At 33.8% G+C, this 72,089-nt stretch overlaps 2 protein-coding genes and 1 long non-coding RNA gene across 8 annotated transcripts in view; 2 read left to right on the top strand and 1 right to left on the bottom strand.

The window, feature by feature from the left end:
- LOC147384506 (putative methyltransferase PMT11) overlaps positions 1–5,225 on the bottom strand; it is a 12,063-nt gene extending 6,838 nt beyond the window's left edge. Inside the window, exons 1-4 of the mRNA XM_086425516.1 lie at positions 4,388–5,225; positions 3,323–3,472; positions 2,957–3,227; positions 2,173–2,283 (exon numbers count right to left, since the gene is read on the bottom strand). Coding sequence (XP_086281642.1) covers positions 2,173–2,283; positions 2,957–3,227; positions 3,323–3,472; positions 4,388–5,101 — 1,246 coding nt within the window. The 5' untranslated portion in view covers positions 5,102–5,225. The remainder of the gene's footprint in view (positions 1–2,172; positions 2,284–2,956; positions 3,228–3,322; positions 3,473–4,387) is intronic.
- Positions 5,226–21,029: 15,804 nt separating this feature from the next.
- LOC147384505 (uncharacterized) lies at positions 21,030–28,699 on the top strand. 4 transcript variants are annotated; one of them, XR_015172394.1, is made up of 7 exons: positions 21,030–21,706; positions 24,621–24,684; positions 24,908–24,977; positions 26,205–26,296; positions 26,413–26,493; positions 26,795–26,911; positions 27,318–28,699. It is a non-coding gene; the product is annotated as an uncharacterized LOC147384505 (long non-coding RNA). The 4 variants fall into 4 exon arrangements; XR_015172395.1 differs by lacking the exon at positions 21,030–21,706 and having other exon boundaries at positions 22,314–24,684; positions 26,241–26,296; XR_015172393.1 differs by lacking the exon at positions 21,030–21,706 and having other exon boundaries at positions 22,314–24,684; positions 26,210–26,296.
- Positions 28,700–37,193: 8,494 nt separating this feature from the next.
- LOC147384504 (uncharacterized) lies at positions 37,194–57,976 on the top strand. 3 transcript variants are annotated; one of them, XM_086425523.1, is made up of 5 exons: positions 37,252–37,351; positions 54,088–54,195; positions 54,299–54,354; positions 57,410–57,566; positions 57,669–57,976. In XM_086425523.1, exons 2-5 carry the CDS (start codon positions 54,160–54,162, stop codon positions 57,714–57,716), a joined length of 297 nt encoding a protein of 98 aa, XP_086281649.1. In that variant the 5' UTR covers positions 37,252–37,351; positions 54,088–54,159; the 3' UTR covers positions 57,717–57,976. The 3 variants fall into 3 exon arrangements, with proteins under 3 accessions (XP_086281650.1, XP_086281649.1, XP_086281651.1); XM_086425524.1 differs by lacking the exons at positions 54,088–54,195; positions 54,299–54,354 and having other exon boundaries at positions 37,194–37,351; XM_086425525.1 differs by lacking the exons at positions 37,252–37,351; positions 54,299–54,354 and having other exon boundaries at positions 54,171–54,195.
- Positions 57,977–72,089: the final 14,113 nt, after the last annotated feature.

The following is a 72,089-nucleotide window of genomic DNA, read 5'->3' as shown; positions in this document are numbered from 1 at the left end:
AGCAATGGAAGACAAGGAACCATCAGCTAGGCGAACCTTGCAATGACCAGAGCATACACTATAGGTTTGAAAAAGAGAGGACATACCGGTCATGTTATCTGAGGCACTAGAATCAATGATTCATGGTGAGGAAGTGGTGGAAACACTGTTTGCAGATGCAAAGGTACCTGAGTGAGCGAAGGTAGAAACCGGCTGAGATGAAGTCTCTATCTGATTGAAGAATTTTCTGAACTTGTCAAGCTCTGCTTGGGATAGAGATACCGAGTCTGATGAGGATGTAGGAACGGAAAGAGGTGCTGAATCAATAGTCAACTGAGAAACTAAATGAGCTGAAGATCGTTGAGACTGTTTACGTTGCTGATTAGGATGACCATGAAGTACATAACAGCGAGCCTTCACATGACCTAACTTTCCACAATGATCACACTTATGTCATTGACGGGTAGCATAGACCCACTAAGGGGTTGTGGAGAGGATAGGCGAGCAAGCATAGCGGAGTGATCTCCCGAAGAATGAGGTAAGATAGCCACACGACGACTCTCATCAGCCAAAACATACGAATACACTGTCTGGAGAGACAGAAATGGATCCATACCCAATAAATGAACTCTCGCATACTCAAACTCATCCCGGAGATCAGATAGAAACTGAAAAATCCGATTCTTATCCAGAATCGACGAATATAATGTCTCATCAAGAGGGTCCTTCCAGGCATAGGACAAGGAATAAAAAATCAATTCTTCCCACCGAGCACGTAGTTGTGATATGTAGGTAGTAACTGAAGAGTCTCCTTGTGAAAGACGAGAAATCTCACACTCCAAGTTGAAAATTCTAACGTTGTTCTAACGTTGCGAGTAGATACTTTTTGCAAAATCCCAAATCTGTTTTGCTGTTGAAGAAAACATAAAGCCAGCTGCAATGTGTGGTTGCATAGAATTAACCAGCCAAGAACGGACCATACAATCATTAGCAAACCAATGGGAATAAGAACTATCTGTCTGTGCAGGTTGTTTATCCGCCCCTGTGAGGTAACCGATCTTCCCTTTCCCTCCAATGAACATTTCAACTGATCGTGCCCAAAGGAGATAATTCGGACCATCTAATTTTACTGTAGTAATTTGAATACCGGGGAAGTCAGTTGAGTGAGAAGAAGAACCACCCAATCCATTACTATTACCAGTGATGGAGGAAGAAGAAGTCTCTGAGGCCATCAAATAATCCGAGTACTTTAGTTAAAAGATAGTTCAAGTACGATGAGGGCACGACTCTCTAGGATAGAGTGACCACAGCATCCTAACGGTGACAATACACGATCAGAAAAAAAAAATCGATAAAAATCATTGTTAGAACAGCACCTTGCTGTAATCACAAGCCTCCGTAGGTATCCCAATAACTACTAAAAAACCTCATATACCCCTTACGATGATCGAAATACAGTAAATGTTGACCTGTTGTAATTTTCAAGGAATGGGTTGGTGTTATTTACTGAAAAATAGGTCACCTGCTGTGATACGAAGAACAAACAGGCACCTACTACAATCGCAGAGGGCAAAAAAATCAGTTGTTGTGATAACAAACAACTCAAACAGCCACCTGATGGTGTCGTTTGCTCAAAACGAAATTCCTACTGTAATCGTAGGGCTCACACAGCAGCTTCCTAGCGTCATAAGACCTGTACGATGTTGTTGTGGGTGTCGTTATACCTAAAACAACTGATTTGAAGGTCGTAAGGTTCAAACGATGCCAAGATGACTGTCGCAAGTCATCACAGGAGCGTCGCAGGTCATCGCAGCTATCACTACTGTGAATACAGCATCGTTTCTACAACTACAGTCTGATCGCAGGCTTTGAATGTGTTTCAAACTCCCTATCGCATGAGTATTCGCAGAGAACCCCCGTAGAGGTGATATAAAATGGAGACAAGAATTTTAGGGAGTTGTTTTTACCTAGAGATGGTCGACTGAGTTTGGTGTAGAAGAGGAAGAAGATGAAGGTCGATGGAGCTCTGATACCAAGTTAAACAGAGAGAAAAGATTAATTAATATTCATAAGCCCTAATGAGGCTTAAGTATTACATAAGATAATAAAACAAATGAAAAGACTACCCTATAGGTTTATTTAACAGATATATAACAGCTTTAATTGGGGAAAAAAAAGTTCACATTGTAACACCTTTCCATTGTTCTTGTAATGGCTCTTCATGTTTATAAACTGGCTGTGCTGCCCAAGCAAAGTATCCTCCAGCCTTGAGCATCCTGTTGGCCTCAAGAAGCAAAATTCCATCTTTCCAAAAGCAAAATAAAGAAAAGAACACAATTAGTATCAAATATCTAAACAAGCAAAGAAACAAAATAATGTCTAGTATCATCATCATCATCGACGCCTTATCCTAAATATTTGGAGAAATAAAAGAATATACCTAGTACCAAATGCCTAATAACGCCGGATCTGACAATCAAACACTAGCAATTTTAGTTTTGATTTAAAAAACCATTGAAAGAGACTTCTAATTGAGTTTAAATGCAAAATCTGAGGGGAGTATTAATAGTTCACCACATAATATAAACTAAATAAAAAATTGATAAATAAAGAAAAATTTATTAAACTTGAAAAATGGAGGTCAAGAAGACCAACCCAGAAACAAGAAGAAAACAAAGTTACAAGTCAGCAATATTACATCATAGATTTAGATATCATTATCATCAAAGCCTCATCCCAAAAATTTGGGGCCATCTGAAGGAGTCCTCTTCCTGTATTCAATTCAGTATAAAAGGTGTGTCTTCTATTAATTCTATTGTGCTCAATACTGAAAATGAAAGGACCAAGTTTACAAACTTCATAAATGAAACTAAGGTAGACTATGTTGGTACTCTAATATTTCCAAAACAAGAGTTATTGGACCATTTTAAAATAACCAGAACTCCTACAAACAAGAATTATGAAACAGAAGACTTACCATCACGGGTCCAATCAATTCTACATCTTGAACAATGTATCAAGTCAAAAGCCTGGCTTGGATACAACAAGCGATGTGTTGAAAAAGCTGCCACCATAGCAGGCACACCACGTTCAAGAGCAAATTGAATCTGGTTTTCATGAACATCTTTTGGTGCAATGGACATAGTGACCACATTACGCGAAAGCAGATAAGCACCAAAACTTGCAACTCCGCATCCAACATCCAAGGAAACACGAATATGCTGACCAAATGCAATATCAGGAACCATCTGCATATTCAGGTTAAAAGATGAGCACAAAACTTTACATAGAGAAAGATGAGTACTTTTTCTTACCAATTTTGAGATTCAAAATGCAAACAAACCTTTGAAATTTGATCCAAGTATTCTTTTGCACCGTGTATAAACTGGGTCCCGCCTCCAGGAAATTTAAATTTATTCTTCCCTCTCAAAATCCAATTTTGACCCCCTTTATCATCAACCAAACGTGTATGGGGTACGTTGGTAAACCATACCTGTTATGACATGTCAGTAATGCTAATTACAAATTATCCTTTCAAGTTTCAACCATAAATCATTAGGAAAGTGTTGTTGTGGGAGCAAATATTAGGATGACATCGATCTCCTGAGTTCCTTTGTCAATCAAACACATAAAAAGGAAAAAAATGCACTAAGGAAGAACACAAGAGGTTTTTATGGGGTTTGTCATGGAATCCAACAACTATGTCCCCAAGCTCCTTGAGCAACATTCCACTATAATTTTGAGAACCATTGTTACATGCATTTTCCTGTTACACGATAACCATTAAGTCTTCCCTTTACAAATCCCTTTTCCAACTCATATCTCTCTCCCCTCAAATAAACTAAGACAAAGGTCCTTTAAAGTTATATAATAAATCATAATTAATCTCGAACAATAATTGCACAATAAGTATTTATCCAAATAAGGTAACTCCTCTAAGAGTCTTTCCCTATTGGGATTCTTTCTTTAACCAGATAAAACCAAATCATGCTAGGTGGCATAATAGATGGCTCCAGTAGATATCAGAATACACACTAATATACCCCTTTTATTTTGTGCTAGATCATACCTAGATTGAGATTTGCACAGATTGGTGCCACATGATCAGTCCAGATGGAGTGATAGTGTATCTCCCACACAATTGTTCTGAAAGAAGTGTTGTACATGGCCTTTTTAAACTTTAATCATAGTTTCAAATGCTTAAATATAACCAACCAAACTACATTGTGCTCGGTGTAGCTTTGTAATCTTGTTTTTTCTAGTATTGCAGCTGGTTATCTCAACTGGTTGATTTCTTTGATTAATAAAATTTGTCTAATCATCAAAAAAAAAAAAAAACAGTTTGACAGAACAACACAATAAATAGCACTAATAATTCACATATACCAAAAACAAATAACTCTAATACCTCATCCCTGCTCTTCGGCCATGGGATCGGAGTCCTATAACCCTTGGGTGCAGGAACCAAGCAATTCAAGCCCCGGCCTTCCTTGGGACAATGTCGCTCGAAATTCTCCCCCCTTTTTGTCGATTTCAGCTTCCGAATCTCCCCCACATTATCTAAACAGGGGATGTACTCCCTCATCCGGTCCGGACACAGCGGAAACTTCTTAACCCTAGCCCTAGAATTCCCACTCTTTCCCTCCACCTCAGTCTCATTCCCCCAATTCTCAACCAAATCCAAATCAAATCCGCCAATCTCAAACTCTTCCGCCATCGTCCCATTCTCATCAACGATCCCAAACCTCTCCACCGTCGCTGGAGGAGGTGGCGGTGGCGGTGAATGTGGAGGAGGTAAGAGTAAGGGAGGCCGGTGAGAGGGTTTGAAATTCTGCGTTAATGGAGCTGGTGATGAGGAATTCGAAGTTAGGGTTTGACTGGAAAGCAAGTCGTTTTGGTTAGAAATAAGGGGGGAGAGACCGAAGGTTGTGTTGTTAATGTTGGGAGAGATGGAGATCGAAGAGGTTTCATATGATTGTTGGTTGTTGAAGAAGATGAGTTGTTTGTATCCATAAGACCAATGATTGGTTAAATACAAGAAAGCAAAAGAGATTAGAGAGATTGCTAATATCTTTAGCAAGAGAAAGGATTTGAGAAAAGCTCCATTGTTGAAGCTCTTCATGCCTGTAATTCTCTGCAATTGTTATAGTGATGGTTAGAAGAGTTGGATCATCTCTCTCTCTCTCTCTCTCTCTCTCTCTCAAGAGGGTCGGATTGAAGTGTAGTTGAAGTTAGAATTGCCACTGTCAACAAGCAGAGCAGATGGTGGAAATTCCATGTTTTTTTTACTACTGAAATCCACGTGGCAGATTGTTTTGATCTCCGATGCTCCTGAAGCAGAAGTCTGTAGTAAAAGTCTGACTGGTAAGGGCCTAATAGGGGTGTCAACGGGTAAGTCGAACCGGACCGAAACCCGACCGAACAGCCGATATTACCGGGTTCTACTCAACAGTCAAATGGGTTCAAGCCGGTTCGTGGTTTGATCCGATTGTATAAAATATCTTACCTGTATATATAGGTCAATGGATACTAATCTCATTGGATATGCCTATATTTGAGTTCGAATCCAAAAATAAATTTTGGTATCTAAATTCAAATACAAAATATGATGGATATTTAGAATCGATATTCGAATTTGAATTCGATTAATATATTGGATATCCAACAATATTCGATTTGAATTCAAATGGTAAAAATCCCTTGATGTTCTTCAAAAATTCAAGAAATCATGAACAAATAACAAAATAAAATTTTTATTGATAAAAAATTAAAATAAAAACTTAAACTATTGGTGGAAGCAAAACCCTCAAATTTTCGTATAATATCTGAAATTTTGAATACGAATTCAAACTTTTAACTATCCATTGATAGGCCAACTTATATAAAAAGAGAATTACTTCATACTAATTTTTCACTTAAAAAAGTATCCTCATTTTAATATAAATTGTCACGCCCCCAAATCCAACATGAATCCCAAGGATTCCCCTATTAGATTTCAAGGCAATCTCCTCGAGATACAAAATAGATTTTTTAAGACATTACTTAAATAAATTCATTTTATATCCAAAATTTTCATCTCTTTTTTTCTACTTTTCACCTTCTTTGCAAACCCTACTTTTTTTCAATGTTCATCTCTTCAACTCTTTCACAATATGCGTTGCATTTTTTATGGAGAAATCGTATTGTTATTGTAAACATGAGATGTTCATCATGAAACCTTAATACTACGTTATTTGGAGTTGTCGTCATTCTTTTTTGGAAATGAGTGTGAATGGGCATCAGAAATAATTTTGAAATTGATTTTATCATTGCAGTGACTCTTGTATATAGAAAAAAATGGTCTATCTAAGATCTAAGTAAGAGGATTCAATTAGAGAATGGGAAAGGTGTTAGGCACCTTATTCTCTCCGCCAAGGGTGATTACCTTTTTAAACTTGGCTATTCTAAATAGTTGAAAATGAACAACAAAATGCATGAAGTGAATGTGCACACATAATAGGAATGCATCTCTTTAAAGGAGAATTTAATGTGTCATACCCCGAATTTTTAACTTGTATCTCGAGGGAACTTGATAATGAAACCGTGGAAAAATTTTAAAGGAAAACTTAGATTAAAGTACTCGAATATAGTTATGTTTATTTTCAATGGAAAATGACTTCGCCATTAGATTTAAAATGGTCGAAACATATACTTTAGCCTGTAAGCATGTCCGAATTTGAGTTCGGATGAAAAAATTATAAAATCCTCGAATTTCATGTTGAGTGAGATCTGAAACAGCAAAACTTCGTTAGAGCGAGAATTAAGAAAATTCAACCAAACCGTTAGGTCTACAATGAAAAAATATTCGAAATGAAATATTCATTCGTCATTTTTCGAGTCCGAATAATTAAATTACGGTCAAAACTAGAAACGATGAGAAGAAAATTACAAATATACCATCATCACTTTCCATTTAAAAGAAAATTAGCTTTCTTTTATTCATTTATCTTCTTCTCTAAAAAATCAAACGACAACCACTCTCAACCCAAGGGTTTCAACGCATACCCATCAAGTTCTAGCACTAATGAGATCAAGTTGAACCTCAACAAAGAAGGCAAAGTTGTCGGTCATAATTAGAGCTACAACTTCACCATCTTTACTTGCCCATTCTCGTTCATTTTTCCCATCCTCCATCAATAATCAGTCATGTAGTTCGAGGGAACTCTACACCTTCCATCCAAAGGCTTTATCGAGTAGGAGTTAGATTTACTATTAATTGTAGAAGCGAAGGAGAGCGCCGTCATCGAATACTTTGCAAACCCTCGCCCATTTTGCACCAAACTCAACTTAACATCGACTTTCTTGCCATCCAACCTAGGCTCTCATGTTAGCTCATCAGTAAGGGACTTTCGATTCTTAGTAGTAACCTTAGATTTCAAAATGTGCATTTAGAAACTTTTATCGAATATGTGTCGTATTTGTAACTCATAGAAATTATTTGTTTGATTTTCAATTCATGGATAGGTTGAAGGGATTAAAGAATGGAAGAAAAATCCAAAAATGATCGAAAAACCCAAATTTCGCAAAATTGTTCAGTACTGTCGGTTCCACCGACACCTGCTGAAGGCTATTTTGTCGGTACCACTGACAGAATCATGTTTCTGCCACCGATATAATTTTTACCAAAACTGACTTTGACTTTTGGACTGCCCTTCTCATGACTTGAACATGATTTCCTACCCTTCATTTCATTAAAAACATTAAAGTAAATGTTCCATTTACTTTAAGTTCTTTAAAGAAATTAAGGTTTTGCCCTCCATTTCAGAATAATGGGAATGGTTTCAAGATCCAAATCTCAAATGATCAAAATCCGAATTTTGGTTTCAAGAACAAAACGTAAATTTCTATATTTTCAACAAATTTTCAAAAGTTGATATCTTTCGCGTTACTTTGAATTAGATTATAAAAATTATATGATGTCAAATCTCGTGCTCAAGGCTTTCATTTTCAAAAACCCATTTTCAATTTCGAGAATTTTAAAAACTTGAATTTCCAACACTTAGTCAAATTTTTACCAACTTTTCCAATTTTAGTAGTTTGCCTTCTCATACCTATTGGGACCCCATTTTAGCAAAAATTTGATTATTTTTCGATTGAAAGATCAAAGTGAATTTAAAAGCTTGAAAAAAGAAAGGTTTAGATTTGAAAAAATGAAAAATGAAAATGTCGAAAGAATGGGAAATGGGATGAAACTGTAAAATGTCATAATCACACTCAAAGGGTAATATCTGCATTTTACATTGTATGTTGTGTGTAAGCTGGTGAAGAGATATCCAGGTGTAATGAATGCTTGCATGTTTATTTAAATTATGTTGGCGCAGAAGCTCCGAGTTGTAGATACCCCAATTTGAACGGGACCCTACTCGAAAGGGCCCAAAAATACCGATTTTTCAAATAAATGGACCAATGGGCCTTAAGGGCCCAAGTCATTAAAAAATGACATTTTGATCAAACCAAGGCCCCTAAGACCTCATAATGGTTTAAGAGGCCCACCAAAAAGACTCGGCCTACCCTTCGTTTTCCCAATATTTGCTGTTCCGCTCCCAAAATAAAAAATTCTAAATTTTCGATAAAGTTCACCAATGGGCTTTAAAAGCCCAATTTGCCAATACGTGGCATTTTGATTAATCCAATAATTTCAAAACCTCAAAAAAATGGATAAAATTAAATAAGACTTGGGACACCTATCACTTCCTCTACCATCACCGTTCTATCTCCAAATCCAAAAAAAAACCTATGCCCATCTAAGGCCCACGAACCCGCAAGTGACATAAAATGTATTTCTTGCATTATCCCCTAACCTAAATCCAATCCCATATCATCTAAAAATTTAAAACGTATCCCAAATCCAATCCAAAATGATCCCAACCAATTCTTAAAGTCCAAAACCTATTATAAAACCCATGCTCAATGCCCCTAAGCGCAAACCCATATCCAATCCATATCTAACCCACAACCACAACCCACATCAACCAATCACTCTTTTATCATCAAAAGGTGACACATGTCATCACCCCCTCTCACCTCCCTCATCAAACCACCCACCCCATCACCTTTCTTTAAAAAATAAACTACTCACATCACCTTTTCTCTAAAAAATCACATCAACCCACACCCTCCCTTAACCTACCCACATTACTCCCTATAAACCTTCATTCTCTCAATTCAAACACCTCCAACCCATACCTCCCCCTAACCTACTCTCATAACTCCCTAACCCTCATTCTTTCAAATCAAACACCTCCAACCCATACCTCCCCCTAACCTACCATCATCATACTTCTCCCTAATCTACTATCAGCATTTCCTATAAATCCATCTTACAACCTAAACCTACACCCATCCTCTCAAATCAAACACTCATTTTCTTTCATCAATTCATATAAACCTCTAATTTCCACACATCTTGTTACATGTCACCATCTCCATCACCCTCCCAAAACCTAATTAAAATTCATTCCCCTCAACTCACCAAACACTCAACCACCATCTTACACCCTTCATTCTCTTAAATCAAACACCACTCAACCAATCAACCACCATCTTAAACACCCATCATCTCACCTTACCAAACATTACACCAAAATGATTTGGGTAAGATCCAAACCATTTAGATCAAAACACAACTCATTTACCTTCATTACATAATTATCTCTTTCCAACTCCTAATATCATACCCCCCACCTTTAAAACATTTGTCATTCTCTACTCTCTCACACTTATCCTATTATATCCCTAAAATAATCCCTCAACATCTATAAACACCCCCCCTCTTTTTTCCAAAAATGATTATCAACTCTTACTAAAAAAAATCTTATCAAGTGTTATCAATTCTCTTCCCCAAGTCTCACAAAAAAATCACTACACTCCATTCATCTCTCTCATCATCTCTTTTCTATTCATTCAATCATACAAAAAGTGATATTTTTCTAAATCACTAAGGACTCAAGAAAAATTTAAGAAGAAGAAAAGAAGATTGAAGCTTCAAGGTGGGTTCAAAGAAACCCCCTCCTCTCTCTCTCTACCATTTTCTTATCCATCTTCTATCATCCCCTTTCTCTCTCTCTCTCTCTCTACCCTCTCCTTATCTTTCTTCTATCATCTGCTCCTCTCTTTAATTTTCATTTTAGAAAGTCTCTAAGATGTGATGTTTCCCCTTCCCTATCTCCGATAGATTGGACTTCGATTCCGTTGAAAGTATAAGGGTTGTAACCACTTTAAAAAAAAAAAATTGATTTAATCATTTATATTATTTTAAGGCAACCAATATTCGGGTTCTTCTCGACTCATGAGAATTGACCCGTAATTGAAGCCAATACTTTTCAAAGATGTGACATTTCGCAAGGTTAATGCCTATTCGGATCATCTCCATCAATGAGATGATCGTTGTAAGCCAAAGCCAATAGCAAATCCTTACTTGGGGTACATATTATCAACACGTGACACTTTATTTTTATTTTTGTATTTTTAATCAAAATGACCGAGTTGAGTTGAGGTTACCACTATTTAATGAGGAGAAAATGGTGCCTAACACCTTTCCTTTTCTCCAACCAACCCGCTTACCCCGATCTCGAGGTTGATCGGTATCTTATCCATCATGAGTCACTAAAACGCTAAAATATCATTTTTCCAAAAAATGTGCATTGGGTGACTATTCACACCCACTTACAATATGAATGGTGGCGACTCCAATCCTCTGTAGTAGTGGCACTCATAATCGATAACCACGTATCTACATGAGTATTGTTATTTATTTTAGGTCGAGGGGCCATTGTTGCATGGTAAAAACTGGATATCCATTCTCAACCTTATTATATTAATTTCTTTTTTATTTTAAAAAAAAATAATATATATAAATAGTTATTTTGAGAGTCGTTAAAGAGTCTATGAATGCTTGAAGGGATAGTACGTTATATCATCCAGAGTGGTGTACTATCCTACGATGTACGGTAGGACCACCAAGCTCATACGTGGTATGGGACGCGTATGAGAGTGGAGTCACAACTAAAATCCGGGTTCATTCCTTTCTATCTTTACCAGTGAACGTGTATTGTAAAGTTGGTCATACACGAATGAAGTTGTTTATTTTAGAAATCATATACACGCCCGATAGGCATAGACTAAGATGATTGGTCAGTGATCACTAACAATCTAGTAGTAGTCGAACGTTCTAAAACATCGAAAAGAGACCCATTACTTATAATCACGTCAAACTACCCACCTAAGCCGGATAAATGGTCACCAGTGTGGTACGTGCACCAACTAGCCACAAAATCAGGAATTAAAAGACAGATTTATGTTGTAACATCATATCCCGACTGGGAGCATTTCAGTAGTGAATCTCAACTCTTTAATTCCAATACTCTACCATTGTGTAATATGTATCTGTTGTTATATTTTGAATTATAAACTGAAAAACATATCTACTATTTCAATGTTGTCAATCATATTTACATAAGAATGAAAATGTATAATGAGTATGGATGAATGATGCTATGTGAAATTTTAAACTTTTTAGTTGCTCATCCCTGGCTATATATATATATCAATTAATCGTAGTTTGATTTGTAAAACTTACATGTTTTAAAATGATTCAGGATGATTATTCGATCACGTTAGGTGAGGTTATTAGTAGGAATTATTTGTGGATCTACTGAGTAATCATTATTATTTACCCTTTCCTTGCATGTTTTTTTTTAGTTGCAAAGCCTATAGTTGGTGAGGCGAGTGTTGAGTCATTAGTCGAGGAGCATCTGGTCGATCACATTGACCACCAGAGTCCATTACCTGGTAAGCACTGAGATTATTTTCACTAGGAGTCATCGTGTCTAGGAGGTGTATATAACTTTTGGATTGGGGGATTATGTTTCTATTAAGGTGAGGTCAAGTTTTTGTAATCCTGTATATATTTATCTTTTGCGCACTGTAACTTAGCTTTATGTTGTTCGAAACTTATCATCTTCCGCACCGTATGTATTTTTGGCATTTGTTATATTTAGGTTTGGTTAGATATTTGTTTATCAGGTTTTGAGTCATGTAAAACGCTAACATAAACAGAAGAGACCATGCCAAAATTTCAAGACGCCACCTAGTGCCTCGAGGTGTCATGGGATTTGTGTTAGCGTTTGGCAAGGCGTCACAGAATGTTAGTGTTGACATGTAAGAATATCCTATGGAAACAAATATTTCATAGAGTCATCACATTTTACATGAGATAGAATGTTGGTTTAGGATTTTAAAGAAATTCCACAAATAAAATTCCCTTAAATCCATAACCTTGATGTATGCATACTTAGTTAGAAACTTAATATTTCAACCCTACTAAGAAAGTTACATATTTCTTCACCGTAATCAAGTATGTGTGCATAGTGTACATTATGATGCATGAGAGGTAAATGAGTTAAAAAAATGATTTCAACCTTTATCATTTTGGCCAAATAGCCTCAAGCATTCCATGCTCAAAATTGAGGTTCAACCTACTTGAAATGAATGAAGGTTCTCTATTACATCTTAAATGTTTTCTAAAAAAGAAAATCAAAGAGGGATAGAAGAAGATGTAAGCTTAAAATAAAACTAAATCCAAACCCACATTATCCCTTAATAGTCTTGAATGAGATTGCCTTGAATAGAAAAATTTGATGTTAAAAGTTTTGACTAAGTAAGAGATGAGTGACGATTTTTCTTTGAAAGCTTGAAGATTGAGAAATGAAGATTTTACTTGAATAGGAATTTTAGTAGAGTTTAAAGTTGAGAGATGGGAGCTTGAGAGGATGAGTTACTCATAAAAAAATAGGGTTATTTATAAAGTTCAATTATTATTCGAGCCACACAATTTTGGTCAAAAATGGAAGGCATTTAATTCTTAATTATTAGTTTTAAATGAATTAGAAACATGATATCAAGCCAAAATCGTAAGAGAAATTGAAATTGTTTCAACTCCTTAAATATTCGTATTTATTAAGCTTTCCTTAATATCAACCCTTAGATCATTCAAGTATTGCTTTTGAAAGATTTATTAGTCTTAAATTCATATAAATAAAATACAAATTTGAAAGTATTTGGTTGGTTGCTTCATCTTAATTACTTAGAGAAATCTTGTTGAACAACAAATGAAGGTTAATTTCATCATCTTAAATCATGTCACATGACCTAATTAAGTCAAATTAGGAGAAAAGTATCAAAAGTCTTCTTAATGTTAAATTCGTGCATTTTGTGGAAACCAAATCAAAATTTTAAAATTTATTAGATTTTATTTATTTTAATTATATATATTTAGTTTATCTTATTTTATTTTGTTAGAAGAACCCATTGGAAGAAGTGAATCTGATTGAGGTAACAAATCCAAATTTGTGGGAAGAGAATTTTGGAGAAGAATGATCTTAGGTTCTTCACCTTAGTGAAGATTATGAGTATTTATTTTTAAAGATAAGGGGTATACAGAGGTTCTATATAGAATTTACATCAAGAGTAGATCTAGATTGTTTCTTTAAACATATATTTCATTTTTCATGATATTGGGTGCTAGAATAATCTTCTAAATTTTGAATACGTAAATCGTTCTGAATATGTCTTTATGTTTAAAAGTATTTTCTTTAGTATAAAGACTTATAATCATAAGTAAATATATGTTATGACTAGTTTAGATTTATATATATATATATATATAGGGTTGCGTTCGGAAGACAAACAAACACATTTATATCTCTACAAACTGTAGAGACCGTCCAATTTAGCGAAGATCTGCGGTCCAGATCTAACTGGAGTTTATAATCGATGTAAACAAATGAAGTTTTAGAAATTAAAATCAACTCCTTCTTCGAAATCAAATCAACATATATCATCTTCTTTTTTCATCGTTTCTTTACAGAAATCAGCTCAACTTCGTCTTCTTCGTATGGGCTTTTTCCTCATTTCTCTCTATCTGTTTGCAGAAATCAGTTGGGTGTATACCGAACGTTCAAGATCACAACTTCTTCTTCGTTTCCAACTTCGTTTGTATCGCAAGGTACGAACTAATATGTTCCTCTTCGAAACTCTTCGTCTTCTTCTCATTGGGATCTGCTAGAAATGAAACAAAGACAAATCAATCTCTACCTCACATTCCCCCTCTCTTTCTCTTGACAATAAGCGGCTACTCATTGTGATGACGAAGACGATAAGATTTTCGTCTCCTGTGATACTGCTGATGTTGGAAACTAAAACTTAACTTTGTCGCGATTCATCAAATTTGAAGCAAATGTTGGAAGCTTGGATCTAGAGATCTTGATCGATTAATTTGAGGATCTAAAATCTAGGGTTATTGTTTTGAAACTTCACCTCTATTTTTTCCCTTTTTTTGAGTTGTTTTGTTTACTGTTTGTCTCTTTTAATAGTGCTTTGATTTGCAGTCATCGTGACAACTATTTGATTCGAATTTTAACTGAAGATTTCTGTATTTTTGGCCAGGAGATTGAGATAAGGGTTTTGACTGTTTGTCATCTATCGCATTAGAGCTCTATTAGGTGTGTTAGTCCACTAAGGGTGCACAGAAGGTTAAAGCATCAAAAGACACCCATCGACGATAAATTTTGTTAGAATCTTAGAAATTATTGTTTGTTTGAACACCAACTATTCGACGATTTACCTCTTTGAAGTAAAACTGCACTAAACACCACAACTTCTACTTCTTGCAACCCAAAAGGATCCTGTAATGACAGCTAGATCCGAGAAAGAATCGAAACTACAAAATTTTATTAATCTTTGTTGTTTCTTCATACATAAGAATTTTCTTAGTTATTTCACCAATAATAGTTTACATATTATTGTAATAGATTCCATTAATCAAATTAAACTAAGAAAATAAATAGGTTGTTATCGATAATGACAGTTCGGGTGATGTCCTTCGATAAACAAGACGGATCCTTCACGTGTTCCCGATGCTTCCTGTGATTTGTAACAATGCCAATAGTTTCATTAATCAAGGTAAATTTAAGATTAAGTTCAAACTTCAGGAAACTAAGTTCATCATCAACTAAATCACTGAAGCATTACGACATCTCAAGCAGTGCACCGTGATATTGTCAAATCTTTATTCATCATACCCATCATGTGATTAACCTCAAATTTGTTTTATTATAGTAGCCTAGAACTGTACACTATTGAATTAAACTAGTAGAAAAGAGAACAATCAAAGATGAATCGTGATTCACTTTGTCACATTTTAACCTTTGATTCCAAAGTTTCTCAACTATTTCAAATTTGGTCCTAGAAAATGTGCTAAACTAAACGCTTAGACTGTCGCAATTTGAGACTAGTATCAATGCCACATCACTTAGTAAGGATTAGTAATCAACATTCATTTGGTAGAATATGTACAAAATTTTTTTAGATCATTAGCATACATAAAGCATAATTTTTATAGAGCATAAGGTACAATAAGGCTAAGAAAACGATAAGTCTACACTATCACATATTGGTTTTATACATCATATAGAAATGAAATTAAAACAGTTTTTGTGCTTTTAGCAAAAGCATAATGTTCAGACTTTACTTATAGGAATAAATCTAGAATCTTTCTTGGAAAACCTATCTTTATCAAGAAAATGGGAAGGAATGTCCTTCTCTGTAAAAATTATGTAGAATTTCAACACATTTCTCCAAATAAAAACCTCACAAAAATAATAGAAAATCACAAAACATTACTGAGAGAATCACATATAAAAACAGAGGAAAGTCCAGCATTACAAGACAGTAACTATAAAGTCTGATAAATTTTAAATAAATATGAGTGAACACAAGATCAACCTTACAAAAATGGTATTGAAATCTCTCTTCCACCAACTCTTAGGACATTCTCCTTTAAATCTATTATACACTGTGCACAGTTGTTTAGTTAGAAATCATTACCAGACATCGCAAACAAGCAAAAATTAGACCTAATAAGCTTGTTACCTAATGCTTACGGAGTATATCAAGCCTAAAAAGGAATTCCATATTGGGAGCATCCAGTACCATGAAGGAGCAATGGTAAAATACATTCCCAATCTGTCACAAACAAACAAATTGTAAAATGCATCCCCAATCATTCACAAGGTGAGAAAATCCCACATAAGAGTTAAGTGTTAAGTAGTATAGCTCCAAAAAAGGTTTTGCATATATGAGTTAGCATTTGATGGATGAAAAGAAAGTAACCAAGAAACAACATCAAATAGATGACATTGGACAAAAAAAATTTATTGCTCCTAATAGTACTCATACAGTACCTAATTAGTGAAATATTAGGGGAAAAAATAATACTAAAATGGTTAGTTAATATGATATCTATGTAAGCATATCATAGGTTCGTGTGGCAATGCCCAACACAGGTGCCTGACACAACGCCTTTGAGAAGCCTCATTCCGACATGTAATATAATATTTGAATTCAGAAAATTATAAAATAAAATATGGAAAGAAACAATTGAAAAATAAAAGAAAACTACACCATAAAACAACCCAGTAACTTAATAAATATAAGAGGTAAAACTCTCAAACAACTAGAATTGTGTATAGCGATTAATATAGTATGTGAAGGAACACCAGCCTTCTTTTGGAATAGGACAATAGAAAGCAATTCAGACGCTTTGACTTGATGGCACATAAACAGATCGTTAGTATACATAAAATTATTAGGTAGAACATGTACACAAAACTTATAAATGTTAAGTTCATTCTCTACTCGAAGTTTTTACCACCCCCCTCCCAATGCCCATACACACGGCCACACACGCAAAAGCAATTTTGATATAAATTTTTTTTAGAAATCTTCGTGTCAATATTGTTGAATAGAAGTAAGACTTACGTGCTAATTGTGGAAGGTCGATAAAGACGAAAGCCAATTCGATTTACAATTAAAGTAATTTTCTAAGATTCGATTTATACTATTATATTTGAAAACTGCTATTGGTACCCCAATTTTTACTTATCTTTTTTTTTTGTTAGATTTATATTTTTGGGCTGGCTATACCCTTGCTTCAATAGTTGTAATATTTCATTTAAAATTTTCATATTGGTTAGTGTTTTATGATGCTTATCGAACAGTCTCTCTTTTCTTTCTTTTCATATTATCTTCTCAAGTGTTTGGAATACCGATAGAAATAAAAATTTCATGTGCTTGTATCAAAGGAATTTGGCAAGTATTCATTTCTGAAACTTCAAGAAATCCTAATTGTCATTATCTTAAATGTTCAAATGCGGTAAGCTTTAATTATTTAACATACACTTTGGTAAGAAATTATTGAAATTTTTATGAATTTTTTTGTTTGTCTCTTCTAAGTTGGAAATGACAATGATTGTAGAAATTGGATTTAGATGGATAAATTAAAATGGTGTAGATGTAGGTGTGGACCTTGCAAATTAATAACTACCACATTAAACCAAAATAGCAATAAAGGAAATTTTTTTTATTGTTATCCTAAATAAACTGTAAGTGAATTTTTTTATTTATATTGAATCAACATTGTAGTTTATAGTGATTTTTTTCTCAAATTATGTCTAATGTGAATTTTTTTCAGGCAGAAAAAAATGGTTGTTACTTTTTCATGTGGGATGAGGAGTTGAAGACTAATGCATAAACAAAGGTAGAGCTGGGTGAAGAAATTGCATTAACAAACGTAGAGGCGAGTAAAGAAATTACAAATGGCAAAAAAAATAATCGAAGACCTTGTGAGAATATTGTAAATCTTTGTAATAATTTGAAAGAAAAATTAGATAAATTAGAAATTGAGGACTATAATAGACATTTATAATATTTGTAATTTATATTTTATGTATGGATCTATCGAAGGAATCTTGTATAGACATTTGTAATATTGCTTTTCACTCAATTAGGGTGGTGGTTTTATTTATCATTTGATAAGAAGCATGTAAAGGCACTGGATTACATCGGTATGAATTATGCTTGTACTTTTATTAGTTAAGAACTTATTTTGAATTCCAAGTTTTTATTTTACTTGGCTGTTGTTTCATGTGTTTGTAGCACATCTCACATGTTTCTTTTGTCTAGTTCTGACTTTGTTATTTGGTTGACATTCCACGTTATTGGTCTTGCTTCCTCTTTTAGCAGGGGTGAACATACAGATTTTTGGTCTTGTTAACAATGGAATCCAAATGAAAAGTTATAGTCAATCCAGGATGAAATTCTGTAACTTTTTATTCTGACTATACCCTTGGCCTCGGCATGGCTATTAGCTTCTTGAGATTCAGAAGTTAGTACTTACAGATTACTTTGAGGGTAATTTGTAGTATTATTTACCAATTATATCAGTGTTCAACATTTCACAGTAGTACTTAAGTTTTAACCAATTCTTATGCTTTCTTCCCTTATTTATATAATAGGAAAAACTAATAGAAAAACCGTTAACAATGATGGCTAAATAAGTAAGGATATAGGACCAATATAGTCCAAATGCGACATTCACAGTTACATTGAAGTATTAGAACAGATTCTTGTCACCCAATTAGTCGTATCCTAATAATGTACGTAAGTTGAATCATTAATCCACTAAAGTATCACAATCGCTTGCCACATTAAGAATCACTTTGGGTTTAATCTCCTTCATAATAAAACATACTGCTCATACACTATGGGCAATATCTATCCATTTTTTTTTCTCTTAGTGGTTTTGGGGGAAAGACATCTCTAAGGGTGTTAACAATGTAAAATCCAATGTCACGGACTTGGCTTCTTTATTTGAGGCATGATGATGCTTGAGTAAATATTTTCTTAAGTGATTTAGAGAATCCTTAATAATAGTACTTATTGAAACAAAGAAGGAATACTTAATAATACTCTTTAAACTCAAGAGAACATTAAGAGAGTTGGAATAAAAGATGTATTACATTCTTCAATTTGAACTGAATCTCGAGCAATTACAAAAACTGAACAAAACTATAACCACATGATTAATTAATGAGAAATTAGGAAGTACAAAAATTCAAAACTTCCCAAAATTTAAGTTATAGATAACAGTTCACAATGGCAACATAAGCAACCACTTTCCTTGTTTTACAGATTCAAAACAAACTATAGGAATGCAAAAAAAAAAAAAAATGAACAATATAATTAACATAAGTATTGCTAATGGGCAGCAACAACATCTCTTATCTTATTTACATAACCAACATAAGTATTGTTTTATAATTGGTTACCGCTCATTCACTAATATACAACGTACAGTCTAGAGAGTTGTCACAAGGCTGGAAGCAGTTTGTGGCCTTGCCCATCAAGGCCATAGCAAATCTTCATCAACATTTGCTATAACTGGAATAGAAAGTGTTGCTACAACATCAGCAATCTCACTCCACTTAATAGGATCCCTTGGCCTATCTACAACTTTTCTGCAAGTTATCAATATGAAGGCATGCGATCATATTTTGGAAGGAGTCAGAATGAAGTTAGTCCATCACTAATGAAGGCAGTCAAACTCCAAACAGCAGATCAAAGGGAACATAATTTAAAAACAATGCATTTATAAATTTTGAAAATTGCTACTAAATCCTCGATGTCTACATTCTGTAAAACTTTGAATATAAAGTAAAATGGGAATTATTGTAAAGCTGTATGATGTGTTCTAGTTGTAGACAATGAAATCAAAACAAATTTATAAGTGATGAATTTTTACCTATTGTATCCTATATAATTCATAATGCAAACGTTGGAGACACAAGCACACACAAACACAAACGATATGTAAGCTAGAACTTCACTGACCGTGCCATACCCAATTTTTTCTGAAATGAATTTCATGGTTAAGTATCAAAACATTTCAATAGAAAAGTTTCTACTCCTGACAACAATCTCATTATAGTACCTAGCATACAATTGGCTTGTCTCTCGAACCTCAGCTATAACAACATCTGTATATATATGTTTGTGTTTACTTTTGGGTTCCCCTTAACCCCAACAAGACAATGTTCCTTATTGTGATTGAGCAAAAAAATACCATACACCCAAAAAAGAAAAATGGTTCTCAAGAGTCCAAAATGCACAAGTTGACATAACACATTATCCATAGTGAAAGCATCAGAGATCAATTTCAACAGTTTCAATATTACCAACAAACAGAGAATCAGCACTTCGTTAAATTGTAAATTTGCCAACATACCATCATTATCCAGCTGTAAATTGTAAACTAGCAGTTTGTGAAACTATAAACCAGCACCAGATATTAGCAATAACACATTGCCAACATACCATCATCATCTCAACATCCAAAACATTAACAATGCAAACTCCATTTCATTTATTCCCTCTCCAGTGTACCAATGCAAGAAAGCCTTCTTACGAAACATAGCAATGAATCCTGCAAATTTTCATTTTCCAATATAAAAAAATTGGGGATTAAAATCTGCCTAAATCAATTGGGCAAACCAATTGGGGATTAAAGTAATTCATCCTTGATGTCTTAATCGATTGCAATGATTAGAAAATTAACAGAAACATACATAAAGAATCATGGTTAATAACTAAGTCAACTTTTGGTATAAATAAATAGAAAGATATAGGGTTGTATACATATGTGTGCATGTAATAACAGTTTTCCACGTGTCTCATAAGAAAAGGAGGAAAGTCAGATGTGTTGAGATGCTAGTGCCATGAAAGATTGAATTTCCTGGAGTGGTTTCACTTCAAAGCCTATGAGTCCAAAGATTAATGACTGTACCAAGTTAAGTGTTGTTAAAATACCCATAATGAAGGTTCCTTCGTAAACCAAATTCCAATAGTTGTTGTATGGGTAAGGGATAAGGCAAATGATCAATGGTGGCCTTTTTGTGAGAAGGTATGGCATATATAAAAAAGGATATCGAGATATAATGGAGTGTTCATACACTAATGAAAACCAAGAAATGGAGGCCGAGATAGCCCCGATACAAGAGAAGGGAAAAAAATGCACGTAATGATTATTTTCAATGTTAAGTCTATTATTGAGATAATATCTTGGTAGGGTACTAGGCTACATTTACAGCCCAAAAGATTGTGTAAATCTAGGCTACTCAAACCCAACATGAGAAGAGAACTGCATGGATAACTACCAAAATTGTTCCATTTGATTAAAAGTTCACAATAAATAAATTAGGAAAGTGAATGCAACAAATATATCCCAAATCATTATTCAGCAGAAAATGCATGGAAGCCAACCTATGAATGATTTTGCTCTCAGACTCTTCCTCTAGCATCAGTAGACAAAACAAAGAAGCAAGAAATATAAATGACTAGTAACCATAAATTAAAGATGCGCTTCTACAAAATCAATGAAATTGTAGAAACTTTCCAAGTCATAGAAGACATATTGTGCCTACTATACTCAATTTTTAACAAATGAAGCAGGATACACTACAAAAAAGAGGGATTTTAGAGATTTTTTCTTTGGGCGATTCTACGAAGTGTTATCAAACAAACAATTTAGGGGCAGTTTCGTTGGAAACGCCCTCGAGGAACGACGAGAATCTGATGAATGAGAGGCATTTCCAACGGAAACACTTCTGAAGAAGGAAGAAACACAATCTACAATCGATTGAGATATTTTTAAAGGTAAAAATTGATGAAATCGATGGCGATTTTGTGAACCGTCCTAAGAAATCCTAAATCGAGGTTCTTTCTTCCAAAACGCCATTAAAGAGATGAAGAATCGCGCTTTCAATTTGGCACCTTCATGTTCTCAAAATTGGTGGTAAGTTCTTCGTTTCCTCTTCTCTTCTCTCCCTCTCTCCCACTTCCACTATATATTTCCTTTTTTGCCTAACAATCTTTCAAAATCACACTCTCTCTCTTTGTTTTATCTACGTGGGTTTAGTGTATTTTAGAAGCCATTATTACTGGAATTCAATAAGAAGAAGAAGAAGAAAAGTGTTGGTTGCATTCATCTCTCTTAGTTGATTTTACAATCTGGAAACCTTGAAGAAAAAAATAGCATATCTTATTATCTATTTATTCTGTGGACAGAAGAGAGTAATAAAGTACTTCTTATTATCTTTCATTTAAGATAATTCTAATGAAGATAGTAACTTGATAGATATTGTTGAGTGTTGATTTCTTGATAACTAGTGAACTTTTGACATTTTTATTTTTAGCATCTCTTGAGTTTTGCTTCTTTTTGGGTATAATGCTTATTACATGTTTGTTCAAAGTCCTTAATGAAGTAGAACTTATGTTGAACAATGTTTATGAACTTGTTTATCTATTTATTTATGTTAACTGCTTTAAATGTCCAAATGCTATTTTTACGGGCTTGTTTGATGTCATAGAAATTTGACATTGGGGGAATTTTTTTTTTTTTTTTTGTAGAATGAGAATTGATCATTGGTAACGATTTTCACACTTGAAAATATTTTTTTAGACTACTTTTGGAGTGCTAGATAATATCATAGGATTAAGTAAAGAAGATTAGTTTTGGAGATATGACCTTATATGATTATCCCCAGAACCAGTATGCATATAAGCCTTTAGGACATATCATAGGATTAAGTAAAGAAGAAAAATGCATTTTAGATAATTTTTGGTTTTGCTCTGAAAAAGATCCAATAGATAGGAAATATATGTTATCTATAATGAATTGTTTAGTTGAACACTTTAATACAGGTAGAAAAATGCATTTTTCTTCTTTATTTAATCCTATGATATGTCTTAAAGGCTTATATGCATACTGGTTCTGGGGATAATCATATATGGTCATATTCCCAAAACTAATCTTTCCTAATGATTGCATAGGTTCTACATTCCTAACTGGGGTTTGCTGAATTTGTTGGTTCTGAGGTAATGCAAAGGGCATTCCTGCTCCAATCTGTGGTAACATGGAAGGATGTGATTGTGGTTGTACCTGCATTATTCTTGTATAAAAATTATGAGGGTAAAAATAAATTGGGGTATCTTGTGGAATCTGTGCATGTGCATTTGGAATAATATGTTGGACTTGAAAAGATAAATTGTTATACATATTCTACATTTGGAATTTGTGCATGTGCATGTGCATGAGGGTAAAAATAAATTGGGGTATCTTGTGGAATCTGTGCATATGCATGTGCATGAGGGTAAAAATAAAAATTATGAGGGTAAAAATAAATTGTTATACATATTCTACATTTGGAATAATATGTTGGACTTGAAAAGATTTCTATTTGTAAGAGTCAATTACTCATGATTTCTGAATTTTATTTTTGAATTCTTACACCAATTTCACGAAAATAGATTAGAAAACATTCGGAACTATTGAAGATCTTTGCATTCGTCATTAGTAATAATAAAGCTTCTACTTATTATGTAGCAAATCTTCGTCATGTATGTAGTTTTGAAGTTCTCTAGTCAGCAACAAAGGCAGTGGAGTAAAGATGAGATCAATATAATATGAGATTAGGCTTGTGGTAATGATTTTACTTTTAATTTTCTCTAACAAATATAATAGGTATATTTGTTTGGGCATTTCCTATTTTTATTCAGATTTATGAATTGGGTATGGTTTCCTTTTCATCTTGTTTTTGGGTGTTGAAGTAAAATCACAGTAGGCATTGTGATGCTTTAATCCTTGTGTGCTTCTTTTTGGTTAAGGAATGCTAAGTAGATATTGTAATCAGCATGGTTTAGCTTACTTTGTTTGTTGAGACATTATTGCTTAATAGAAATACTTGAATCGGAGAATAGAAGAATCATCTAAGTACTCTCATGATTGTAGTAGCTGAGTTGGTTGCCAAGCCCATAGTGAATCCCCCCATCTAAGATTGCTCATTCACAATTGACACAAAGAATTTCTATTTTTTTTTTTTTTTTTGCACTTCACAGTAAGTCAATAAGGCATATGTATAGGGATAATTTTGTCTTTTGGAATTTAATGTGTCATTCATTCTGTAAAATTATCTCTAATAAAAACTCATTGGGATTTAAATTTGTGAGTCTGTGAGAAATTTTAAGTGGCTGTTATATTTTCAAAAGCTTAGCCTGATGAAAAATTTTGTTGGTTAGGTAGAAGTGAACACCATTCTGATTGGGTGGTGTTGGATTTATGTATATAATAGTTAGAAATGCTCCTGTTAAAAAATTATTTGGCAAATAAGATGTCTTATTTGATTTTCTTTGGATGCATTTATGTTTTCTCCAAGAGTTTTTTCTCTGGATTTTTTTTTATATTTCTATATATAAGCATTTAATGGAAGTTATGGTTCTAGATAGAGTGGATTGATGGAATAGGATGTGTGGCCAATCCCATGGGATATGGTTCCTTTGATATTGATGACATCGATGATGATCTTTAGGCCTTTCTTGTTTAACTCTTATTTTTTGATATATGCAGGCTAATCCGTCCACATGAGTATTTAAAAGATGTTTCTTTGAGGATTCTACAAAATAAAATATCTACTGTTCCCATCATCCATTCGGAATAGAATGAATCGTGTCCGTAATTATTACGTCTTACATGCCTTTCCGGAATATTAAAACATATGCTTTGTTTAAGATAGTACTGTTTTCAATTACTTTATCACCCATGGTGTTGTTTACTATATCCTCATTTACTTAGTGTGTGTGCGTGTGGCAAAAAAGTTATCTTGTATATACTTACACATATGAACTTTATTTTTTATGCCTTTATGTTCCAGCTCAAGTAAGTTCCATACCCATCGTTGACAATAATGGGTCTCTTTTGGATGTGTACTCTCGAAGGTAAACCACGTTACATTCTCACATTTTATTCTTTGTATGTTAGTGGAAGTTGTAATGTTGAAATTTATCTGTCCTTTAATTCGCTTTCAGCTTTTCTATTTCTCTAGGGACTTCTAGTGGAAGTTGTAATGTTGAAATTTATCTGTATTTTAATTCGCTTTCAGCTTTTCTATTTCTCTAGGGATTTCTAATATAAGGGTCAATATGGCCTTTCTATGTGCAGTGATATAACCAAATTGGCAAAAGGCGGTGTGTATGCCCATGTTCGGCTTGATCAAACAAGCTTGCATCAAGTAAGTGCACTCTATTAATGTATCATGATAGTCATTAAAGTTGGAGTCCAGCTTACCCATTGAACAAGAAAAATGATATTCATTGAACTTTATTTAGTGTCTGAACATTCCCTTGTTGATTAGTGCCCCTTTTTCACTAAAAAAAATAAACTTTCTGAGGATAAAGGGGATAATTAGGTGATAATCAGATATCCTAAAATCACAAAGCAGTAAAGAATGACGAACCCGTTCAGATATTATTTCTGCCCTCCCAACCTCCACAATCGAGCACCCAATCATTGCCACCGAACGTGCCAAGTGATGAATGAAATCATGCATCTTGCACTCTATTATATTACCATAAGCATCTTCTTTTACAACTTTAAAAAATGAATTCCACACTAATTCCATGAAATAGTTATTACCAATAACCTCCAAAGTATCATCTTCTTGGTGTGATTCAATGATCATTCAACAATCCATAGCTGGATCAACTTCTCTCTCTCAATATTGTAATCCTTTGGGAATATCGAATAGTAAACAAAGCATTGCTTCAGATGTAATGGTAGACGATAATAGCTCGAAATCAAAATAGGTAAAATCTTTGCTTCGTATTCTAGCAAATTGAAAATGCTTGTATCTTTGACCAACAACCACTGGCTTTGCTTTCCATTGAGAAACAGTAGGTCTTCAATCACCTTCACTACAAGAGGTAAACCTCTACATTTTGCAGCAATTTCCTTCAGAGTGACGTCTTCTTCTTGCCCAAGATCAAGTGCTCGATTCTTTAACAGAAACCAACAATCATCATCTGATAAAACCTCAAAATGGTATATGCTATTTGCATCCATCATCTGAGAGACCTCCTCATTTCGAGTAGTTACTATAATTTTACATCCCAGACAATGTGGTGAACTTAATGCAATTTTTAACATTTCCCAATTCTTGGTACCTACATTCCATAGATCATCCAACACAATTAAAATTCTCTTGCCCCGTAATACTTGAAAAATATTAGATTCCAAGAAAGGTCCCTGGCTTTCGGTTGCATATTCTATGATCTTACTGATAACTAATTGGTCATAATTCCACCAAAATAGGAATATAAACACCTAAATTTATATGCTCAATAGGGAATGAGTTAGATTGTAGTGATACTGATTATCTAATACCCCAATTGACATTTTTTTATCTGCTTTGAGTATACTATTTTCAAGTGATCTCCTAATGTTCTTTTGTGTTTTGAAGCAAAGGTGACTCCTGTCTCTTGTCAATGGCTTATAGGCATATGCAATGTTAACTCTGTTGAGCTTCCTAATGGACCCTCTTTGAGAAGTGGGGTAATGATTTCGAGTTCCCAACATTTCATGTTATTCATTCTTCATTGTATCTGTGTACTTCTTGCAGGCAATCTTGATTTACTCTTTTTGGTTGGTTGGTGCATGAATTCATGTAGGTGGTGGTAGAAAGGTGCAAGTATTTGGAAGAAAGTAAATATCTCAGAATTTGTGTAAACATGTGTAAGCTTCCAATACAGGTCAGTGTTGATCTAATTATATTTATGTTTCCTATATTCGTATCTTTTTTCCTTTGTTGAAAGTTTAAGCTTGATAATTTCTTGCATTCATAGAGACCTCGGCTTAGTTCAGGTTAGATCCTACCTATATATCATAGGTTGAATTCTCTTGTCATCAATGTTATTATAGTAAGTTTACAAGCCTGTTAATGGTTAGCCTGTTTCTTTTTATTTCATTTTTCTCATTTATGTGGTGCTTATCCCATCTATGGTCATCTATGGTCGACTTACCATTTCATTCCTTGACTCTTTTTTCTGAAAGGTTGAACAACTCATGATGGAAATAATAGGAGTAGAAGAAGATGTTGCTAGATGAAGGGAAACTTGTGAGTTGGAAGTGGAAGCTGGGAAGAATGTCATTGAAGAGTGTGACAGTGAGGTAAACTCTTCACTGGATGTTGTCAGTTGTTTTCATATTAATCTATGCTTCTTTTAATGCCTATGTTGAAACATGTAATTATATCTTAAAAAAATGTTATCATATATGCATACTCTTGATAGCATGATTTGTGCTAGTGTCTGCACCCGTCCAAACATTTCACATTACGTTGTTGTGGTTTGCACTTGGTTTTTGAAGTAGGACTAGATTTTTTCTGGGAAAAAAGTGTCGATAGATAGTACTTGTGGGGTATTTTGAAGTAGGACTTAGTTTTTTTTTTGGTACGGTAGTTTGTATGACAAAATATTTCATTTGAGTACATGTAAGTATTTAAATGGCTTCTCATTTCATCCTTTGAGCTATATATTATCTCCTAGTTTGGTTGTTGAACAATTTATATGTTTAGGTTTCCTTCATTGCTTTAGATCTGGCAGCGATCAAAACCACTTGGCGTCATGGCTGTTGCAAATGCTCCAATCACCATGAAGGAGACCTTGATGGTGAGTTATGTTTCATCTGTTCTTTCTAAATGTTATGAATTTCACATTTGTTCTTTATATTTAAGTTGAAATAGTGCTAAAAATCATGTCTTTGGATTGATTTTTATAGTTCAATTTCGTCTTCATTTGTATGATTCTAGACTGCAATTTGTTTCTAAACTAGTCTTAGATCTATTAAACTCATAATTTCGTGCATAAGTATTTTTCTAATCATTACGTATCAAAAGAAAGGGAAACTTATCAAAAAGTATTTTCTCATGAAAATATTTTCTGTCTTTTCTAGTGAAAATGAATGATCTCCCTGTTGAAAGATTTTCTCATTCCTTTCACTTTCATCAGTTCTAAAGCTATGACATTATGAGAACACAAAATATCGTGTCAACTAACTAATAGTGTGGTTATTATGAATCAATCCTCATTGGAGGGTATTCAATGGGTATTAGAACCAGATAAACTAGTCAAGTCAGTGTGTGCTTTGGCCTGATTAGTAATTGGATTGTATTTGGATGATATCATTATCATCATCAAATCCTTATTCTAAAGGATTCATGGTCCGCTAATTGGGTTTGGATACTAATCGTCAAAATTCTTATTTGTTAACTAGACATATTCCTTATTTGTTATCTGGTTACGACTACATGTTTCGGACCCAGTTAATGTTTGGGTTTTGATTTGCTTGGATAGGTTCTTGAGCCAGACCTATTAACATGCCTTATCTTTCCTCATTTGAACATTTAGGTTAAATGTGGTAGCTATTTGTTGGTTCCTTGATTGAGTTGGATTACATCTTGTGCATTTTATTATCAATCAGTGAACACACATACAAACTAGTTATTCCTTTATCATCGATTCAAACATTTCCGACTCTATGTGGGTAACAACTAGTTATGTTAAGTTGTTTAGGCTATCCACTTAATAACTTCAAATGCAGCAAAGGTAAATAGGATGGACTAGAAGATATGATATTCATGTACAAATTATTAGGTTTTAAAATATTATCAATCAATGTTTGTGTTACTTATTTTGTTTATAATTCATAGAGTTGCCTCTTTTTTTATAGTGAAAATATTTGTGAATACGTACTTTGTTTTTGGATTTCACAGATGCATGTTTTGTAGATTGTAGTTTATGCTTGGTAAAATATTCATTTACAGGTTGAGACATATTTTTATAAACATGTGATAAGTGAAATTTGAGGTGCCAATAGCAACTCTTTTTCTTTATATAATTGTAGAATTTATTTTGGAATGAATATTTTATTAAATTTTTATTACAACATTAGAGGCGGTTTTGAACCACCTCTAATGGTGTTTTTTTTTTTTTAAACTAAATTTATTATTAGGGACGATTTTTAAACTACCTCTAAAGTATAAGAACCGCCTTTAAATCATAGTCTTTAAAGGCAGTTTTAAAACTGCCCTTAAATTATTATTATTAGAGGTTGTTTTCAAATAGCCTCTAAAATATAAGGACCGCCCTTAAATCATATTCTTTAGAGGCGGTTTTTAAACTGCCATTAAATTCTTATTATTAGAGGTGGTTTTCAAATAGCCTCTAAAAATATAAAAAACGCCCTTAAATCATTATTTAGAGGCGGTTTTAGAACCGCCCTTAGTTGGCCACTAAAAGGAATCAGTGACGCCATTATAGTGGCGGTTTAATCAAACCGCCCTTAAATATATTGGAGACGGTTTAGTCGAAATAGGTGGCAGTTTAAAACCGCCTCTAAATACCTCATATTTTGTAGTGATACATCACAATATGATGAATTATAATTGTAAAATTGCCTTAGTGTGTTCCTTTTATTTCACAGTATAAAATGTAATAAAATACTAAGCCATACCTTTCCACGTTTAGTGTACCTAGCTTCATGGAGATATTGTGGAATGCTGTTAAGACAAAATAGGTTTCAGTGAGAACATAAATGGAACTACAAAAATAACTTTCTTCAAAGTTAAAATTAATGCCAAAGGTCATCCAATGAATAAAAGAAGATCAAATCATTAAATTGGACAACCAATAGACAAATAAAGCTATATCTTTTTATAGGTAAACAAGAGTGCATAACTTGACAAATAGAATGAACTAAAACAAAACATACCCTCATTCCAAAGGAAAGGCCTTGTGATTGCTTTCCATGTCTTTACCCAATTCTTGTATATCATCAATTTCTGAGGAAAAATTCATAAATAAACAAATAAGACATTAGTTACAATTTATCCAATTAAATGCATTAAATTAAGTCATTAGATTATAAAGATAATTATAATTACCTTGAGTATAATCTTTTTTCTTTCTATTTGGATTCATAGGACATATTCACTTATCGTGTCTAAGTTTATGACAGAATGCACATTTTTTTTTCTTCTTTTATTGGCTCAACTCAATATTGCTTTTCAACCTACTTGTAGTATCAACATTTTCGTTTCCCTTCTCATCCTTCTTTCTACCCTTTGTTTACGTGATATTCGAGTCCAAAAGTAACTGAGATATGTTATATTTTTCTTTTTCATGTGCCTCTTCATTTGATTGAGCAATAATTTCTGCCATTTCTTCCATTTGAATTGCATAAATTTGTTTCGACTAATCATTTACGATATTTGTGAAAAATGTGTATGCTTTCATTGAAGATGATGCATAATTGACTAATGTATTAGCCTGTTTACACGTATTACCATATCTCAATGCTTCTGATGGTTCTTCCCTATCGATTGTTACTTGTACATCTAACACCCTAAATTTATTAACCCCTTGTCTCCATCTCTTAATAATAAAGTGTGATGCTATAACATCAATGTCAAGGTGTGTGAACACCTTTAAAAAAATGCCGACAAATAATTCCAAGAAACTCAAATTTTTTGCACTCGTATATACCCTCGTAGGTATCCACATTTATTTTCAAAATAAAGTTGTTAGGTTCGCCAAACTTAGTTCTCACTAAAAACGTCTGGATTCCTTCTTCCATCTCCCTTATTTCAACTTTATATCGGAAAACTTGGATTTATTCTTCTTTTAATTTTTCAAATATACTTCTTGTATAAACTTTTGTTGCATGTTTCAAAAGTAAGTCGTTGTCATTGACACATCAATACTTGTACTCTGTCTCATAATCTTCATCACTCTCCTTTTTCAAAATATTCTTCAATGCTTCCTCATACTTCATAATAAATTCTCTGAGATTTGTTGTAGACTTAACAAATTCATCAAAGAATGCATTGATGCTTTCGTATGTCCAGTGGTATTCATACCAACAAAAAAAATTGTTCGATTATACGTAGGCACCCAAGATTCTCGTATTTCAAATAAGTGTTGCAATCATTCATTATCTTCTAATCCATTTTCTTGAATCACGTTCTGCCACTGTTTTTCAAACTCTTTCCCAATGTTGTCGGCCAAATACATTTTTTTATCTTACTTCTGAAAGTAGAATTTTCTAAGTATTTATGGGACAACTTCTCCACAAACTTCTTCCGAATGTGCCAAATGCATAGATGATGACGGGTGTTGGGAAAAACTTTGGCAATTACATTTCTTATTGCTAAATTCTGGTCTGTGATTATTGAAATTGGATGTTTTTTCCTCATAGTTTTAAGTCAAAGCTCGAATAACCATATAAAAGTAGTCTCTGTCTCATCTCTTAGAAGAGTGCATCCAAATTGGATAGGCTGAAAATGATAATTGATTCCAGTAAATGGGGCGAACGACATCTTGTACTTATAAGTTGTGTCAAATGTCACAACATCACCGAAATATTCACATGACAATCTTGACCTCGCATCCACAAAAAAAAAATAATAATAATTGCTCTCCTATCTTCATCGCATTGTATCCCATAGAAAAATTGAGGATTTTCATTTTATTTTTTAATGAAGTACTCGAGTACACATTGTGAATCGCCTTTTTTCAACTCCTGTCACCTAATATTTCGAAGGTGATTATAACAATCTCTACCATCAAACCGATCATATCTTCTTGAAGAATTGATGGAATTTTATTAATTTGAAGGTTTTGATTACGAAATATTTATGTTAGATCCTTAGCTACACTCGACATATTTCTATTCGACTTCATTTTCATTTTTTTCGATGGAGTGACAACCTTGTGATTATGATCATCGTTGAAAAGCGACACTTTTGATTTTACTGCATACTGATCGAATACAATACGCATGTATGCTTCACATCCACATTTAAAAGTGGAACAACTTCTTGCAACTATTTTCTTCCCCTTTTCCTTCTCATTTGTCATCGCATCTTCTTTTGTCTTCGATGTATGTTTGCCTTCATTTATGGAAATATAAGTTATCCCAGTCACCGCATTTGAACCTCATATTGTCTTGGAACTACTTCGTATATGGATGCAAAACCCTTCCTAACGTCCATATTCTTCATGGTATTTTTTTGCTCTCTCAGTTGAATAAAAAACCATCCCAACATATGGTGCACTTAACTTTCAAACATCTTTGTTAGGACGGAGGCAATCAACACGATCCCCATTATCTACTTCGATCATTGAAGATGATTCCACATTTTCATTTATAGGTACACTCCCACACTTTTAAACGTCAATCGTATCCATGAGCAATTATCTAAAATAAATTAACAAATAACAAATGAGTACTTAAAATGAATGAACAATTATCCATGAAAAATGAACAATTATCCTGAAACTAATTTTAAAATTTTCCAATTTTTTTTACAATAATAATAAATACTTAATCATATAGCTCCCAAATTATTTGGAACTCTATTAAAAAGGTCTATCATTAAAATTTTAAAAAGATCTTTTCAGATTATGTATCTGATATTTAACAAATTTTGGAACTCCATTATTACGCCTAAAACTTTCAAGGCGTTTGCCATTCGAACAATCTTTTCAGATTAAACAAATAAGAATGGCATTCCAACATGTACAATTTTCATACATAAAATTCAGAACATGAAATTAAAAAAAAATTAAAAAATAAAAACTAATTTTCATAAAAAAAAAATGTATGGAGTAACATAAACTAATATAACAATTTCAGGGGATATTGGAATTCAAAACATGAAATAAAAAAATAAAAACTAATTTTCATACAAAAAATTATATGGAATAACAGAGATTGATATAACAATTTCAAGGGATACTGAAATTCAGAACATGAAAAAAAAAAAAAAAACTAATTTTCATACAAAAAATTGTATAGAGTAACAGAGACTAATATAACAATTTTAAGGGATACTAGAATTCAGAACGTGAAATAAAATAAAAATCAATTTTCATAAAAAAAAAAATTGTGTGGAGTAATAGAGATTGATATAACAATTTCAAGGGCTACTGAAATTCATAACATGAATTAAAAAATAAAAATCTATTTTCATAAAAAAAAATTGTATGGAGTAATAGGGATTGATATAACAATTTCAAGGGATACTAGAATTTAGAACATGAAATAAAAAAAAATAAATAAAAAGTAATTAAGGGTTGATTTCTTACCACTGAAACGAAGAAGAAGCTGAAGTTTTGAAACAATAATTCTAGATTTTAGATGTTCAAATCAATCTTAACCGTAAATCTGACTTTGTCGAAGAGGAAGATGTTACCGAATGATTAATGAAGAACAATGAAGACGAACTTTAGAGGACCCAAATCTTGCTGAAAACGAAGAGGAAGAGGAGCAAATCAGATTTGTCGAAGAGGAAGACGCTGTTGACCGATGAAGATGAACTTGATCACCTGAGAGATGAGATCGAATATGTTGTCATCGTCGTTCGTTACTAGAGATAAGAGAGAAGAGGAACGAGAAAGAAGATGAAGTTACTAGAGATAAGATAGAAGAGGAACGAGAAAGAAGATGAAGTTGAGAGGTTTATCTATTTTTGTAAATGATGAGAGAGAAACGAGGAAGGACGAAGATGATCTCTGTCGATCTGATTTCGAAGAGGGAGGTGATTCTAATTTCTAAAACTTCATTTGTTTACATCGATTATAAACTCAAGTTAGATTTGGACCGTAGATCTTCGTTATATATATATATATATATATATATATATATATGGGGGCGGTTCAAGGGCCATATGAGAAAACATATGAAAAAACTTTCGTTTTTCAAAATAAGAGTTAGAGGTTTTGGATTGAGCTGATTTTTTGCAAGGATGGTCACTATGATGAGAAGATCATCCTCACAAAAAATCAGCTCAATCAGAAACTTCTAAATCCATCAAAAGTGATTTACAAATTAGTGATAAAAATTGATAAAAAATCGACGGTCCACATTCTAAATCACTTTTAATGGGGTTAGAAGTTTCAGATTGGGCTGATTTTTTTTTTTTTTGGATGATCTTCCCATCATAGAGATCATCCTCACAAAAAATCAGCTCAATCTAAAATTTCTAACCCATATTTTAAAATTTTATTAAAAACGAAAGTTTTCTCATATGTTTTCTCATATGGCCCTTGAACCTGACCTTATATATATATATATATATATATATTACTTTCGTTTTTAATAAAATTTTAAAATATGGGTTAGAAATTTTGGATTGAGCTGATTTTTTGTGAGGATGATCTCTATGATGGGAAGATCATCAAAAAGAAAAAAAAAATCAGCCCAATCTGAAACTTCTAACCCCATTAAAAGTGATTTAGAATGTGGACTGTCGATTTTTTACCAATTTTTATCACTAATTTGTAAATCACTTTTGATGGATTTAGAAGTTTCTAATTGAGACCATCCTTGCAAAAAATCAGCTCAATCCAAAACCTCTAACCCTTATTTTGAAAAACGAAAGTTTTCTCATATGTTTTCTCATATGGCCCTTGAACCTGACCCTATATATATATATACATATGAGAAAACTTTCATTTTTCAAAATAAGGGTAAGAGGTTTTGGATTGAGCTGATTTTTTGCAAGGATGGTCACTATGATGAGACGATCATCCTCACAAAAAATCAGCTCAATCAGAAACTTCTAAATCCATCAAAAGTGATTTACAAATTAGTGATAAAAATTGGTAAAAAATCGACGGTCCACATTCTAAATCGCTTTTAATGGGGTTAGAAGTTTCAGATTGGGCTGATTTTTTTTTTCGGATGATCTTCCCATCATAGAGATCATCCTCACAAAAAATCAGCTCAATCCAAAATTTCTAACCCATATTTTAAAATTTTTTGAAAAATGAAAGTTTTCTCATATGACCCTTGAACCTGACCCATATATATATATATATATATATATATATAGGGGACGGTTCAGCAGTCTTAAAGTTTGCCAAGTATGGTGCCAAACATTTTTCAAAATATGGGTTAGAAGCTTTGGAATGAGCTGATTTTTTGTGAGGATGATCTCTATGATGAGGAGTTCATTTTCACCAAAAATCAGCCTATTCCAAAACTTCTAACCCCATCAAAAATGATTTACAAAAATTAGACGGTCCATGATTCTTCAACTTGTAAACTAGGGTTAGAAGTTTCAAAATGAGCTGATTTTTTATGAGGATGATCTCTTCACTGAAGAGATCATCCTCACAAAAAATCAGCCTATTCCAAAACTTTTATCCCCATCAAAAGTGATTTACAAAAAATGTTTGGCACAAAACTTGGCAAACTTTAGGGCTGCCGAACCGCTCCCATATATATATATATATTAGTTTATTTGCATTTTGGTATTGTATTCATTGAGCATGAAATATGCAACTAGAAAATATTCTTTTAATATATGTTAAACAAGTGGGTTCAAAGGACTTTTGGTTGAAAATCCTGAAAGTCTTGCATAGAGATCCCTTGTTTGGGATAAAGGACGGTGGACGATTCTGATGACATAAATCACTATAAGTATGGTGGCCATTTTGATAATATAAATGGTTTGAGTGTGTTGAGTTATGTTATTCATTTCATTTCATGCATTTATCGCATAATTTACTTTGTGATATATGCTTACTTGTTTGGTGTTTCTACAATTTGGATATGTTTTTAATGTTTATAGTACATAAGAATTTGCTCGTATTCTCATCCTCATTAACATTATAGGAATAAATGGATGGCATTTTGAGCTAGTTTTAGATTTACTGGCGAACTCGAATGAATCATGTCTCTATGTTAATTGGGCTTTAATTGGACTCTTTAATTAATATTTATGGGAGAGATGGTACCCATGTTGCCATCATACTTTTCTGCTAGATGATATAATTATTTTTCTTAATAAATCATTATAATAAAATTGTTATTTATGTGATAATGCATGTTTTAATATATATATAATATCTCATGACACAAAAGTTAAAGTTTGCATGCTTTCGAATTTTGAATTGGATATTTGGGTCGGATTTTGGATTGAATTAATAGGTTCAAAATATGGATAAGATTATTTTTAAAGGATGTATTAAATAAATTATAGGTGAGGCCATTTCTGTCCAAAAATATGAGTTGCTATAGCAAAATAGTCATATTTTGAGTATTAAAAAAAAAGTGGCCCCTTTTTTGCCATTGCCATAAACATCTAGAATTTTCATGCTAAAAGTCCAACAATTAATGTGTACTTTTTGGAAAGGTTAAGGTAAAAAACACCCTTCATTCTCTATCAAATTCTGCTATCTTTAAACTCTTTAAGCTCCATGGTAAATTTCTTCCAATAGATTTAACTTTATCTTTTAATCCATTGTCTTAACTAAGGATAGAAAACCCTTGTTTTTTCTACCCAAATTTCAATATTTTCTACTTGTACAAAAATTCTATCTCATCTTGAGGTTTGAGGGTTGAAACATACATAATCTTAAGGTTGAAAATTATTACTTTTGAAAATGAAAAATCAAAGTTGAATATTACTAATTTTGATGAAGAAGCCGAGGATTTTTTTATTACATGGAAAGTCACAAAATTCTCAGAGTAAGGGACTGGACAATTAAATCGATTTATTAGTGAATTAATCGATGATTCATGAAGTACTTCTAGAATATGGTAAAATTTTTACAATTCACCCTCAAAATATTATTTTCTTCAATGTCATCATTAGTATATTTTTTAATTTTTTCCATTATTTTACAAAAAAATCGAATTGAATTCAAATAATTAAATCCAGTCCAAATAATTAAACCGGGCTTTCGTTACTATAATAGGGAGAAGTGTGGCTATATAGGTTATTTCTATTAATAGGGGTATTTTAAATATTCTCTAAATTCTATAGGTTTATATCTAAAGAGAGCTTCTATTGCCATACCAACTTTTTTGCGAATGCCACATCAAGATGCGTGCTAATTCTTTGGTGATTTACACAGGGAGACCAACTAGTTGCACACCATTGATAGCTGGTTGAACACTAGCCTTAAAAATAACCTTATTTTTTATAACCTCCTATTTTAACCTATCAATTGCACTTCATTATTGGTCTCGTTAATTCGTCTTCTTTGCTCGTGTACATCGTACGCATACTTGTTATACATCCAAGAATTTCTTACACAAATGATTAAACCAACAATAATTTATGTGAGCATAGTTGAAGAAGAGCAAAAAATAAAGAATAAAGGAATGCAATATTTTTATTTTACTTTTGAGTGCAATAATCCAGATGGAAGTGCAAAGGGAAATATTCAAGTGATGCAGTGTAATTAGTAGTGGATGGTGTGCAACTAGTTAAATCTTTTTTACATTTGAATTGGTGTGGCAAAAAAAATCTCTCTACCCTAAACATCCATCAACTTAGGAGAGAGAGAGTGAGAGAGTAATGGAGCCGTTAAATTCCTCGGTTGATGATGTGGCAAGCTTGCGAGGCCTACGCATCAAACTCGAACTACGCGACGAGCGTTTCGAATCTTTTCTACCACTTGACGGTCCAGATTCAAAGGAGGACGTATACTCTAAGTGCTTAAAGTTTCGTTGTTTTCCTCATTTTAATCCAAGGTTGTGACGAAATCCCTTTTACCCTAAATTGTGAGCGATTTCTACTCTTCCTTTTCATTCGAGGTATGTATTTTGATCCGACTGTATTCGTTCTAGTTTTTGCTTAGATCATCAAAGAGAATAGATTTTAAATTTTTTGTTTGGGAAAATTAGGGTTTGCTTGGCTAGAATTATGAATCTTGGGTTCTTCAGAACATAAGAAAATTATGCTTAGGGCATTACTTCAGTTGACAGATTGCTTGGGTTCCATGATTTGCTAGATTTTTGTTTTAATTTTGATCTTGGATCCGCTTTGAATCCGCGTATATTTTTCTTTGTTTTTTATTTTTATTTTCTTGATTAGAGATTTTATGTGGTTTGTGCTCTGAAAATTTTCAGTCCTGTTTGAATAGGTGCCACAATACTTGAAACTTTCAACTAAACAACCCATAAAAATGTAATATGGCCATATATATATATATTGATATATATATAATTTTTCTTGAATACTAGTATTATTTTAAGTTAATTTTATCAAATAGTGTGATGGTTCGGATTCTTGACTTTACAATATGATGGATGCTCTTCATGTGCAGTCACGCTACTTTTGCCGGATTCATTACTGTTTGCATCCATGACTCATATTTTCTGCAACCCATATTTAATTGGTTTGCTAAATAATGCTTATAAAAAAAATTGGTGTACTAAGTAAGTAGCTTGCTTAATGCTGTACAGTAATTTTCCTTAGACATTGAAAATTTTGGATTATTTGGTGATGGAGCAATCCCCTTGGGTTAGTCAACTCACTATAGCTACAAATTGGATCATGCAAGCAATTATTTCTGAATCTGAACCACCCCATAGGTTTGTATGAGTTTGACCTTGCCTCAATCTTGAAGAGAATGATGTAGCCATACTCTTCCAACGGCATATCAATCTTAGTTCGAGAAGTGAAGGATAAATTCTGCATATATTCTTTCTCAATATATTAAACATTAAAGTTGGGCTCTAAAAGGGTTAGAGGAGGACTGGAAATAACATGGATGGACGTAGCAAGAAAAGATATGAGGGAACATTACTTGATTGAAGATATGGTTCATAATATAGGGTTAAATGGTGAAATGGGTTATATTTTGAATAACAGCAAGTGGGTTCATTTCTAGTTTAAAATTTTGATTGGAGAAGCCTTTATTCCTGTGTGAAATTTATAAACTAAAATAATGGGGGAACTAATTTAGAAGGGTGCTAGTTGGTAGAGCATGCAACAAGTTTACAAACAACAACAAAGCCTTATCTTGAAGATTTGGGGTTAGCTAAAGAAATCTTGTTTTGCGCAATTCGATTATGTTCAAAGTTATGTCTTTTGTTTCGACTGTGTTGTTATGTGCGGTCAGAAATCTAATCGCTGGACACTTATTTTTTTTAAAAACCCCCCTTTCCCCTATAATTAGAGCACTCGAGCCCTTTATTCTTCTCTTACCACACATGTCCATTATGTTATACACATTCTAGCAATCAATATAAAAAAATCTCTAATCTCTCTACTTTTGTACTCAATTCTTCTTCTTCAGTCTCTTCTTTTTTATTTTACCTTTATGAATTGAGACAAGCTCAAGACTCTCAAGTCCCAAGAATTCAAGCATCAAGCCTCAAGTTAAGACTCAAGAGACATTTGAATTCAAGAATCGAGTTTCCAAGAAGAATCAAGATTCAAGCTTTGTTTTAATATTCAAGATTCAAGACTCCAAATCTCCTACACTCAAGTCATGGCTCATCCATCATTTTATATATTTTTTTTCTCATTCCCCATTCTCAAATCTCACCTCAAATCTCAAGATTGAGGTATTTATGTACTAACTAAGTAACTTGCTAGTTAGTATAATTTTCTTTAATTGTTTGTTACTTTTTATATTTTATTTGGTTAGTTTAGTTGTTTTAGTTTCTTCCTCTTAGTATTTTGTAGTTAGTTTTTACTTAACACTTGGTTACCCAAAAAAATGGTATTTAATTTAACACGTGTTACTTACTAGTATACTTCGATTATCTAGAGTCTTAGAAACTATAGTAATTGTTGTTTTTGACCAGTGTTATTATATCACATATCGCATATGTCGTAGCATATTGGTCGGCCATTTTTTTTAAAATTTTTTTGTTCAAAAAAAAAAAAAAAAAAAAAAAAAGAAAAAAAAAGTAGAAACATATAAATAATCTAAAAGATCAACCTAGGTTGTTAAAAGCGCTATGCGGGGCCTAGGTGACAAAAAAAATAGTCATTTTTTTAGTTTATTAAAAATAATGCAAAAATTAGGAAATAGAAAAAAAATAACAATAAATATACAATTGCCAAGGTAACATCAACTAATTAGCAAACTTGCAAGTCAATAATCAATTAAACCCAACAAGTCAACCTAACATTTGCAATTTAAAATCCATCAAAGTAACAATTAAGAAGAATATGTAAATAGAGTATCTTCAATTTAATTTTCATAAATATCAATTAAGTTAACAAAAATCCTCTAATCTGAAGTCAATAATGTCCTCATCCCACCAATTGACCGGGGCATTGGCACCACCATCATCGTCGTCGTTGTTGTCATCTCCCTCCTCCACTTGAATAGTAGGCCCTAGCTTTCAAATTTGAGAAGTCTTAGAAGTATAAATACTAAAAAGATTTTTTTTATATAAAGCCCTCAAAGTTTTGGTGAATATTTTAGACATCCCTATGTTTAAAACAAAAATCTAATAAAGACATCCTAGACTGTGGTCTTTTTGAAAAGACTAAAGAATTTTTTTTTTTAAATCCCACTTTTAAGTGTTGGGCACTTGAGAAGGTTAGGCGGCCGCTTCGGCGCCTAGGCCCCGTTTTTGACAACTATGATCAACAAATCTTTATGAAATGTAAGTAAAAACATCAAATCTTTATTAAATGTAAGTTAAAAAGTTACAAATTAAATACTATATTCTTTGATATTGATAATTTGCATCATATTCCACGCAACCATCTTTGATCCATTGGGGGACAACAACTTCTGTACGACCGTCGTCTTCGCCATCATCACTTCCATTCCCATCATCTCCTGAATCACCTTCTTCTACATACATCTCTTTCTCTTTTGTTTATTCGTCATCCGATCTCACTAAAATTTCATCTATTTCCAATGTTGCTTCAACTTCATCTTCATCGTCTTCTTCGTCCTCAACTTGTTGTCTTGAGCGTCTCCCCTTCTTCTTTGCTTTAGCTTTCCCTAGGTGTTAATGCAAAAGCTATTTGCTCAACTCGGGCCCAAGTTAAGTCTTCTCCTTCAAACACCATCTCGTCTCTTGCATCAGTGAGCTGCAGATGATCTCCACTCAGATCTTCAATGGAGATAGGGTCGTAGAATCCCATATTGTCCTTCATTTGCTTGAATCATTCATGCAATATTTGATTGTATTGCACGAAGACCAAGTCGTTGAGCTTCTTTTGCTCAAATCTATTTCTCCTTTTTGTGAATCTGTTCAATACGTAAAATTTTTTAAGTCAATACTTAATAAGTAATTAAGTATAAGAAATTATTAAAATAACAATTAATAACTAATAAGTTAAGATGTTAGTAAATACCATCTCAAATGTGTTCCAATTATGTTCGTATCTTGATGCCGAACATGTTAGGCTAAGTAACCAATCTCTTCAAGGTTGGATCTTTTGTTATTGGATCAACTCCATATTTTAACCACCAATCGGCTGTATCATTTAGGTTGTTAGTGACTTGTAACTTATAATAAGTATTTTAATTTTAAAAGCAAATAAAGGCAAGGTGTATATTAATTTTTTCTAATTATTTATTATACTTGGAATCTTCACAGTTCTATGTCTCTTTACGATCCCCCTTCCGAAAATCCTTTCATAGTTCTTGTATTGATTTAGCTATGACGAGATCCTATCATGTTTTTCCTGCTAAGGCTTAAAATGGGTCGGGTTTGGCCCGAATATGTGTCTACTCATATCCATATCCAAAATTTTAATTCGAGTTCAAATTTGGATATGGATCCAACTAACTCAAATCATATTCGAATTTTTTTACCTTCATCAAACCCATATCTGGATTCGGTCTGATTGAATTAATTGATTCGGGTCGGTCAGGTCGGGTCGGATAATTTCGAACTATTACAAAGTAATTTATTAAAAAATGTGGCTTAAAATGTGATTTGAACTTAAGACCTCTCCCCTATTGAAAAAATGCTTTGACCACTATACCTAATACTCATTTGTTGATAAATGATAGACTAAAAAATATAAAAATATAACATATACAACATACAAAATAATATATCATTTGGATATAGGGATGGGTCTGTATCCGACTCGGGTCAAGGGATATCAACCAATCGGATATATCGGAGAAACCAAATATGCTAAAAATCGGATTCAGATCACTCGGATTTTGGATAAAATCCGACCCATTTTAAGCCCTACTTCCTACATTGGAACCATCCTTTCCAAGACATCAAGGAATCCAACCATATACGTTAAATTTGCCTCATCATGATTGGTATATTGGAAGTATACGACTAGATTAAGGATGTAAGCAATTGGATATAAAGGAGATGACATTTGATTGTGCCATCTCTTATGTATAATGTCAACCACTTTATTATAATTTCCTTCTTTATATTTCTTTTCGTCGTTCAAAGAGTATTGTGGGGCCTATTGCCATTTGCCATTTGTTGGGGTCTATGGAAGGAAATGAATAAGCAGATTTTTCAAGGAACCTTTTGAAGAGCTCAAGTTTAATGTGTTGGGGTTACTCTTCCATTGGGGAAAGGTTTCACAAGAGTTTAAGGGTATTTTCTTTGAAGATTTTGTTGTTTGATGGGATCTCGTTTATAACTTGGGAGATTAGTGACACCTTTAGTGGTGTTCTTTGCCTTTCCCTCTTTTTCATAAGCTTTGTATTTTTGGGACTTCTTGTCCCCTTTCTAATGAAATTCTAACTAATAAAAAAACTAATTTCTTTATTTATATTAATTATTTATTCTTAATTTTGTCAATTGTTTTTTCTATAGAATCATAAATATAACCTATGGGTGACTTTCCATCGCAATCTACTAATTCAAGCATAGTAATTAAAGGTATGAGATCTCTAAGTGCTTTAACACCCTTCCAAAAGTTTTGGGACAGGATAGTTTGGGCAACCAATTTACCTCCAGCCATTGTTTTAATTCTCATTTATATGAGCACGCATGTTTTGTAATAGTAAATCATATTTATACATAAAAACAACTTTTCTAGCTTTAGCTATGATATGCATACGCAATTTACCCATGCCTTCTAATATGAGGTCGATGCAATGTGGTGTAAATGAGTCCTTTTGGCCGTTAAGAGGTGGCCGTTGGCCACATAGGCGTCAACATTGTCCATTACAACTTAGACAACATTCTTTTCACCAATTTCTTCAATCGTCTTATCTAACAATTGGAATAAGTACTCGGTTGTGTCAGAATGGGTTGAAACATCCACAGATTTAAATTGTTCCTGTAAGACAATTAATTCAAAAGTTAATTATTGATCGTCCGGTTCTTTCTGTCCATCCGTCGGTCATTAGAGTACATCCATAGGTTTTTCAGGATTTTTGGTATTCAGTAACTAAACTCTACCTCCTTTTTTATACATGACTATTGTATTTCATGGTATGAATGTAGTTTAAGTTCAGATCCAAATTGTTTAATTGCTTTGACATTACTTTGAAGCTTTTTAGTTTATGGTATTGAAATCAATATTGGCTTGGTATAACCATTTTGCTATGTATTGAATGATAGTTTTTCTATCTTTAGTACTATGTTTTTTGGTTGTTTGAATTGGACCTTTACCCTTTACTCTTTGATCCACCACATCCTCTGTATTTGGTCTACACCACTTATCAAGTGGACCACGTGCTCAAGCTCTTCAATGGGGAGGAACCGGTGGTTGACTACGTCCCGTTGATGAAGGAGGAGTATCATATGTAACAATGTCATCGTCATCTTCATCCATCCCACTACCTTCCATATAACTTTCTATGTTTATTGCATCATATTTTTTTTTAGACAACTTATCTGTGTATTCCATTATCTCCCTTTGGACTCATGTCTAACTTATATGACTTCGCATTTGATCCTTACATATGCATTAGATGTTTGTGGTATGCAATGCCAACTTGACCTGTGTAGCCACATAACTCACAAACTACTTCATTTTTTTGTTGCACTAAGTAAAACCCGTATTTCCAATCAGGATCATTAGACTTTGACCTTATGGGAAGAGTTTGCCGACGAGGAAGACATGGTACTAAATTAGTAATTGTTAAGTGTGAATGTGTTATATTCTAAATTCTAAATTTCTCATTTCTAGTTTTAGTAGTGAAGTATCTAACTAAGTGACAATAACAAACAACTAGTCAACTAGTAATATAGTTTGAGTTTTGTAAGAGTCTACTTTAGGTAATTGAAATGTGACACGTTCTAAATTTATGTAGTCAAATATCCAAGTAAAAACTAATTAATCAACATTATAAAAAGTAAAATAATATATAAATACCTTAAGAATTGAGGTGAGATTGTTTAGAGAAAAATGAAAAGTAAAGATGATGATTTAGAGTCTTGATTCTTGAGTTGGGATGGAGATTTGAGTAGGAGAGGAGACTTGGCTTCTTGGAGAAATGGTGATTTTTATTTTGGAGTCTTGATTGTTGAAGTTGATTCTTGAATCTTGAATATGTAAAGCTTCTTGAATCTTGATTCTTGAATGCTTGATGCTTCTAGGAAAATCGGTTCTTGAGTCTTGAATTTTGATTCTTGATTTGAGGCTTGAATGCTTGATGATGCTTGATCTTGGGAGACTTGAGTACTTGACTTGAGACTTGTGAGTTGAGAATCTTGAATCTTGATCTTAGGAGTTGGGAGTTTGGAATTTGGAATTTGAGTTGACTTGAGTGGAGAGTCATGATCTTGTCTCAGGACAAAAAAAATAAATAAAAAGGAAGATTTAAGAAGAATTGAGTAAAATTAATAAATAAGGGAAGAGTTGACGGATGGAATGATTGGTGTTTAAAAATAAATAAATAAGTGTAACAGTCAGATTTTTGACTGTTGGAGTGTATGCCATCGCATATACCATACGTGATTGCATATTGAGTGCAATCGAAAAAAGTCAAGTAGTTTGTGAGTTGTGTGGTTACATAAGCCAAGGTAGTAGTGCACATCACAAACAATTTTTTTTTTTTATACGCTTGGATCAGTTGCGAATAGCTACACTAGAAGTCTAAAGAGAGATAATAGAATATATGGATAAGGAATCTAGGAAGAAACAATATTATGCAATAAACCTAGAAACTTATATAGAAAGTGGTGGGATTGGTGAGGATGACATTGTCGCATATCATTTTCTCCCTATGTCGACGAGACATTATCAACCATTAGTTCCCTCCCTTAAAGAACTGCTAAAAGAACTTGAGCACGGAATCAATTGGACAATTTGAATCTAGCCTTAAATAATGTTCATACCATGAAATAAGAGAGCAAGTATCTGAAAAAAGAAGTAAACTCTATCCAAGTTTTAATTATGGAATATTGAAAATCATGACAAACTTATGGATGGTACTCTAATGGCCGATGGATGGCCAAATAGAACTTGCCGATCAATTATTAACTTTTTAATTAATCGTCTGATTGGAATAATGTTTATTAAATCCGTGGATACTTTGGCCCATTCTCACATGGTTTAATATCTGTTCCAATTGTTAAATCAAATAGTTGATAAAATTGGTGAAAAGATGTTGTCCAAGTTCTAATAGATCATGTTGTTGCCTATATGGTCGTAGGTCGCCTATCTATGGAAGAGATGTTTCGTTTATATTGGTCGTTGTGTGCAACACATTGCATGTAAGTCATACTTGAAGATATGGGTAAATTATACATAAATACCATAACTAGGGTTAGGAAACTAATTCCTTCTATGTTCAAACATGTTTTATTATTACAAAGAATGCGCGCTTATATAAATGAGAATTTGGTTCGACCTACAATCACCCGTTTGGCAACTGCCTTTTTAACACTGGAAAACATTTATGGAAAAAATACTGAACTTAGAAGCTTTGTAATGTTAGTCGAGAGGAAAATACTTGGCCCTGATGTAAGGAGGTCGAAGGTAAATTGGTTATCTAAACTATCCTGTCCCAAAACTTTTGGATAGGTATTGTTAAAGTATTAAGAAATTTCACACCTTTAATATCTATGCTTTAATTAGTTGATTACGATGTAAAGCCACCAATGGGTGTGATAGTTATGATTCTATAGAAAAAATTAAGAAAAACAATCAGTATAGAGAAAAAAATTATAAGAATGTAATAGGTATTATATATAAAAGATGGGACAGTCAAATGTTATCTCCATTAAATTCGGCTTCTAGCATCCTTAATTCGACAATGTACTTCCAATCCATCAATTGGGATGAGGTAGATTCAAGACATGTGGTTGTATTCCTTGATGTCTTGAAAATAATGGTTCCAACGCAGGAAGACAAGATAGGATCTTGTCGCAGCTAATTCGATAAAAGAACGACGAAGGGATTTTTGAAAGGGAGATCATCAAGAGACAGAGAACTTCGAAAATTCCAAGTAAATATAATAGGAAGTTAGAAAAATTGATACATATACTTTGTTTGATTTTAGAATATTTATGTATTGTAAGTAACTAACAACTTAAGTGATATACAACCGATTGGTAGTCACAATATGGAGTTGATCTAATTACAAAAGATTCGTGCTTGAAGAGATAAACCATAAAATTATAGGCCTAACACATTTTGCATCAGGATGCAAAAGTAATTAAAAAACCTTTGAGATAGTATTTAGTATTTACTAATCACCACTTATAAGTATTACTTAATTAGTTTTTAATTTTTGTTAATTGTTAATTTGTTTTACTAAGAACTTATAAATTTTTGATGTGTTGAATAGATTCACACGAAAAAGGAGAAATAGACTAGATGAGTAGATGCTCAATGATACGAGCTGAGATCGTATTGAAGGTGATTCAATAGAATGTTTGGTTAAACCATGCTCAATTCTGGAGGATGAACATGCCTCTTGCATAAAACAAGAATTTAATTTTGTTTCTTTTTTCATCCCCTTGTCAAAAAAGTCCATATATATTAAAGATTCCCAATCCAATTTGGAAATTACCTATCACACCTACTCTTATTGCAACTCAACTACGTGCAAAACTTAAAAAAAACCTACTAACACTAAAACTTGTCAAATAAAATACTTAACTAATAAAATAAAGCAATAAAAAAGTAACGCATATATCTTCACTGATTTCCATATGCCAGCTTAGCAACCATACTATTCTCTCCTTGTAAGCCACGTTCCTTGAGTTGCATCATTTCTACATCCCTTGAGAAGCAACCTTGTCCATGCTGAGGAAAATTTAGAGTACTTAACTCTAAATGCTCAAATATTGGATATAAACAAGTAAACAAATTACTTGTATTATACCCACAATAAAAAAAAAAATACCACTCATGATTTGAAGAAGAAAATAGCACTCTTTTAAGAAAACACAATTTTTACACTCACTTTCTACAACCTCTCAAAACCTCTTACTTACTATTTTGCTACTACTTGATTTTTCTTACAACTTGATGCAAAATGAGGAAAACTCACTCCTATTATACTAGTGGTACTTCCTTAACCAATGGTTAGGATTTTGCCAACACACTTTTAATCTAATGGTTACAATTTTTCACCTAGAACTCTCTACCAAAATATCTACCATTCTAGAATTTTCTGCTTTTATCTCATCTAAAAATATCTAGAGTTTTCTCTACAAAGATTTTAGAAATTGGATTCTATATTGCCATTGGGCTTGAGCAATAAGTTTGGGTTTTTCTCAATTGGGCTGGTGTTGAATTTTAAAACTCCCCCTCAACATCAGTTCTCACTTTTTACACCATGTCGAACTGATGACGAAAGTTTTCGAACTTGTTAGTACTCAATCCTTTGTAAGCAAGTCCACAACTTGATCATCTGTTTGATTTGCCTCATTTCAATCTCTTCTTGAAGAACCTTCTTTCTAACGAAGTGATCATGCACTTCCACATTTTGTTTTTGCATGAAAAATTGGGTTCTTTGCTAAACAAATTGTTGATTGGTTATCACAGTATAACGAAGCCGCATAATTTACTGGTTGATGTAGATTATTCATCAGCTATATCAGCCACATACTTTCTTGAGCTACTATTGCTACTGTTTGGTACTCTGCTTCTGTTGTTGACAAAGACACAGTCAATTGTCTCTTGCTACACCAAGAAATCACTCCCGATCCAAGAGTAAACATATACCCAATAGTTGATCGTCGAATGTCGTGATCTCCTGCATAGTCAGCATCATAGTAGCCAATTAGCTTGCAATCTTCACCTTTCTTGTACAAAAGACTATAGTCAATTGTACCCTTCACGTATCTCAGTATTCGTTGGACTGCTTTTAAATGTGACTTCTTCTGATTTTGCATGTACTAACTCATTACACCAACTACATAAGAAATATCAGGTCGAGTCAAAGTCTAGTAGATAAGACTACCTACCAATTGTCGATACATCGTTGCATCTTCCAAGTCGTTTCCTTCATGTGCACACATCTTAGCATTTGGTTCCACCGGTGTTGAAATTAGTTTGCATTCGAGCATCCCGAACTTCTTCAATAAATCTCTAGAATATTTTTGTTGATAAAGAAATATTCCTTCTTGTGTACGATCAACCTCTAGATCAAGGAAGTGTTTAAGTTGTCCAAGTTCCTTCATTTGGAAATGAATTGATAAATTCTCTTTTGTTTGAAGAATTTTTGTCTCATCATCACCGTTTATAATTAAATCATCCACTTACACAAACATGATATAGCTAACTTTCCTCCATTAGCTTTAACAAACAAGTTGGAATCTGTAGGATTTATTGAATAGCCATTTTGGGTAAGAAATTCAACAATCTTACCATACCACGCCCTTGGTGCTTGTTTTAATCTGTAGAGTGCTTTTCACAGCTTACACACATAATCAAGATGATCTTGGTTTTGAAAATCCATTGGTTGAATCATATAAATCTCTCGATCCAACTCCCTATGCAGAAAAACATTCTTCACATCTATTTGCCACAAGTTCCAGTCTTTGTTGGCTGCAAGTGCTAGTAGGACTATTACATTTGTGAGTTTCGCCACCCTGACCGTTTGGTTCTAATACCAATTGTTGTGGAAAATTTAGAGTACTCTACTCTAAATGCTCAAATATTGGATATAAACAAGTAAACAACTTGATCATTCATACAGTTGATGAACGATCTACATCAACCAGTAAATTATGCGGTTCCGTTATATTGTGATAACCAATCAACAATTCGTTTGGCAGAGAATCCAGTTTTTCATGTGAGAACTAAACATGTGGAAGTACATTATCACTTTGTTAGAATGAAGGTTCTTTAAGAAGAGATTGAAATGAGGCAAATCAAAACAGATGATTAAGTTGCGGACTTGCTTACAAAAGGATTAAGTATTGGTAAGTTCGAAAACTTTCGTCGTCAGCTCGGTATGGTGCAAAGAGTGAGCTCATGTTGAAGGGGAGTGTTAAAATTCAACACTAGCCCAATTGGGAAAAAATCAAACTTATTGCCCAAGTCCAATGGTAATTTAGAGCCCAATTTCTAAAATCTTTTTAAAGAAAACTCTAGATATTTTTGGATGAGAGAAAAGTAGAAAAATCTAGAGTGGTAGATATTTTGATGGAGAGGTGAAAAATTGTAATCATTAGATTAAAAATGTGTTGACACAATCCTAACCATTGGTTAAAGAGGTGCCACTAGCATAAATAGGAGTGAGTTTTCCTTATTTTGCATCATGTTGTGAGAAAAATTAAGTAGTAACAAAATAGTAAGAGGTATTGAGAGGTTGTAGAAAGTGTGAGTATTTGTAAAAGTTATGTTTTTTTAAAAGAGTGTTATTTTCTTCTTCAAATTGTGAGTGGTATTTTTTATTTATTGTGGGTATAATACAAGTAATTTGTTTACTTGTTTATATCCTATATATGAGCATTTAAAGTTAAGTACTCTAAATTTTCCTCAATAGCCCACAAGGTTGAAGGAAGGAAATTTGCACTCAAATTGATGTCGTTCAACCCACGAGGCATCATCTATAGGAAGACAATCCCGTTGCACTAATAGTTCTTCAATCATTCTTCTTCCATTGACGTGTCCAACGGTAGTCAAGGATGGATAGAAGAATGGGATCAATAACACCACTACCCAAAATTGCTAGAATTGTTGGACTAACCACAACATCGGGACAAACAAATTTTTTTAGAAGAGAGACATGAAAGATTGGATGCAATCATGTATTAGGTGGAAGCTCCATGCGATAAGCTACCTCACCAATACGCGTAAGCACTTTAAAGGGCCCAAAGAAGCGAGCTGCTAATTTTTGATTTGTGCGGCAAAATAGTGAAGATTGTTGATATGGCTATAACTTAAGAAAAACTATGTCACCAACCTCGAAAGAACGTTTCGAACGGTGGTGATCTTGTTGTTGCTTCATTCGATTTCTTGCCTTATTGAGATTGTCCTTGAGATCACGAAGAACATCATCCCTATCTCGGAGTGCACGATCAACCATATCTACCATAGTGGATCTGGGTACATAAGTAGAAAGAATCAGTGGAGGGCGCTTGTATACTGCCTTCAAAAAGGAGTCATTCTAATCGTGGAATGAAAAGAAGTGTTATAACTCCATTCAGCCCAAGGAATCCACTTGGCCAATTGCTTGGGTTTATCACATACAAAACAACATTGGTAAGTTTCAAGGCAAGGTTTACCCTTTTGCATGGGAACAACTCTAATACCGTGCCCCGAAGCATCATATTCAATCTCGAACGGTATGGAGAAATATGGAAGTGCAAGCACCGGAGTAGTAGCCATAGGCTTTTTTAAGTCTTGCTTGAAGGCTTCCTTCGCTTCATCATTCCATACAATTGATCTTTACGTAACAATGCAGTAAGTAGAGCAACAATCTTTCCATAATCTCGTACTAAGCAGCAATAATATTTCGACAAATTTACTTAGATCAGCAGCAACCCCATTGGTTGAAATGATATGGCCTAAGTATTCCACTTCTTGTTCGAATGCACACTTTGATTTTTTATTTTAACAAATAAGTGATGTGTGCGAAGTACTTCGAAGTCCATCCTTAGGTGTGACAAATGCATGGACCATGATGGGCTAGAAATCAATATGTCGTTGAAGAACGCCAACACGAATTGGCGAAGGAAGGATTTGGATTAAGGGTGTTTAGGAGGATTCAAATTCATATAACAGGGTTTATAGGGGTTAGGTTCTTCGGCTGAAACTAGGCAGCCTTAGGAGGGGTTTGGGGTTAGTTTGTAAGCGTTACTAAAGTTGGATGATTGTTTAGGAAAAGCTTATAGGATCTGCAATTGAGCCAACTGGGTTTAGGCTAGGAAATAATGTCAAAAAGGTTAATCTTGGGTTCTGGAAAAGGTTGGCAAGGGTTCTTAAAGGATAGTTTAGATGTGTTTTAGGGAATCAATTGGTGAAAAATTCTCCATTAGACATACAAAAATAACAAGAGTTGATGAATGGAATACCCTTACTAATGGAGAATTTGTCCATCTTATTCTCCTCTCTCGCAATTTCACAAGCGAAATTTGGTCCCATTTTTTGTCATTTTTGTTGTAAAGTGTCTAGTTTCTTATGGGTGTGTGTGTATGTATGAGGATATACTTGTCAATCTGTGATCTTCTCTTCATCTTAATATACAAAGGCTAATAGGGTCATTGCCTTTTAAGCATGTTTTTCCCAAATAATCAAGTTGGTATCAGAGCTAGGGTTTCCCTTGTTTTTTTTTTTTTTTTTTTTGCTAATGTCGGCTGCAAACCTCCATTTACGAATGCTTTCGATGGATTTTCATACCCTGAGTCTCATGGACTCTTCAAATCTGGATTTTTAGGTCATTTGATGTGGTTTTCAAGAAGTAGTTTGTGAACTTGCTGTCCTCAATTTACGTGTTTTGTTGATATCTCTTCTTCCAGCTCTCTAATTTCATAATCCCTCGAAAGGGTATGTCATTTTTGGTTGTAAATCCCATCTACAACCTTCGATCTTTGGATCATCGATGTTTGCTAGGGTTTTTACCCTTCTCTTTCAATTTTGGCTTTTAAGAAACCCATTTCTTCATCATGTTTTGCTATTTTTTAGCTTGTGAAGCTCTTTTTGGTTGTTAACATCTTGCTCCTTGATTCTCTTTGGTTATCAACCTTATCTAGGATCCAACATCTTGCTCTCTTGTTTGACCGATTTCATAATAATAGCTTTTTTAATGAAGCTCTTTTGTAATGGATTCCAAATACCTGTAATTTTCTCGCGTGGAGTCAAGCTATTACTTTTTACATTGGGGGTCGATCGAAGATAGGTTATCTTACAGTGGATACTTCTCGGCCTACTATAGATGTTAGTGCTATTGCTAAGTGGGATTTTGAGAGTTGCATCATTCTAAGTTGACTTCTCAACTCTATGGAACTCTAGATTACTGGCAACTATATTTTTTATGAGACTGCTCATCAGGTGTGGACCTTACTTTCATAGACATATGCCTTAGTTGAGAATGATGCGTGAATCTACCAAATTTATTTGTGAGTTAGGTACTTTTTAGCAATGAGACCATTTTGTTTCTGATTAATAAAACGTCCTCCAATGTCGTTGGGAGGAACTAAGTTAATATGAGCATCTTTTTGAGCTCCAACCTGAGTCCACTAAGATTGTTGCTAAGCGGGTTGAGCATCGCTAGATCAATGATTTTTTAGGTCTTCGCACTGAGTATGAGTAGTTGTGCACTCAAATTCTAGCAACATCCCCCATTCCTCCACTTCGCACCATCTATGCCACAATTTTTAGCGAAGAGTGTTGTGCCGTTATGTCTTCAGGGACTTACTCAGTTGCTCCTCGGGATCATATTGCTTTTGCTTGTACTTTTCATTATCTTATTCTTCTTTCTGTTGGATGTAGTTGAGGGAATGATCGAGGTCATAGTGGCCATGGCCGTGGCCGTAGTCACTCTAGTAGTATGATATGTTCTCACTGTGGTATTGTGGGGCATGACCGTGCTCAATGTTATTGTTTCAGTGATTATCTTGAGGGCTACCGTTCTCGTTCTATTGCTACTGCTACCAATGATTCTACAACTGTTGATACTTTCCAATCCAAGTCTACGGCTGATGCTTTGAGCTCGATGAAAGCACATATGACTGAGGTTATGCGTACCACCGTGTTATTTTGTATTGAGATGCGGCTTCCATCCAATCCCACTGCTACTGCTACATCCTCTTTTACAATTGACCCATTCTCATCTATAGCTTTGGGTATTCATGATTCTTCAACTTATGCAGTCATTGCTGCATCATCCCTTACTTAGTGGGTCATAGACTCAGGAGTCACTGACCACATGATGGGTGAATCACAAAGTCATTCCTTATATTCTCCACCTTCCTCTCCGAGAAAGGTTCGCCTTCCTAATGGCTTTTCTACACTTGTCACTAGTATAGGAACAATCCCTATCTCTTTTTCTCTCTTTGTTTCATGTTATACATGTTTCCTATTTTTTGACTAATCTTCTTTCCGTCAGTAGTCTTGTTAAACACTTAAATTGTTGTGCTATTTTTTACCCTACCTATTGTGTTTTTCAGGACCTGTCTACGAGGAGGATTGTTGGTAGGGGTGTCGAGAGAGGAGGCCTATACTACTTGGACACTTGTCCTTCGACTTTTGCCATTGCCGCCGTTACTAATGGCGACCCTTTTTTTTTTCCTTTTTTTGTTGATGCTAGTGTGGATATTTTACATTTTTGGCATGCCAAGGTTGGGAACGTTGGCTTTCAAACCTTGTGTGTTTTAATTCCAAAATTTGTATTTTTGTTCATCTAAATTTCAATGTGCAATTTGTGAACTCACTAAACATGTTAGAAATATTTATTCTTCACGCATGCATTGTTGTAAGTTCATGTTTGAGTTGGTTCACCTCCGATGTTTGGGGTCCTTTCCCAACCATATCTCTTGATGGTTTTCGCTACTAGGTTACCTTTATTAATGACTACTTTTGTGCCACTTGGGTTTACCTTATGAAATCGAAGGATGATTTTTTTTTTGTATATTTTAAATTTCGTAAATTCCATACTATTGTGTCCACTCAGCTTGGTATTCTGATTAAAGTTCTTCGGTCTGGTAATGGTGGTGAGTATTGGTCCACTCCCTTTGTCCACTATCTTCTTGACCATGGTCTTATCCATCAATTTACTTGTACTTGTACTTGTACCCCTCAACAAAATGGCATTGCTAAATGTAAAAATCGTCATTTAGTTGGGTTGCCAACTCTTTGTTACGTGGTATGCAGATGCCAGGACCAACTGGACCATGGCTATACTTACTGTTTGTTTCTTGATTAATCGTATGCCTTATTGGATTCTTCATGGACATACTCCACTCCAGACTCTTAATCTTGGGCGTCCCATTTTCCTATTGAGCCACGTGTTTTTCGTTGTACCTGTTTTGTTCAGGATCTCTGTCCCACTCGTCACAAGTTAAACGATAACGTGGTTCGTTGTATTTTTGTTGGTTATTCTAGTATGTCTAAAGGATATCGCTGTTATGATTTTACATCTCGTCGATGCTTACTTCCATAGATGTTACCTTTTTTGGGGATGTTCTTTACTTTTCTAGCTATCCTTCTACCCCTCTTGCATCCTTGCTTTTGCCAGTCCCAATTGATCTTCCTCAATTGAAGGAGTATCTCACTTATTTTTGTCGCAAGTGGCTTGGTTCCTCTTCTCATGCATTGCAACCACCTCTCAACGCAGGCACCTTTGGTAGGTCTTTCTCACCTTATTAACTGTACCCATTGCTTCTCTTATTCCTATTGATGCTATTAGTCCTACTGATACTATTAGTTTTGCTGGTACTTCTGCTCAGCCTATTACTCTTCGTAAAGGAGTTTGTAAGTGTGTAACTCCTAACCCGCTTGCTAGGTATGTTTCTTACTAGACTGTTTTTTCTCCTTATCGAGCATTTCTTTCTATTTTTGACTTTGTGACTATCTCTCACGCACGGTTTCTGCTGCTCTTGGTAATCCTGCATTCAAAACTTCTAGGCTAGATGAAATGACTACTTTGGAAAGTAATCTAACATTGGATATGGTCTCTCTTCCCTCTAGAAAGAAAACAATGGGTTGTCGATGGGTCTTTATGATTAAACATAACTCTGATGGTAGTATTGCACAGTACAAAACATAGACTTACAACCTCGATTATGATGCCACCTTTGCTCCTATGGCAAAGTCGACTTCGGTTTGTGTCCTTTCCATTGCAACTTATCAAGATTGGCTTCTTTTTCAATTAGATGTGAAGAATGCCTTTCTTCATGGCATCTCACAGAAGAGGTGTCTATGGAACCACCATCTAGGTTTCTGCTTCAGGGGGAGTCCATGAAAAGGTTTGTAGACTAAAGAAGTCTCTATGGTTTGAAACAATCACTTAGAGCTTGGTTTCATTGCGTTAGCAGAGTGGTGATGAGCATTGGTTTTCAAAGATGCCGCTCTGATCATATTGTCTTTATTCATTTTGGCTCCATAGGTTGTACTATCTTCTTAGTCTACGTTGACGGCTACTTCACCTATGGATCTAAAGTTATCTATACATGAGATTGAGGATGATCTACTTTTTGATCCACATACTTATCAAGGACTTGTAGGTTGGCTGATTTATTTCACCCTCACACGACCAGATATTGCCTTTGTTGTGAGTATGGTTAGTCACTTCATGCATGCTCCTCGTCTTACCCATCTTGTAGCAGTTCATTGTATTTTTTGTTTTATCAAGTCCAGTTTGAGCTGTGGACTTGTATATCATTCTCATAGTCATTTGGATCTCACCATTTTTATTGATTTTGAGTGGGCAAGATCTGCTTCTGATCGTCTTCGACCTCAGGATATTGTGCCTTTTTAGGAGGCAATTTGGTTGCATGGAAAAGTAAAAAAGCAACCAGTGGTATATTGCTCGAGTGTTGAAGCTGAGCATGCTATTGCTCATGGTACATGTGAGCTTCTTAGGTTTCGATCTCTTCTAGGTGAGTTAGGATTTCCTATCACGAGATCTATGCCGTTATATTCTAACAATGAAGCAGCGGAGAAGATTGGTTCTGATTCTATTCTGCATGAGCGAATCAAGCATATAGAAGTTGATATACACTTTTTCCATGGAAAAGTCCAAGTTGATTCATTTAGGTTGCAACATGTCTCTCTTCCTCTCATCAGTTGTCGGACCATCCATCCTTCAAGATGTCTAGGGCTTAAAACGGGTTAGATACGGTCCAAATATGAGTATGTCCATATCCATATCCGGATTTTTTTATTTGGATTTATATCCGTATCCGACTCGGATCCTAATAGCTAAACTATATCTGAACCATTTTACTTTTATCAAATCCATATCTGGATCCGATCGAATTAATTGATTCGGGTCAGTTGGGTCGGATGATGTCATACCATTTAAGATTATTTTAAATAAAACTGCTAAAATGTGGTCAAATGGTAACTTGGAACTCAAGACCTCTCCATTTTAAAGAGAAGTCTTGACCACTACACCCAACTATTGTTGGTTGATGAAAGATAACTTAAAAAATATAAAAATACAACTTGCAAAGTAATATATCATTCGGATCTTAGTGGATATATAGGAATGAATCCGTATCCAACTCGGATCAAGAGACATCAACCCATATCCGAACCATTTTTTAATTCGGAAATACTTGATGGGACCAAATCCGCTAAATTTGGATTCGGTGCACTTGGATGTCGAATAAAATTTGTCCAATTTTAAGCCCTAAAGATGTCATTGTCAAGCTGGGCATGTTTGATGTTTATGCTCCAACTTGAGGGGGAGTGTTATAAAGTGTCTAGTTTCTTATGTGTGTGTGTGTGTGTGAGGATATACTTGTAAAGGCTAGTAGATCATTACCCTCTTAAGCATGTTTTCCCCAAATAATCAAGTAACCATATTTTATGGTGTTTTCCTGCTAACTTGATTTCACCCTTATATCTTGGATGACCAATGCTTTTAGCTCTTGAATGAGGATTCTTTTTGGTAATTGATCCTTTTTGTTGGCTGTTGGAGTATATGGAGGGAGAAGGATTAACAGGCTCTTTGAAGGGAAGGAGGGTCCAATTCAAGACGTCATCATCTCGGTCTTTGGCCTTATGCATTGTTTCATTCCCTTTTGATCATACAACAGAAGTTACTATATGCCATAAAATCCTTGGTCTGTTTCTTAAAGGTCTGACCATACCAACTCTCAAACATCAACAAGACCGAAGAAAGAAAACACACCAAAAAGTGTATAATAACATAAAATGTTTGTGGAGATCTTGGGGCTTCTCTTCTTTTGGTGCAAGAGGAGTGAAGACTTCGATGGGGTATTTTTCAAGGATTTTATTTTTAAATGGGATGCTTTGTGTACCTAGTTGGTGCCATATTTAGTGGGGTGTCCATCTATGTTTTTTCTTTGTTTGCTATTTTTCATTTTTGGTTTGGACGGCTATTTTCTTGGAGGATTCCTCATCTTCCTTTCTTCTTCTCTTAATGAAATTTTATACTTAAAAAAACCATAAAATGAGACCATAAAACATTATGCAATATTGCATTGGATTAGGATGTGATTGTCCCAAAAAAGTATAATTTTTTCATATTGAACATGTGCAAAGTGGTGTTACTGTAAAACATATTGCTTTGGTACAAATTGAGGGCTCTAAAAGTGTAGGAATAGAAACAAAAATGATACTGAATAACATAATGAAACATGCCTTGAATGAATGTGCCAGTTCATGTTATATTTAAATGGCGAAATAGGATTTACGTTAGAAACCCAAATATTTGGGATAAGGTGGTGTATAAGATGATGAGGTTAGATAACTGCACTGTGTAATGGCTTACTCTCCATTATTATTGTCTTTGTTAGACCGATGGACTACAAAGGTTCTTAGGTGTTAGGATACCTAATTCAAAATTTTTATTTTAAATAATAATGCAGGATGTCAGAACCACCTTTTAGACCCAGAGAAACACTTCTTGAGAAGCAAAAATACTTCCAGAACATTCACAAACACACTTACTTGAAAGGACAATATGATAAGATCACCTCAGTTGCTATTCCCCTTGCATTGGCGTGTACTGCTGGAGCTCTCATTGTGAGTTTGTTTTTTCAACTCATCCAATAAGTTGAAGTTCTCATCTGTTTTGATGTACCATGTTATCCAAATTCTCATTAGAAGTGTTGTTGTCTTTTTCAGTTGCGAGGGATCTACAACATGTCTCATGGGATAGGAAAGAAGGAATGAGAGTTCTCTCTCGTTATCCAATGTAGGCTTGTGTAAGGTGTTCGCATTTCAGGTTTCAGAGATTTTTATGGATTTGATCGTTGTTTTTGATGTGTTCTGTTTTTCTAATTCCAATAATGAATCTCAGATTACAACTAATGATCTGAACATTTTTCTACGTTGGGGTTTTTTTTTTTTTTTTGGATGCTCATACATGGTGAAAGGATGATTGAATCTTGTATTTTACTATGTGATCTTAATATTTCTATTTTATTTTCTCATTTTAAGTGTTCACCAGCAGATCAGGTCATGCAAGTGCAAACCACCTGGTTACATATGCAATGCACAGTCTGGACTGGGGGGGCATTACAAGGTTGAACAAGTAGAAGGAATGGAACAGAGTGAGTGTGGGTGTGCCTTAGCCCAATGTGATCATACACCAGCTCAGCTATCCAGATTGCGCTACCCATTGGTAGGACTGGCGGTGGATTGATTCAGTACTGGATCACTATCACACCATTGCCGATCCGAAAAACTTTACCATGTGAACCAAATCCGATCCGTCCCTATCGTATCAATAAATCCCTGGACCAAATCTGATCCAATGAAGTCTTCATTTGAATCAAAACCGATCCAATCTGAACCGAATCAATGAAAAATTAATGTTTTCAAGAGACCAATTGTGTTTCTAACAAATATGTTGTTCAACGCCAATTGTGTTTTTGCTAAATTGCGATGACCCTAAATGAAGAGGGTGTTGAGCTTGGGATCGAGTTTTAAGGCTGTTTAGCTGGGATGGTTTGGATTGGATCATAAATTTTGTAGACCTACACCGTATCCTGAGTCAATTGCTATTTTTTCTGGTCGTCGTCACCATCATCATCAAAACCCAATCCCATAAATGTAGGAGCTTAAAACACCTGGGCTGGGACTCTTGGCCCAATTCTAGATCATTGAAGTTAGTTTTTTCTTTTTGTTTTTGTCGGAAAAATAGTGTAGAATTTTTTTTTTTTTTTTTCTAAGCATTAATACAATGTTTTAATTTACATTTTTATTTATTTATTAAAGATGTAACTAAATAAATTTCAAAGGTAAAGTTGGATCCATGTCTCCCAAAATTAGAATAAGGTATTGACAGTGGTGAATAGGGGTGCAACTTGGTTTGGTTTGGTTTAGTTTGAGGTCAAATTAGAATCAAATGGATATAGGTCAGTTCCACTAAATTAGAATTAGAACTGAGCCAAAATTTCATTGGAAGCAAACTAACCCAATCCAAACTAAGGGTTGCTTTGGTTCGTTCGGTTCTATGGGCTGCCAATATTCTATAGATTATAAATTATAAATAACATATTTTTGATGGAAAAACATACATATAATAAATATAAGATTTCATAGAATAAATCTTAATCTATCCATAGAAAGTCAATAGTTTATCCATAATAAAGTCTTTTATCTATGTGCTAACTCCTAATATAATTTGTATTACATTAATATATATATATATAGAGGGTCAGGTTCAAGGGCCATATGTAAAAACTTTCGTTTTTAATAAAATTTTAAAATATGGGTTAGAAATTTTGGATTAAGCTGATTTTTTGTGAGGATGATCTCTATGATGGGAAGATCATCCAAAAAAAAAAAAAAAAAAATCAGCCCAATCTGAAACTTCTAACCCCATTAAAAGTGATTTAGAATGTGGACTGTCGATTTTTTACCAATTTTTATAACTAATTTGTAAATCACTTTTGATGGATTTAGAAGTTTCTGATTGAGCTAATTTTTTGTGAGGATGATCTTTTCATCATAGTGACCATCCTTGCAAAAAATCAGCTCAATCCAAAACCTCTAACTCTTATTTTGAAAAACGAAAGTTTTTTCATATGTTTTCTCATATGGCCCTTGAACCGCCCCCATATATATACATTGTGTCAAACATTTTTGAAAATAGGGGTTAGAAGTTGAAGAATCATGGACTGTCCGATTTTTATAAATCACTTTTGATGTGGTTAGAAGTTTCAGAATGGACTGATTTTTGGTGAGGATGATCTCATCATAGAGATCATTCTCACAAAAAATAGCCCATTCTGAAACCTTTAACCCATACATTGAAAAAATGTTTGGCTCTCTTTAGGGCCTTCGAACACCAGCCTATATATATTTATTTATTACTTCAAGGGTTTGGTTCTCAGTTCTTTACAAGTTTGATTCGAGAACTGATCCAAATTGATCGGTTCTCCATTTTCTTAACTCAGAACCAAACTGCAACTTGTCCAAATCACACCAAAGCTATCGGTTTGGTTTGCTTCTTGGTTTGAACCGGCCCAAGTTGCATCCATAGTGGTGATAGATATCAAATGGATCAGTATCATGTGTTAAGGTATGTTGATCTGAGGTTTAGATGCAAGTTCGGGCATTGTATCTCAATAGATGTTACAAGTCGATCATTGATCAGACCTGCATTGCTTCTAGATCACAAAACATCGAGCATGATTTGTTCTTGTCAACTATGGTTCACAAAGCATGGAGCATGAGTTAGGTCCATACAATCGTTCTGAATCGGACCTTGATCAGATTTGGGTCAACATATTTAAAGTTGACCTCCATCCAACATAGTGTATGGAATAGACATTTTCATCCGGTATTGGGTGGTCTAGTTCTTTGTTTAGCTAGTCATATGTGCAACTATTGCCTTCCTGCAGCCTTTCCCAGGAGGAAGTAGAGCTTCTTTTCTTCGTGTCGGGCAAAATTTAGATTATTTTACCCCTTAACCCCAACTAGCTCTCAATAAGCCATTTGGCTGACTTGATCCCCCTTTTTCTGTTATGTTAACATCGCTTACTCAATTCTTTTCTTATATTAAGAAAATTGATTGTTGGATCTATTTTTTTTCCTTTCGTTTCCCTTAAAATTTGTGAAGGTGAACTGTGAAGTAAGTCCTCCCTGAGCTTCAAGTCACGAGCTTGTAATTTTACTCCGATGATCAAGTCAATTTATGTTTCAACATAGTACCGTGGGTGAATTTAAGAAAAATTGCCCTTTATTATAATGCATAGCTTCTTGTTTGTAAGCCCTCTTGGCTTGTAAGAAACGACTCTCTAATAATCATTATTGTATGTGTTGCCATGAGGTATGAGTCACAACTTCATTCCATCAGGTCTTGTAGCTTGGTGAATTAGCATGTTCTAAAACGTGTTGTTTGATGTGAGTATGTCTTTCATATTTGATAGTTGCCCTAAACCATAATTGCAAGAGGACTTAGTTGTTTTTCTTACGTGTGATGTTTTATGGACGGTAGAACAAGAGCTACAAAGAGTTGTAAAGATAATGAGCTGCAATGGATCAGCTCCCTTATCTTCCGCTTAAAGAGGGTTTGGGATTTAATCTCACTACAAATCTCGGTGATAATTTTTAATTTTATTGTCTTTCCTCTACCACCCATTTTTCAATAATATCACTTCAACTTTATTGGATTCACTCTTTTACCCGTTAACCAAAAAGAGGATGTTTTGTCAATAGACATAGGCTAACTCTAATATATATATCGATATAAAAATACACATAGATTGTTTTCCCTCAAAATGTCAATTTCTCAAGTATATTGAGAAAATTTTTGAACTTTATTCTTTTTTCGCTCCTCCTCTTTTTAAGAATACCTCTTCAACTTTATTGCCTTTTTTTTTACCATTTTTTAAATATACCTCTTCAACTTTATTTTCCTTCATTTTCACCATTTTTCCAAATAATATCACCTTAACTTTATTGTCTTTACTCTTTTAATTCCTTTCTAATAATACTCGTACAATTTTAGTGTCAAAGAGGATCATCGTGCCGTAGACACAAGCAAACTCTAGTCCTTAAAATAAAAATAACTTTATTTCCTTTTTTTTCTACTCTCCAATAATACACTCCAACTTTACTCTCTTTCCTCTTTTACCTTTTTACAATAATATCCCTCCAGTTTTATTGCCTTTACCTTTTTACCCTATTTCCAGTAATACCCCTATAACTTAATATTCTTTCCTCTTTTACCCCCTTAACCAGACAAACACTAGTATATACTAAAACACAACCGCAGTCTTCTCTCTAATAATTATCTCCTATAAAAAGTGGTTCAAATTTGATCTCGAGGAATAATTTCAACTTTATTCCCTTTTTCCTCATCTCTTTCCAAGAATACCCATTCAATTTTGTTGTTTTTTTCTCTTTTGCCCCTTTCTAATAATATTTCTAGACTTTATTGTTTCTCCCCTTTTACCCCTTTAACCCCAAAGATGACGATCGTGCCTTAGTGTCATGGCCGTGTTCTTTTGAAACGAGGTCGTGCGGCGCAAAAAGATGCTAATCTACAAGCAAGCCTGTAAAAATGATCGTACACCACAATACATAACGATCAAATTTCTTTCTTCCTCCATTAATTTGATGATTTCTATCCATAAAAAAAATTGACAATGAAAATTTTGATGCCTTGGTTGTCAAATTTTATGAAATTCAACGATCTTGGGCCATTAAATATAAGTTTTTTCACATTGTATTAGCTACTAACCGTGCATTGTATTTTTCAATTTATTTTTCTGAAAGTACTTCTTTCTAGCAGTACACCAACTTGAAACCTTCAACTTTCTCTCCTTAGGCAATGTTACCAAATTCCAAGTTCATTTTTTCATAGAGATTCCATCTCTTCTGATATTGCACCCAACCATTTTTCACTGTATTTACTATTAACTGTATCCTTGTAAGAAAATGAATCTCCATTAGCTATTAAAGCAATAGTAACGATGTCTTCAAAATTATATCTCTATGGTGTCTTTTGAACACATCTTTTTATTTTTTTTAACAATGAATAAGACTCTTCCTATAACTATCATGGATCAGTCGCAAGCTCTTGACTTTCAACTATTTCAATTGATGATATTTCTTCCACATCAACTATTTGTTTCAGGCTATTAGTTTAGACTTCATTCTTCTTCAACATATATGATTCATCAAATGCCATATTTCTACTCACAACATTCTTTCTTGAAATTTGATCCCAAAGCCTATAGCTTTTAACCCCCTTTTCAAAATCAAGATATATGCATTTTCTTGATCTTGGGTACCCTTCTCGACCACTCTCCACCCGATATATGCACATAAGCAGGGGAACCAAAAATTTTAACAACTGAAAAATTTCCTGGTTTACCAGACCAAAGCTCTTTTGAAATTTTAAAGTCGATGGCTGCGAATGGAAATCGGTTGGTAATGTAGCATGTCGTGTTCACTGCCTCAGCCCAGAAAATTTTAGACAAATCTGCATTTAACTTCATGCATCTTGCCTTTTCTAACGATGTTTTGGTCATTCTCTTTACAATTCCATTCTACCATGGGATTTTTTTGACTGTGAAGTAATGAATGATCCCTTTTGAGTTACATAACTCAATGAATTCTAAATCTTTATATTCCAAGCCATTGTTTGATCTGAGATATTTTATTTTCCTCCCTGTCAGATTTTCAACCTTAGCTTTCTACTATTTGAATTATTGAAAATATTAGACTTGTGCTTCATAAAATAAACCCATACTTTTTTGGAGTTGTCATCAATAAAATTAACAAAATATCGTGCGCCACTATTTGAAGATGTTATCACTAGCCCCCAAATATCTAAATGCACTTAATCAAGACCACCTTTGTTGGTATGAGATGTTGCCTTAAAACTGACTCTGCACTGCTTTTCATACACACAAAATTTGCAAAAATCTAGCTTGTATGATTTTACTCCTTTCAATAAGTTTTTTTTTATGAAGTTCCATCATGCCACACTCTCCCATATGCCCGAGACGCATATGCTACAATGTAGTGTCATCTATGGAGGATTCTGCTGGTATGGAGACTACAACTTCACCTACTATGGTGTTCCCAACTAGCCTATACAAGTCTTCAACTTTTTGACCCTTCATGATCACTAAAGCACCCTTTGTGATTTTTATTACTCCACCTCTTGCCTAATAACTACAACCTAATGAATCTAATGTACCCAAGTAAATTAGATTTTTCTTCAACTCTGGGACATATTTGACATCACCAAAGGATCGCACAACACCATCAAACATCTTGATTTTAATCGTTCCTACTGCAATAGTTTTACAAATAAAATCATTGTCCAATAGAACAATATCACCATTGCAAGGTTTAAAAGTATCAAACTAGTCCATATTTGGGCACCTATTGTATGAACAACCTAAATCTAAGATCCAAGAATCTACCAATAAATTGGTACTTGAAGATACCGATAAAAGATCTCCATCAACATCATTTTCTTCTAACTTATCTTCAACGATACTGGCCGAATTTGAAGGTATTTTATTCTTCTTGTCTACCAAATCCTATTTTAGGACTTTACAGTTTCTCTTGTAATACCCCATCTTGTGACAGTAATGGCATTCCACATGTTTTGTGGATGGTCACAACTTAGACCGAGACTTCTTCTTGCCAAAACTCTTATTGGGATTAGACTTCAAGAGATAAGGCAATAACAAAAATGACCTTTCCCAATGCATAGTGGGCTCACCCCAAAATTTTTTTGGGTATATATTGTATTTTTGAGTAGGATCTCTTATGTGTTTTTGATCTGTGAGGTTCCTTGCGGCTGTGAATAGAGAGTCTGTAATCTTTATCGTCGATAGTTGATTTTTCACCCTCTCATCCATGGACGTAAGCAATTTGTCGAACCATGTAAATCTTGTGTGTTCGCTTTCGTTATTTCTTTAATCTTGTTACACTTCTGCACAACACTCTCAATCTTTCAAAATACATAAATCCAAAATCTATTGATGAGATCAAGAAGATGCAGAGATGTTCATATTTTTAAATAGTGGACATTCTCATGTATGTCATGTTGTGTACACAACCAAACATTTTTCATGCATGAGGAGTGTTTAATAGATTTTAGAGTAATCCTAGAGTTCTATTTCATATTAGATAACAATTAAACTTATAATGGAGTACCTGAACGAAACTAATGATTGTGTGTTTACTTATCAAAATAAGGATTTGATAACTATAAGGTACACCAACTCAAATCTCCAAGTTGATCGAGAGAATTGAATATCAACATCGAGCTACATATTCACGTTAGGAGCCAAACAATCAGTTGGCGTATGTGAATCAGAAAAGTATAAAATTCAACCATAGAGGCAAAAGACATCTTAGCTTTAGAAGTTGCAAAAGAGGCTATCTAGATTAGAATATTCTTACAATAGCTAAGAAGTGTTCCATCAACATAAAAGTTGTGATAGTAGTAGTGCAATGACTTAAACTAAAGAACGAACCAAGAAATCACAACAAAATGAAGCATGTAGAAAGAAAGTTTCGTTTGATTTAGAATATTATAAATTAAAAAGAGATCTTAGGAGAATCTTATTATAACCATGTGAAAATGTTATGCATATTGATGGGATGACATGGGAGTCAAGTTGTTACTTAACTAACTTTTTAAGAGCAAATGGGATATCGCTAAAATAGTATTATAAAAAAAATTCATTTAAGATAAACATAATATTATCATTCAATTCTATTTATTAGAATAAGGTTCTATTATTGGGATTATTATTATTATCAATTGTGAGTACTACTTTGTTCAAGTTCTATTGGTCATAAGATGATCAATGAGGTATAAGATTCAGTAAGGTCCCCAAATTGAATTGTAGGATAACTAGGTGATTGACTCAAAGTCAACATGGGAGATGAAATTATCTAGTTCCTTACGGATGAAAATTTTGAAGTTGTGAATGGAGCTTGACACTTCATTTATATGATTACCACAATGTTAATATATCGATTTATTAAATGAATAGTGCCTAAGTCTTGAGTTAAATTGTAGTAGAGACTGCTCATACAATACATAGGTGTTTAAGTGTACATTGACTAATTGTAATGATGAAACAATTTCTTGAAAGTCTTTTATAAGATAGATTGTTTCTAGCAAGCAAATAGATATCGATTAATAAATCCTTAAGTCTGAGGATCTAATTAACTTCTACGTAGAAATATGATAATAGTAGAAAAGGTCCATGAAACGATGTATGATGGATTATCAATAATCTACTTGAGTGATGATAAGATTGTTAACAAGAAATCTACACCCATTTAGTTGGGAGAATGTCCAAGAGTTGGAAAAATGTTTGTTAGGTGATCAAATCTTTTTGATGATGAGATAGTTTTATGTGTGAGTTGTCAACTCACACATAAAACTATCTCAATTAATGATTAAAACACTCTTCAAACATTACAATGGTTTGGCTCAAATTATAATTTCAACATTTCAATACATTATAACAATTGTTCAAACAATTTCAGTAGTTATCTACAATTATGATTATGCCTATATAAAATCTTAGACTTAAAAAAAAAAAAAAACCAATCTAGCAAAGAGAGAAAGAGAGCTTCTATTGGCTTCCCAACTTTTACTTATTTTCAAATCATTCGCTTGTTTTCTTATTTCTAATTGGGGTGTAATAAGTAAAGTTGGGGTGCCAATAACAACTTTCTCATTAATTTTTGTACTTTTAATTTATTTTTGAGAATTTTTTCCCAAATATCTCAATGAAAAACATCTAGAAATATTGGTGCAACTTGCACAACTAAGAATTAGTTGATGCAAGAGACATTAGTATTAAAGTAAAGATAAATATTAACTATGTATTTATAAAAATGTATTGATTTAGTAATTCCTGAATCAATCGATACTGGTTAATCCATTAATTTATGATCAAAACCCTATTCTCTGACGAATGGAGAATGAAAAACTTTCTAGGTATACCTTGTTGGATTAATGTGGGATTTATCCTAATGTCTGAATGGAAGTGGAAGTAAAACTAAAAGTAAAAGTAAAAAAGTGAAAGTAAGAGTTAAGTGGTTTGTTTGTAAGTTGTAATGTAAAATTTTAGTCCCACATCGAATAGAAACAACTAAAGAGTGTAACTTTTATATAGAAGCTCTCACATAGTGTAGTAAGTGTAAGAAAGATATGGGTTAAACTCACACGCACGTAAGGGCCCACACACAAATCTTCAGATTTAAACCTCATGTGGGTGCGTATGAAAGTCCCACTTTTGTTAAATCTTAAGTAGAGTCATGACTGTTCTAAGAGACATAAATGATGTCTTAACTCTACAAACATGTGTTTGTTCGAACAGTTACAATCCAAACATCTCAACTCTATAGACATGTGTGTCTGTTTGAACAGTCACTACCCAAACACATTTTTCAATAGTCTTGGTGACTACAAAAATACACTTCTAATTCTATAAATTCTTATTTATTTTTTATTTATTTATATATATATATATATATATATATATAATTCAATTTTCGAGTCATTACTTACATAGTGCCCTTATGTTTTCAAGAGATTTTCCGTATGTCCTTGAGAATACAATTCACAGTACAAGTTCATTTATATGTGTACACTAGCAGTGCTGCCTTATACACGTGAGGTGCGTTTTATCCTAGGAGATAGACATCCAAAAATTGTTAGCACATCACAAGGGAAAAATCTATTTTAACGCTATTGTGTCTAATACAAGTTTCACTAATTTCAACTTAAGATAGTATTTTTACGGTATTTATAATTTATTTTGTTACTTTATTTCACATCATTTTTCTATTTATTTTCTTTAATCTTACATCACATAAATAACATACCTCATTCTCTCTCTCTCTCTCTCATAGTGATGGCTATCATCTACCCATCAAACCACCTCCTCTTTTACTTTTACTCTTGTCAAAAACTCAATTTCTATTTCCCCAAAAAATCTCCCATCTTTTTTTAATTCCCTTTAAAAATTTCTCAAAAATTTGTTTAAAATCAAGTCCTAGATCACAAAACTCTATTAGAAAAGTATCCCCAAAATCTAGTTATGAAATTAAGATAATGGCTTCAATTTTGCGATATTTGGGTGCCCATGTTGATATATTCGATGGGGAAGTGATGGTAGACACGAATGAGATTTGTAGGTTTGAAGAATCAGATAAGCAAAGCAAACGGTAGAGAAAATTTCAGAAAAAATCGAGGATTTTCTTTTTTGATACAAGTATTCAAATTCGAATATGATATTATTGGATATCTAAAAACTAAATCAGATTTGAATTCGAATATTGATTTTGAATATTTATCGGATTCAAATTCGGATATCAAAATTGTATTTTAGATGTGAATTCGGATATTACCATATCCGATTCGATTAGTATCCATTGATAGGCTTACTCTTATCGCATTATAATATCAAAATATTACAAGGTTAAAATTTTTAATTTCAACAAATTAACTATCTTGGGGCATTTGCAATTTTGTTCAGCTCAAAGATTCTAATAATTAACAAGTTTAAATGCATTGTTGGAACATTTTTGAAAGAAAATATTAGTGTCAACAACCCTCATTCCTTTCATTATAATAGTAAAGAATTGTTACAGTTTTATTCCTTACCTAAACTTGAAACAGAAGTTTGCTTGAAAGTTTTGGAGAATCATCTTCTTTCCATGACACGTGTCCCTTTTATAATTTTCAGAGTAATGGCCCTCTATTCTTTGGTAAATATTTAAGATACCTCCTTATATTTTTACACAAAACAATGGCATACCCTTACCTAAATATTCTATTATAGGCTAATGAGAAATGATCTCAATACCCTCATTATTGTCATTATGTATAATTTTCATTTTTATTGTCATCAAATGAGGATATCCTCTTTGATCCAAACCAAACACATGAGTTGAATGCCCTCTTTTATTTAACCATACTACATATGTTCATAAGCTTAACTTAACTTAATTATTATCCATAGTTTAGTTGCATTTTGCAAGAATTTCTTATTTTCTTTACCATGTCTACTTATCAATGAATTTCACACATCTAACATTAGACTCTACGAATTGCCTTTTGTTGGATTGTAGTACAATGACGAACGAAGATGCACTGGAGATAAGTAAGTTTGTCTGTAGCTAATTGGGATTGTACATCAATAGGATTTTATTAGAATGGATTTCCTTGAGCCTCTTTTCCATCAAAAATAGATTTAGACGTATATGAGGTGGGAAGTAGAACAAGTGATCTTAGCCCCTTCACTAGATCGATCTCAATTGAATGTGAAGTCAGAAGAATTCATGATCACCGACACTGGAAGTCAGAGCCAATGCACCATACTCTTCTTCTCATTACTCTTATTCTAAAATATGACATTATTAAATTGATAAATAAAAAAAAACTAGACTCAAACTAACTCACATAACTAGGCACAAGTATCCACAATGGGCTTGATTACAGACTGAGGACTTGGGATATTATTTTCAAGCAATATGATTGAAGTACTATGATCTTCAGGGAATATCTGAGCAATGTTAAGAGATTCCGTGGTAACTTGCCAGTTTTAAACTTTTTTTTTTCAGATTATTTGCCTTCTTCCAAGATTTCTTTGTTTAGACTTACTTCTTCTTCTTTGGCCAAGGCTGCATAATTATTGAGTTCAGTTATTTTGAAAATTCTTTATTTTCAAGTCACATGCTCAAATTTATTGTAAGAAATGGAGAGAGGTTCATGTCCTTGGTCCAACATATAATGATTTCATCTTTTAAGGAGTTGGGTTCTTTCGGGTCCATCTGGGTTGAAACATAATCAATGAAAGTAGGGTTATCATGATAATGTGGGGATAAGCAGTAGATTTCATTTGAAATTAGATTGAATGGTTTACAATCGGTGGTGAGAACTTTATTAGGGACAGTTATTCCAAAAAGAGGGGGACTAAGTGGTTTAAGATTGACTGGACATATAAAGAGGATTGGGTCAAATGGGAGCTCGGCGTGGGATACCATATTCAAAGTCTAAGGAAGTTGGTAAGTGGATAGAGGGTTGGTTGTAACATTTGGCTCTATAAGGGTAGAGACAGTAATTTTTTTAGACTCGATGAGGTTTTGAACGGTGTGATGAAGAGCGATGCAACGATTAATAAGGTAACCATGGTTTTGGTGAAACTCACAAAAAAAATTTGGATTGTGAGAAGCAGGGATCAGATTTGGTAAAGGTCAAAGTTGGAGAGGTGTAATGAGTCATTTTTTAAATAATTTTAAAAAGATAATATTTAAGGAGATCCCAAGATCAGTGAATTGTCGATGCGATCAAAGATGACTGAGATTAGCTTGATTAGTAGGTTGGCTAGCAAATTGGAGGAGTGTAGCAGATATATTGGCTGCATAAATATGATTAGTGATGGTTTTGAAATTTATGAAGGGTTTTTTGAGTTTATTTTCAAAAGGGTTGGTCCTAGAAATGAAGGCATCTTCCAGTTGGCTACCGGCTTGTAATAGAGACTCGAATGTGAGAAAGTATTGGACGACTAGATACAGGGCATACCCCTGAGTTAAATTCTTTAGGATTATGGCTACTTGTTCTTTTTTTAAATGTCTATTTCACATTTATGCAGCCTTAGCCTACTAACGACTAATGAAGTTAGTAACAGTTTTCCCATTATTCTGCTTAGTTGATTCAAATCCCTTCAGGAGGTTTCAATTTTGGTATTGTATTTATACTAGTACCAAAATAATTGACATATTCTCCCATGTTCCAATTGTAGATTGGTCTTAAGACATTAACCATTACAATACTGATCTTGATAAAGTACACTGGAAAAATAATATCATTATTCATTATCAAGGCCTAAAGTGCACAAGTTAGTAATATATACCCTAAGATGTGTTCTTGCGTAAGCAAACGAATTTTAGGGATTTGATTCAAAGTCTCAATGCCTGCTGCGATTTCATCAATCCCTTTTATGTTCTTTAGGGTAGTTTCCAACTGAGTTATTCTATTGGCTAGCATCAGATTCACATTAAAAGATTCTTCATTTCTATCAAACTCATAAATCTCTTGCGGATTTTTGGCCATGCTACCTTCTTGTCCCTTTCCCCTTTGATCATCAAGGGGATTTCTTGTTGATTTTAAAATTTGTTTTAGCACTTTTACCTTACTTTTTATGTTTTTATGTCTATTGTACAGATTGTTAAGATCTTATGAATCTCTACGAGTTTAGATTTAGAGGTCATTTCTGACGGTTGATTTGATACTAATGTTTGTTCTAACCGACTCGATTTACGATCCCAACTAGGCGGTGGACACTTGAGCCTAGGCCCAATGATAACCTAAGAGCCCATCAAAGGTAAATTACTGGTTGCGGACCTGAGAATAAGTTTTTAACAATTAGAAATAAAAGTCCCACTTAATAACATTTGTTAAATTAACCCTCTAGATTTGGATTCTCTAACTAGTGAAACATTTCGAACAAGAAATATTACATAAAGATGATAGTTGATGCGTTATTGTTCTGAGGTGTTTTCTAGTTTTGTTAATTTTCTTATAATGATTCAAACTCAATACAACATCACTGTTAAACCTTTTAAGTCAGATAATGAGGGGGAATATATTTTTAATGGGATTCATTCCCATATTTATGAGAATGGTATGCTTCATCAATTGATGTGTCCTTACACTTCTGAACAGAATGGGGTGGCAGAATGTAATAATCACCACCTTATGAATATAGTCTGGTGTCTTCTTCAAGGAATGCATATTCCTAAAGTATATTGGAATATGGTAGTCCTCACTGCGGTTTTTCTTCTTAACCATGTTTCGAGTTGCACCTTAGAGGGATAAGTGTCTCTTCATGTTCTTCAATCTAACAACATTTACTTCCCCATTACTCTTAGAGTCTTTGGGTGCACGTGCTTTGTTCAAGATATAACTCTCAATTGGACTAAATTAGATTATAAGGTCATTTGGTACGTCTTCTTAGGTTATTCCTCTATGTCCAAAGGGTATCAATGTTATGATCCGATTTCTCATCGTGCCATACATTATTTTGATGATACATTCTTTAAAAATGTTTCATACTTTTGTATCACTTCTACTTTGCATAACCCTTTTTTACAGGACTCATATCTTATAGTGTTGTCTTATCTAGTTTTTTCCTTCACCATTGCTATAGGTCTACATTCGTCACCATCGCCCCTCGCCACCCTTGCCAACCTTCTCTTTAGACTTAGGTATATCATCTCCTACCCTTGCACCTATACCTACATTTATTCTTTATATTTCTAACTATCACTTGCCTATTGTGAAAGCGCCCTCGATCCGCGGGGTGCGCGGATCCGCTTTTGACCCTTGAGGTTTGGGAGTCGCCACCTAGTTATTGTGGTCTAGGAACCAAACTGACTCTAACATGGATAAAAAGAACTAATCTACCATAAAAATCTGAATTCGGGGATCAAGTTACGGGGTTGGAAGGTGTTAGGCACCAACCCCGCCCGGCCAAAGCCGGTCTCTACTAACTTCCCAAATATATCACATTGCTAAAACCTAGATAAAATTAAATA

The sequence above is a fragment of the Akebia trifoliata genome, chromosome 15, assembly GCF_017979445.1.
Source record: "Akebia trifoliata isolate Shusen 1 chromosome 15, ASM1797944v1, whole genome shotgun sequence".
NCBI classification, from domain to species: domain Eukaryota; kingdom Viridiplantae; phylum Streptophyta; class Magnoliopsida; order Ranunculales; family Lardizabalaceae; genus Akebia; species Akebia trifoliata.
The sequence above is the reverse complement of the archived record's forward strand: the minus strand, read 5'-3'. Positions and strand labels throughout refer to the sequence as shown.

Bases quoted from the DNA above. Each gene is read 5' to 3' on its own strand.
- LOC147384504 (XM_086425523.1), top strand. From the start codon at position 54,160: ATGCATTGCAACCACCTCTCAACGCAGGCACCTTTG. The intron at 54,196-54,298 runs GTAGGTCTTTCT...ACTTCTGCTCAG, and splicing joins TCTCAACGCAGGCACCTTTG to CCTATTACTCTTCGTAAAGG. The intron at 57,567-57,668 runs GTGAGTTTGTTT...TGTCTTTTTCAG, and splicing joins GTACTGCTGGAGCTCTCATT to TTGCGAGGGATCTACAACAT.